The sequence below is a fragment of the Ceratotherium simum genome, chromosome 33 (genome assembly GCF_057802395.1).
Source record: "Ceratotherium simum simum isolate JZ-2026a chromosome 33, ASM5780239v1, whole genome shotgun sequence".
Taxonomy (NCBI): Eukaryota; Metazoa; Chordata; class Mammalia; order Perissodactyla; family Rhinocerotidae; genus Ceratotherium; species Ceratotherium simum.
In genome coordinates this window covers 5,765,693-5,824,717 of record NC_141932.1, presented here as the reverse complement: position 1 = coordinate 5,824,717, position 59,025 = coordinate 5,765,693, and the positions used below count along the sequence as shown (strand labels likewise).

The following is a 59,025-nucleotide window of genomic DNA, read 5'->3' as shown; positions in this document are numbered from 1 at the left end:
AGCAGTAAGGAAAACTATGTTAATACTCCAGACCAGAAAGAAAATGACAAGAACCCAGAAATCAATCCTAAAGGCACAGAAATTTAGAATCTAAATGGCAGAGAATTCAAAATAGCTATCAAAAAATACTCAACAAGTTACAAGAAAATAGAGATAGACAGCTCAACGAAATCAGGGACTTCTTCACAAAAGAGACTGAATCTGTAAAGAAAAAACAATCAGAAATGTTGGAGATGAAAAATACAATGGATGAGATAAAGAAAACTCTGGACTCCCTGAATAATAGAGCTGATATTATGAAGGAGAGAATCAGCAATCTGGAGGACAGAAAGATAGAAATGCTTCAGATAGAGGAGGAGAGAGATCGAGGACTAAAAAGAAATGAAGAAATTTTCAGAGAAATATCTGACTCAGGAAATGCAACATGATTATAGGTATTTCAGAGTGACAAGTGAGGGAGAATGGAGCAGAAAGCTTGCTCAAAGCAATAATAGATGAGGTGAAAAACTGAAAGTTATCCCTCTAAGAACAGAAACCAGACAAGGATGCCTATTCTCACCACACCTACTTATATAGTATTGGAAGTCCTAGCCAGAGCAATCAGGCAAGAAAAAGAAATAAAAGAGATCCAAATTTGAAAGGAAGAAGTGAAACTCTCACTATTTGCAGATCACATGATTTTATATATAGAAAACTCTAAAGAAGCCACCAGAAAACTTTTAGAAGTAATAAACAAATATGGTAAAGTTGTAGGACACAAAATCAACATACAAAAATCAGTTGCATTTCTATACACTAACAACGAAGTAGCAGAAAGAGAAATTAAGAATACAATCCCATTTACAATTGCAACAAAAGAATAAAAAACCTAGGATTAAACTTAACCAAAGAGGTGAAAGAGCTGTACACCGAAAACTATAAAACATTGCTGAAAGAAATTGAAGAAGACACAAAGAAATGGAAAGATATTCCATGTTCTTGGATTGGAAGAATTAACATAGTTAAGATGTCCATACTTCCTAAAGCAATCTATAGATTCAATGCAATCCCTATCAAAGTTCCAACAACATTTTTGACAGAAATAGAGCAAAGAATCCTAAAATTTATATGGAACAACAAAAGACCCCGAATAGCTAAAGGAATCCTGAGAAAAAAGAACAAAGCTGGAGGTATCACACTCCCTGACTTCAAAATATACTACAAAGCTATAGTAACCAAAACAGCACGGTATTGACACATAAACAGACACACAGATCAATGGACTAGAATCGAAAGCCCAGAAATAAACCCACACATCTATGGACAGCTAATCTTTGACAAAGGAGCCAAGAACATACAATGGAGAAAGAAAGTATCTTCAACCAATGGTGTTGGGACAACTGGACAGCCACATGGAAAAAAATGAAAGTAGACCATTACCTTACACCCTACATACAAATTAACTCAAAATGGATTAAAGACTTGAATGCAACACCTGAAACTATGAGACTTCTAGAAGTAAACATAGGCAGTACGCTCTTTGACATTGGTCTTAGCAACATATTTTCCAGCACCCTGTCTGACCGGGCAACAGAAACAATAGAAAAAATAAACAAATGGGACTACATCAAATTAAAAACCTTCTGTACAGCAAAGGAAACCATCAACAAGACGAAAAGACAACCTAATAATTGAGAAAATATATTTGCAAACCATACATCTAATAAGGGGTTAATATCCAAAATATATAAAGAACTGATGCATCTCAACAAAAACAGTAACAACCCAATTAAAAAATGGACAAAAGACCTGAACAGTCATTTATCCACAGAAGATACAGATGGCCAACAGGAACATGAAAAGATGTTCAACATCATTAACTATCAGGGAAATGCAAATCAAATCTACAATGAGATATCACCTCACGCCCGTCCGAATGACTATAATTAACAAGACAGTAAGCAATAAGTGTAGGAGAGGATGCGGAGAGAAGGGAACTCTCATACACTGCTGGTGGGAGTGCAAACTGGTGCAGCCACTATGGAAGGCAGTATGGAGATTCCTCAAAAAATTAAGGACAGAACTACCATACGATCCAGCTATTCCACTGCTGGGTATTTATCCAAAGAACTTGAAAACACCAATGCGTAAAGATACATGCACCCTTGTGTTCATTGCAGCGTTATTCACAATAGCCAAGACTTGGAAGCAACCTAAGTGCCCATCAAGGGACGAATGGATAAAGAAGATGTGGTATATATACACAATGGAATACTACTCAGCCATAAGAAACGATGAAATCCAGCCATTTGTGACAACACGGATGGACATTGAGGGTATTATGCAAAGTGAAATAAGTCGGGGGGGAAGTAATACCATATGATCTCACTCATTAAGTAGTAAATAATAACTACAACAAACAAACACATAGGGACAGAGATTGGATTGGTGGTTACCAGAGGTTAAGGGGAGAGAGAGGAGGGCAAAATGGATGATCAGGCACATGTGTGTGGTGATGGGTTGTAATTAGTATTTGTCTGGTGAACATGATGTAATCTATGCAGAAATAGAAATATAATGAAGTACACCTGAAATTTACACAATGTTATAGGCCAATGTTACTGCAATAAACAAAACATTTTAAAAAACGAGTGTAAAAGACAACTTACAAAAATGGAATAAATATTTGTAAATCACATATCTAATAAGAGTCTATTATGCACAATATTTAAGAATACCTTGAACTTACAAAACAATCTAATTAAAAAATAATCTAATGCCTTAAATAGACATTTCTAAAAATAGATATACAAGTGGTGAGCAAGGATACAAAAGATGGTCAATGCATTAGTCATTAAGGAAATGTAAATAAAACTGCAATGAGCAGCTACTTCATATCCAGTGGATTGGCTGTAATTTGAAAAAAAAAGTTTTGATGAGGATGTGGAGAAATTTGAACCCACATACTTCACTGATGAGAAAGTGAAATGGTTCAGCCATGTGGAAGCAGTTTTTCAGTTCCTCAGAAAGTTAAATCCCCAATTACCACAAGATCTAGAAATTATCCTTCCAGGTGTAAGTTTCAGTTATGCAAGACTGATAAATTATAGAGATCTGCCACATAGCTATGTGCCTATCATCAACAATACCATATTGCACATGAAAATTTGTAAAGAGAGTAGATCTCATGTTAAGTGTTCTTACCACAATAAAGAAAAGAAAAGAAAAATAATTGCAAACAGGTATTGAAACAAAAATTTATGCAGTTGTGTTCACAGAAGAGCTGTTCACAACAGACAAAAAGTGACAACAGCCCAAATATCCATCAACTGATGAATGTAAAAACAACAAATCTGTGAATTGTCTCCAATTAGTGCTTTTGCTCAAACCATGAAGACAAAATTCACAGTATGAGATGAAGAGTTATGGTCTGGGGGACAAGAGGTGGTGAGGAGGCAGGAATGACTCAGAGGTTTTGATGGAGAGTGCTGAAGAGAAGGTGCTGCTGCTTATGGAAACAAGGAACAGAGAGAGGAAGTGTTTGGGAGAAACGAAACCACAGACCCAGGCCAGCAGGGAGGTGGTGGTTTCCTCTGTGAGTCAGTTGACAGTATTATAAACGTCTCCCCAAGCCCTCCTGTTCCTCTTGGAGTCGTCCATCCCGTGATAGCCCAACTGGCTGCTCTAGTCAAGGAAAGGAGAGAGTGGAAGTACCCTAAATACTTCACTCTCTTCCACCTCACGTACAATGAGTAAATTCAGTAGTTCTGCCCCTGAGCCCTCCTTTCCATGACCCTAGAACAAAACTGCAGTCAAGTTCAGTTAAAGACTTAAGACACCTTTCTGGTGCCAACCTATCAGCCTCCTTTCTGCCCCATATCTCAGGTTCTCGTGACCCCAAGCTTATCTGTCACTGACGCAACTCTGCACAAAACCCTTCCACAAGTCTCCTTCTTCCTTCAAGTAAATTCCAACATTCTCCACCTGACAATCCATGATGTTGAAGATCAGCCTCAGCTAAACTCTCCTCTTCAGGAAAGCCGGCTCCTTGTTAAAGACCAAATCATCCCAGTTGACCAGCTCCCCTCCCCAGACACACACACAACCTGAGTAATTACTACATTTGTGCCTTCTCATGGGCAGCTCCCTGAACCGATTTCAACATAGCAGACTCCTTTCCAAACCTCCTAAACCAGGATAACAATGAAGACCTCTTCCTGCCTCATCCTACTCAACTGTGAATGTATTTTTGTCACAGGGTTTGTGTAAGGGTCACATGAGAATTCCTTGTAAAGCACTTATAGTACTGCTTGACTCATCACTAGATTAATGTTGGAGTTTTATCACTGTTATGATCAATACAGTCTTCTACAGAATGGTGCCCTTTTCAAAACAGGAATCTCTTCATATGTTCATTTACTGAAAATTTTCCTGTTACCTGAAAGACAAAATCTAACAATGCTTACAGGGTACATGAGACTCTGTGTGACCACGTGCAGCATTACTAGATTACTCATGGTTCTTAGACTGGTTATCCCTCTTCCTGGTTGAAGATATCAGCAACTGACCACACTTGCGCTAACCCTACTTGCCTTGGTCTCTCGTCTTCAAGTGGTCCCCACACTTCCATCACTGAGGTTGCTACGCATCCACATGTTACTGAGTCTCTCTGTTGTCAGTTTTTCTTTTTCTCTAACACTTAACAAAACTACACGAAATTATGCATTGTCTAAATATCTGTATTGCCTTTTGTCACTTCTCAGAGCTCCATGAGTCCAGGGAAGGAACTGGTCAGCCTCACCAACAAATCTCATGCCTGCACATGGCAATTGCTCAGCAAGCACTGGTTGATGCCTGGATAGTGGAAGGAAGGAATAAAATTTGTATTTATGGAGTCTCAGGAAAGGGAGGAGATTTACCTGTGGTCACAGAAGTTCTGTAAAAGGCACAGTCAGAAGTTGAACTGAAACGGGCTGGCTCCTAGGCCCGGCTTGCATGCTTTACCATCATGTTGTGGGAAAGGTGTCATTGGTCTGGCATGAAGTGGAGGCAGAATGTGTGGGGTCTGGTGAGACTCAGATGGTCTGGAAGGTTCACAGATCCTGCTGTCTCTTTAGGTCCATCCTTCAGGGAGAACAGAGGGAGGTCCTGCGAGGGGCTTTCCCTCTTCTCATGAAGCCGCTGATGAGGAAACCAAGACGTGTCACATGCGTCCTGGACCTTGTCACACCCTGTGTGTCTGTCTGCTTGCCAGGCCCTATGGTCTTTATAAGTCATATGCACTGCTGGGGACCATGGGAGGAAATACCAGGACACCAACCCTCATTGCACTTCTCTGCCTCAGAGAGTTTTTTGGAAAATCAGAGGATGGAGTCCCCTCCTCTTCCAGGTCCTGGTCCGTGAGACCGCAGGACTCAGAAGGATCAGTGGTGGGCAGAAATTCTTGGTGGAGGAAAGATGTGCTCAGCCTGAGAACTGACCCCAGCGCTAGGGGGCACAGACCAGGCTTGGAGCTTCTATGTGTGGGTGAGTGGATGTGCTCTCACAGGAAACTCACTTCCAGGGCTGCATCAGGGTCCATGGGACCAGGAAAACATGGGTGAGCCCTCCCTCACACCTCCTACTACAGGACAAGGAATCCCCTTGTGCAGCTGGGGTAAACAGGGGGGGTCTGGGCTGATGGTGACAAGTTTGGGAGGGCCCTTGGAGTGTCATCTGGGGAAACTGAAAGGATAAGAGCTCCCCTGACATTTCAGGTCTGATTCCTTTCCAGGGGTCCCTCCCCAAACCCTCCATCTGGGCTGACCCAGGCCCCATGGTCACCACGGTTTACCCTGTGACCATCTGGAGTCAGCTGTCTTTGCAGGTTGATGTCTAAAATCTTTACAAAGACAGAGTCTCTAAACCCTGGACACAGAGGCACCACAGGACTCTAGCAACAAGACTGGTTTCTTCACTGAATCTATGAAATCCCACACTGTAGGGCCGTATCTGTGTGCATATCACATCAGCAGGAAAGGCTGGTGAAAGCAGAGTGACCCCCTGCCCTTGGTAGTTACAGGTAATCCGGGTCCCCTCTCACTGTTGGCTCCTCCTCACGGGCATAAGACAACGCAGTCTGGCCTCAGGAGACAGCTGTCAAAATGCACACTTGGGGTATGTGAGCTAGGGGTTCCCCCTTTAACAAGCTCCCTCCTTCTTTCTCAGGAGTGTAGAGCACACTGTCCCACGCAGCCCATCAAGGTTCAGTAGTGGCATTAGCAGGGAACATGTGCGGTCAGTACAAGAGGAAATACCTGAAGGGGAAGACCCTCAGCTTAGGTGGAGAGAAAAGAGTGGACTCCATCTCTGTCTATGGTATTTATTTCTAGAGGTCAATAAGAGTCATCACGGCACCTTTGAAAAGTAAAGATACTCTCTCAATTTCAGGTTGGGCAGGTTGGGCGACTCACTGGATGTCATAAGCCGAAGTTGAGTTGGTTCGCCACCCTTGGTAGAGAAGTTGACAAAATTCGATCCACACTTGAAACTTTATTCTCTCATCTCCCAAAACCAGAATCCTATCCTGGATTTCAAAAGGCTGAATTAGTTCTCAAGTTCTTTGCTGGTGAATTTCTGTGGTAGAACGCCCAGAAATCCTTCTCTGGGGACTTCTGTCCACTATGAACATGTCCTGTCTCCACCAGGAACCACTGTCATTATGTGGGGGGAAAGAAGAAAGGCAGGATTTCTGCTCAATTTCCATGAGCAGCAAGTTGTCACCCAGATCAGGTCACTCTTTGAAACTTCTTCCATCAGAACTCATGTATAGTATTCCTTTCCTCTCTCCCAGTTTCACCAGATATTCCTTGGCATTGCTTTTCTCAAATTATCAGAGCTTATCCTATATGTATAGATATCTGTATTTTTGTCCATGTATCAATCTAACTATTTTCTGTCATTTTTCTTTCTTTCCTTGTTTCTTATCAATCCTTCTACCTGGAGTGTGAACTGAAAAAATAATTACAAGTTATTTCAAATGCTGTTATCCTTGATTCAAGAAAAATTGCCTGATATGTTGTAGATATCTCATCATTTATTTTCTAAAAGAATGGATTTACAGAGAAAAGAAAGGAAAATGATGTGAAATATATAATCCTGAGCCAGAGACAAAAAGGTCTGGCTGAAATGGAGGAACTGAACGGTAGACCTAGTCCTTCACTCTTTCATATTCCTGATTCTCAGGACAAAATAAAGCCCCAAATGTTTGTATTCACCTTCTAACTAGATGGAAGAGGAGACCCTGGAGATGCTCACCTCAGGGGATTGAGATTGGCGTTAGCTAGTTTTTGAGACTCATTGGAGATCAGAAAAGATATTACCTAAGCATGTCTAAGTCTCCTCACCCACGCTTTCTATTTTTGGCTGTCAAGAGTAGCTGATACCATCAGATTATCACAAACAAGTCATACACCAAGAGGAATGAGTAAGGAGAAATTAGTGTGGGGCTGCATACAGAGGGTCAAATCCTGTCAACAGAATGCAGGTGCCCTGGAAGGACCTGCAGGGATCCTGTGGTGATTTCAGTCTGCCCTGATGACTAGGATCTCTTTGTCTCCAATCTCTAGCCTCAAACAACTAAGATTACACAGTGTAGAATCTCATCCAGATGGGCTAGTCTGCCTTGATCATCTTGGTTCTCTGGGTGGTGCTCTTTCAAGCTCATCACAGTCATAGAATAACTCAAAGTTGCATCCAGGAGGTAAACACAAGAGAGAACAAACCCACCATTTAGCAAGGTAGAACCTTGGAAATAAATATGATACTAAGAGATTCTGAAAGAAAATTGGGGGCATAAATTGAGGGAACAGTCTACTGAGAATATCGATAATGTCAACATGGTTTGGGTGCAGGAAAATGTCTGAGTTGTTCTTGTAGAGGCTCTTTTGTAATGAAACTGTGGTAATTTTCCTGCATGTCACTATTGATTTCCTTTCTTTTCTCATTCCTGTGACATGAGACTACCTCCACATGTCAGGTTTGGGTCCACACCTATACCCAAATTCATCCTCTGGTCCACTTTCATGTAAGACACTTTTCTCTATTTTTATTTACCCCATTCCCAGATGTTTGCATCTCTCCAGCTTAGAAAACAGAATCTATTTAAATATCTGAATAAATGGGTGAAAGTTGTTTCTGGATTAGAACATATATATCTACAGTAATTCCCAAAAGCCCTCTCTGGAACAATTAAGCCCTGCTCTCCTTCTCAGGTGATGCCTGACATAGTTTATCAATACATACTTACCGTTTAAATGAAGTGAAAATCAGGTGGCATACTGGTAAACCAGCTCTCTAGAAAAATCATTATTAAGAGTGGTGGTATACTATAAGAGACGTTGGAACCTTTTGATCAAGATGGGAACCACAGAGTGTTCTGAAACACTGACAATGTTCTTATTGACTTTCATTGGTTGACTTACAAGTTTATTTGTTGTTTCTGGTAAATAGCACATTTTTAAAAATTTTTTTATTTATTGCAGTGACATTGGTTTATAACATTGTATAAATTTCAGGTGTACATCATTATACTTCTATTTCTGCATAGATTACGTCATGTTCACCACCCAAATACTAATTACAACCCATCACCACACACATGTGCCGAATTATGCATTTCGCCCTCCCCCCTTCCCCCTTCCCCTCTGGTAACCATTTCTACTCATAACTTACATTTATGTTCCATACAATTTAGTAGGATGAGATTGAAGTAATTGGAGTAAATCTATTCACTAGACACTGAATATCAACCGAAGTTGCTCTTGATCTGTTATAACAAATTCATCACTTGCTGGCATTGAGGTTCCCTCAAAACATGATCGCCATGTATCTGTTCAGATTCACCTGAGTCTACTCAAACAATGAACCTCTTCCCAGTTGAGAAACTGGATCTCTAAACAAATACTTTGCCCAATATCACAGGGTATGTAATGGAGTATTAAAAACGAGTTCGCATGAGTTTCTGAACAGATCCCGTCTCATGAATGTGAATTGAAATGGAGGTTGTCAATACGAACTTGGGGTTATTTAAGAGATGGTGTTCACCTATCCTCAATTTTGGTTGTCAAAATCATTGTTCTGTGGGGGCATGATGGGAGGAACGCTTAATCTGCCATCCTGCTGTGAGCTCTCTGTATGTCTGCTTACTTTACTCTGACATTCTTCAAGATTTGATATGATGTCTTTTATCCACATTTTTTTCTTAATATTTCATTAATTTAAACAAATATTTCATGTTTTAGTATTTTACTAACTTCATGATGTATTGAATGTTTTTATAATGTTTTCTTTTGGTTGATTACTAATTAAATTGCAGCATACTCCGAGAACATATTGTATACTCTGGAAATATGAGAAGAATTGGAGATACTTACTTTTTTGTTGAATAAGTGCTTAATATTTTAGGTACAATATGGGTCTTAAATATGTGCATTCACCTCTTGTTGCTGTATACATAACATCATATGTTACTTATTAGTTTATTCATTTCTTTTTCACACATATCTCACAAATCGTTTAATGCATTCTTAGATATCTTAAATAATGGAAAGCTTTACTATATTCATACACCATAGAGCAAGCATTTAAATGTATCATTTACTCTTACAAAAAATTGTTTTTTCTCAATGTTTCATTAACGTCTTAATGGTTTATAACAATGTGTAATTATGGCTGCACATTATTATTTATCAGTTTCTGTATAGACTGCATTGTTCTCACCACCAATACTCTAGTTTCCATCCATCACCTTACATATTTCCCCTTTACCCCTGTTGCCCACCCCCCACCCCCTTCCCTTCTGGTAACCTAATGTTACCAGAACCTAATGTGTTCTCTTTATCCATATGTTTATCTTCCATATATGAGTGAAATCATACAGTATTTGTCGTTCTCTGTCTGACCTATTTACTTAACATCATACCCTCAAGGTCTTCCATGTTGTTGCAAATGGGACAATTTTGTCTCTTTTATGGCTGAGTGGTATTCAATTGCGTATATATGCCACATATTCTTTACCCATTCATTAGTTGATGGACACTTGGGTTGGTTCCACCTCTTGGCTATTGTGAATAATACTGTAATGAACATAGGGGTGCATAAATCACCTTGAATTGTTGATTTCAAGTTCTTTGGATAAATACTCAACAGCGAGATAGCTGGATCTGATGGTGTTTCTATATGTAATTTTTTGAGAAATCTTCATAGTGTTTTCCCTCGCGGCTGCAATTTGCACTCCCACCAGCAGTGTATGAGGGTTCAATTTTCTCGAACATTTGTTATTTTTTATCTCATTAATTATAGCCATTCTGACAGGTTTAGGGTGATATTTCATTGTTGTTTTGATTTACATTTCCCTAATAATTAACGATGTTGAACATCTTTTCATGTGCCTATTGGCCATCTGTATATCTTCTTTGGAAAATCTCTGTTCATATCCCCTGCCCATTTTCTGATTGGGTGGTTTGTCTTTTCCTTGTTTGTTAATGTAGGTGTATATTGTTACAAATTTCCCTTTTAGCACTGCTTTTGCTGCATCCTATAAGAGTTGGTATGTTGTGTTTTCATTTCATTTCTCTCCAGGTATTTGTTGATTTCTTCATTGATCCATTTGTTGTTCAGTAGCATGTTGTTTAGTTTCCAATTATTTGTGACATTCACATCTTATTTTCTTGTAGTTAATTTCTAGCTTCATAGAATTGTGGTCATAAAAGATGCTTGATATGATTTCAATCTTCTTAAATTTATTGAGGCTTGCCTTGTTTCCCAACATATAGTCTATCCTGGAGAATGTTCCATGTGCACTTGAGATGAATGTGTCTTCTGCTGTTTTTGGATGGAGTGTTCCATATGTATATCTGTTAAGTCCATGTGGTCTAGTATTTTATTTATAGCTACTGTTTCTTTGTTGACTTTCTGTCTGGATGATCTATCCAATTATGTAAGGGGGGTGTTGAGGTCCCCTGCTATTATTGTGTTGCTGTCAATTTCTCCCTGTAGGTCTGTTAATAATTGCTTTATAGACTATCTTGCTCCTGTGTTAGGTGCATATACATTCATAAGTGTTACAACCTCATGGTGGAAAGTCCCTTTCATAATTATGTACTGCCCCTCTTTGTCTCTCAATGTTGTTGTTGGTGGTGTTTTTGGTGAGGAAGATTGGCCCTGAGCTCATATCTGTTGCCAATCTTCCACTTTTACCTTGAGGATGATTGTCCCTGTGCTAACATCTGTGCCAATTTTCCTCCATTTTGTATGTGGGATGCCACCACAGCATGGCTTGATGAGTGTTGTGTAGGTCCACACCCAGGATCTGAACGCATGAACCCCAGGCCACCAAATAGGACCACACAAACTTAACCACTATTCCACTGGGCCAGCCCCTCATTGTCTTTTTTATCTTGAATTCTGCTTGTCTGATGTAAGAATTACCACTCTTACTGTTTTTTGCTTGCCATTTGCTTGGAATGTTGTCTTCCAACCCTTCACTTTGAGCCGATGTTTGTCTTTAGAGCTGAGATGTGTTTCCTAGAGGCAACATGTTCTTTGGTCTTGTCTTTTAATCTATCCAGGAAATCTGCATCTTTAATTTGGAGAATTCAATCCATTTATGTTTAGAGTGATTATTGATATATAAGAGCTTAATACTGCCATTTTGTCTCTTGTTGTCTGGTTGTTCTATATTTCCATTTTTCTTTTCCCTCTATTAGTGACTGCCATTTCAGTTTTGTGCTTTTCTGTGATGATTTTCTCATTTTTCTCTTTATTTATTATTGTGGCTCTGTTCTGCTCTTTTGTATAGTGGTTACCATGATATTTGTATAAAGGATCTCATAGATGAGATAGTCCATTTTTTGATAGCCTCTTATCTACATTAGCCTAAGCAGGTTCCATCCCTTTCCTCTTCCTCTTCTGAGTTCTTGTCACAAATTGTTCTTTTCTGTGTTGTGAGTTTGTTACTAAATTGACTTGTTTATGGCTATTTTTGATGCTTTCATTCCCTTTTTCTTTCATGTTATAATTAAGTGTTTACTAACCTATCCTGATATAGAGCTGCAATTTTCTGACTTTTTCTATTTGTCTCCTTGTTCAAGGTTTTGTATACCTTTCCTTTTTTATTTTGGATGTGAGCACTCCTTTCAACATTTCTTGTAAGGGAGGTATAGTGGAGATGAACTCCCTCAGCTTTTGTTTACCTGGGAATGCTTTAATTTCTCCATCATATTTGAAGAACAATTTGAAAGGATAGACTATTCTTAGCTGAAAGTTTTTGTCTTTCTGAGTTTTTAATATAGCATTCCATTCTCTTCTAGCCTGTAACGTTTCTGCGTAGAAATCAACTGAAAGCCTGTTAGGGGCTCCCTTGTAGGTTGTCTTCCTCTGCCTTGCTGCCATTAATATTTTTTCTTTGTCATTGTCTTTTGAAGTTTTACTCTTATATGCCTTGGTGAGGGTCTTGTCACATTGATGTAATTAGGAGTTCTTTTGACTGCATGTACTTGTAAGTCCAGTTCCATCCCCAGGTTTGGGAATTTCTCAGCTATTATTTCTTTGAACAACCTCTTTGCTCCTTTCTCCCTCTCTTCTCCCCCTGCAATACCTATAATCCTAATGTTTCTTTTCCTAATTGAGTCGGATATTTCTCCAAGAATTTCTTCATTTCCTTTAATTTTAGTTATCTCTCCTCCTCCACCTGAAGCATTTCTGTATTTCTCTCCTCTAAGTTGCTAGTTCTGTCCTCCATAAAATCAGATCTATTTTTTAAGGATTCTAGATGATCTTTTATCTTATTAATTGTGTTCTTCGCATCAAGTATTTCTATTTGGCTTTTTTCCAGGGTTTCAAACTCTTTGGTGAAGTAGTCCTTCTGCTCATTAATTTTATTCCTGAGCTCATTGGACCGTCTTTCTGAGTTTTCTTGTAACTCACTGAGTTTCTTTTTGACAACTATTTTGAATTCTCTGTCATTTAGATTGTAAATTTCTGTAACTTTAAGATTGGTTTCTGGGGACTTGTCATTTTCTACTGGTCTGAAGTGTTACTGTAGTTTTTCACGATGTTTGATGAACTGATCCATTGCCAGTGCATTTGTAACAGTAGTAGGTCACAGATTCCACCTGCCACTGCTGGGGGTGATGGGATCTGTGTTTTCTGAATCCACCCCATCTGCTGGAAGTTGTGCCGATAGGGCTGGTCTACATTTGTGCACGGGCCACTGCCATTTGGCAGCTAACATGTGCATGTCTAGGTTCTCTGGTGCAGGAATGCTGCCTCGGTTGCCTCTGTGTGCTAGGTGGGAAGGGAGAGGCACTTGTGGGCCAGCTCTGCACTCTTGGCAGTTGGGCTGAGCTCCTGCACTTGCTGGGGGCTCCTTTGTGGGGGCTGAGCTGCACCACTTGGCAGGGAGTGTTCCCAAGGGTAGGGCCACCACAGCACAGTGGGTGCTCCTTTGGGCTGAGCTGGACCTCCAAAAGCATTCTTGCAGACCAGGCTGTCTCTGCTTCCTCCCACAGTCATGCCCCAGCTGCTAACTTAGGGCCTGCGACCTACATCACTGCCACCAGGGAAGGTGGGATCTACTCACCTAGTTCCACTGCTTCCCATGGATCCTGTCCCCCCACCCTCAGAAGGATGGGTGTGTGGATCTCTCAGACATCCTATTGTGCTGTGTATGGAATCTTCTGTTCATTAATTAATGTCTGTTTAGTTGTAATTTAGGGCGGAAAGACAAAGGGAAAAACTCACTCTGCCATCGTGCTGACATCACTCTCCCACATCTTGCTAATAGTGTTGATATTAGCAATAAGGTCTTTTTGCATTGAAATAATTAGGAATTCTATTAGCTACATCTACTTGCATGTGCAGTCCCTTCCCCAGGTTTGCGAAGTTCTCAGCTATTATTTCTTTGAACAAGCTCTCTGCTCCTCTCTCTCTCTCTTCTCCTTCCAGGATACCTATTATCCTTATGCTAATTTTCCTAATTGAGTCAGATATTTCTCATAGAACTTCTTCATTTTTTTTCAATCTTAGTTCTCTCTCCTCTTCCACTCGCTTCATTGCTAGATTTCTGTCTTGCAGCTCTCTAAGTCTCTCTCCCACATGGTCTCCTCTATTTTTAATGCTTTCTTCTTTATTTTTGTCTCATTAATTGTGTTCTTCATCTCCAGAATTTCTGCTTTTTTTTTTTTTTCTTTCTTGCAGGAGAGGTGGTTTCAATCTCTGGTGGAGTTCTCCTTCTTTTTGTTAATTTTGTCCCTGAGCTCAGTGAACTGTCTTTTTGAGTTTTCTTGCAACTCGCTGAGTTTCTTCTTGATAGCTATTTTGAATTCTCTGTCAGTTATATTGTAAGCTTCTGTGACTTCAAGTTTAGTTTCTTTAGAGTTAACATTCTCCTTCTGTTCTGCTGTGTTACCGTAGTTCTTTATGGTACTTTATGAATTGATCCTCTGCCAGCGCATTTGTGATAGAAGCCACCTTTCTTATTTGGGTACAGCTTTGGTTACTTTGGTTCTGTGCTGCTTGTGATTTTATTGAGAGGCTGTACTTTCCACACTCCACTGCCTCAGCTAGAGGCCTCCTCACTACTCTCCTTGTACTGCTTGTTCCTCTGAGGTTGCTGGTGCCTTGCTGCTTTTCATGTCACTGTGGCCTCAAGTTTTGTCACCAGGGTCACCAGGCTGTGAGTACTTCTGCTACTTCCAAGATTGCCCGGGTCTGGTGTTCCCATACTTGCTCTCTGGGCTCTCCATGGATTCGGGTGCTGCTGCCCTGTGCACCACCTGTTCTGCTGCTCCTGGGTTATCTGGGGGTGCTGGCAACACTGCTGCCAGCGTTTCTGGGTTCACGGGTGTGGCTGTTTCTCTTGAGAGCCTGGGTGCATGTATGCAGCCCCCACTACTAGTAGAGCCAGCGATGGGGGTGCCACCACTAGGGGCTGGGTATTAATTTTGCTGCAGTTCTTGACACCTCAGGTTTCAGGTGCCACCTGCCACTGATGGGTGTGGGGCAGAGGCTAAGCTGCAAGTGTCGCTAGTCCTGCAGTCCCTGGTCACTGGCACACATTGATGTACACTAGATCCTCAGTTCAAGGTACCCCTCCCTGTCCACGGAAACTCACTGTCCCTACTGCTGGAAAATCCAGTGCCAATGCTGGGGGAGGAGGGGCTGTGTCACTGGTTCTGTTCTGTGTCTTGAATCCTCAGGACATGTGCACCACCTGCCACTACTGGGGAGGTGCTGGTGCCAAGTCACCAGTGCTGTGTTTGTCCTTGCATCCTGTGCTCACTGGTGTGTGCCAGTGTGAGGATTCAAGTTTTGGACCACTATGGCCAGGGGAGAGGAATGTAGCTTCTCTCCAAGTTCCACTGCCTCCTGGAGGTAAAATCCACTCTGTACAGCTTCAGTTGTACAGAGGCATGGATCAATCTGGCATTCTGGTTTGCTGTGCAGGGAGTCCTTTGTTGATCACTGCATGTCTGACTACTTGTAACTTAGAGGGGAGAGACAATGGGAATGAGTCTCTGTTATAATGCTGAAGTCACTTCTCTGAACAAATCATTTTTAAAAAATGGTAAAATACTATAAAGAGATATTGGAATGTTTTGCTCTAGAGGGAAACCACAGTCTTCTGAAACACTGACAATGTTCTCATTGACTTTCATTTGTTGACGTGTAAGTCTATTTGTTGATATTGGTAAATAACACATTTCTTTTTATAACTTATGTTTATGTTCCATGCAATTTACTGAAGTGGTATTGAGATAGGATGGAGAAAGCCATAACCTTTCACTAAACACTGAATATCAGCCAAAGTATCTCTGAATCTGTCATAGCAAATGCTTCATACATTGCCATTGAAGTTCCATCAAAACATGATCACCATCTACCTGTTTAGCCTCACCTGAGTCTAGTCATACAATGAGCCACTTCCTAGGAGAGAAACTGAGTCTCTGAAAAAAACTTTGCACGATATCACGAGATATGTAATGAGGAATTTCAAATGGGTTAATGTGTGTTTCTGAGCCCATCATGTCCCATGAATCTGGATTGAGATGGAAATGATCTATAAGGACTTGGGGGTTATTTCCGAGATAGAGTTCACCCAACTTCAATTTTTGGTGTTAAAATCATTGTTCTATGGGGGAATGATGGTAGGAACTCTCATTCTGCCATCTTGCTGACATCTCTCTATATCTGCTTTTTTTATTCTAACATTATCCAAGTTTTGATATAATTTCATCATCCCTTTTTCTTAATTTATTTCATAAATTTAAACAAATATTACATGTTTTAGTATTTTACTAGTTTAGTGAAGTATTGAATTTTTAACAATATCGTCTCATTGTTGATTGCGAATTAAATTGCCGTATACTGAGAACATATTGTATAAGCTAGAAATATGAAAAGAATTAAAGTTACTTGCTTTTTTGTCTAATAAGTGCTTAACATTTTAGGTACAATATGGTTCTTAAATATGTACATTCCGTCCTTGTTGCTATATACAAAACACCATATTTTATTTATTACTTATTTTCATACATGTTAATCATAAATAATTTTATTCATATTTACATAACATAAATAATGCAAAGTTTTAAAATATTTATACACATTAGATCAAGCATTGAAGTGTATCACTAACTCTTCTAAAAAATTTCTTTTCACATTTTTAATCTATCTTATAAATATTTATTTGAATCTCCAATTATGTATTAATGATTGCTTTTTGTATTTCAAGGTGATGTGATTAGATAAATGTTTATGAGTGCTATACCTTTGAAGTGAGTATATTATTTATAATGATAAATTAATTTTCTATAAAAAATTTTTGCCTTATATTGATTTTTTTGAATATTTATATAGCTATCAGCAAATATTACTAAATAAAAGTAACATATTTATTGATTTAAAATACTCTTTAATGATTTTGTATTGGATGAGAGTTTATTGTTAGTGTAAATCTGGTTTGCTCTGGGGGACGTGCTTTGATCTAACCCTGTATTAAGTCCATTAATCATTTAATATTTGGTAATAAATGAATATTTTCAGGTATTACCACCATTTTATTTAAGTGATGGTGCATTATGGATTAAGGTGTCCTACACTCTCATACTTGCCTTTTGAATTTCCAGACAACTTTTGATTTGATTAAGATTTATTAGTTTTGTTTTGTGTAATTACATCAAACAGTTTGGAGTCTATATATTACACTTTTAATTTTAAGTAGTTACCCACAATGTTAACATTGGTATTTAAATTTGTAATTTTGAACCATTTTTTGATTCATCCTCTCCTTTAGATAAGTAAAAAACATTTCACATTAGCTGAACTCTCACTAATTACATTCTTTCAAAAGCTCTTACTTTCTCTCTCTCTCCCTCGTTCTCTAATATAGACCCACAAACACACACTCACACACTCCCAATATTTTGACTCAGCTTTCTTAAATATAAATGTGTATGTGTGTGTGGATATATATATACTACATATGTATAGTTTTCCAATATTTATTTGTTTTGCCATTATCTTTCTCACTTTTGAATCTTACTTTCTCTATTTTTCCTCTATTCTTCTTTTGGTATAAGTACATATTTTAGTATTACTTTTGGTGAGCATGTATAAAATAAAATGTCTAAGACCTTGTATATCTGGAAATACCTTATTTTTACTATTTTTATTAAGATACTTGAAAATGCTTTATTATTTCAAATAAAAGATATCATCCAACCATAAGGAGAGGAAAATACATCTGATGGTTAAGGATCTACCCTCCAATGCCCTCCTCATGCCTCATGAAGATGAAGTCTGACGTGGTGGGTTTAACGTGTGAGACATGAGTCCAAACAGGTCAGAAGAGCCCCAGGTCTCCTCGTACTTACGGATTTCTCCCCTGCTGACTCCTTTACCTTTGCCCCTTTAATAGTAATTTTGGAGAATGTAGAATTCTTCACTCATAATTAATTCCTTGAACGTACTCTTTCCATATCTTTTGGCATTTTTTTTTCTGTATAAAAGTCAGCTCCCATCAATTTCCTTCACTTTGCTATGAAATATCATGACTCAGACCTCATTGATATCCATGCTCCCAGCACACACATGTTCTTTCTACTTCTTTGAGAAATGCCCACCATTTCCCTCCAGGACTGCTGCAGACATCGTTCTCACTGCTTTCCTCCTGAAACTCACAACATACACTGTCCTTTCTTTCTATTCCCCATGTGCCTTAATTTTCTCATTCCAGTCTCTCTGTATTGCATCCTATATAATTTTCTGAATATTATATTCCACTTTCATAATTGGATCTTCAGCTCTATTGTCTCTTTGATGGAAAGATAATTCTGAGTCTGTTAAATGACAGTATTAATTTTGCCTCTAAGATATTTGCATAATTCATTTTTAAATTATATATTCTTCTATAATATAATCTCTGTTGTTGTTCCAAGAATTCAGTTTCCTCCTTTACTTTTTCTGATGTTTAGACATGCTTAAATTAAAATGAATTTCATATGTTCCTAGTATTTTATTTCCTCGGATATGAAAACCTCCATGAGTGACTCTGTAGATTGTGTTTCATAACACTATTTACCATTATTAGGATTACTCTTGATGTCCATTCTTGTCGGATGCTCACTTCTCACACCTGATTTTCCATAGTTTTTCCAAGTGCTTTCCTGACCTTCAGGGCTGAAAGGGATGGATAGTTGCTGCTGCCCTGCCCTGTTGCATCCACTCACCCAAACTCAGCATCTGACTAGGCATATGCCCGGGATGGATGGCTCCACGGTGAGCCTCACACATACACATGAATAGACACACATGTTGGACTATACTGAATTGCATCTGTTTCTCACACACACGGGACATGGCTCACTGCTGACCTCTGGGCTGGGTCAGTGGGCAGAGATAACCCAGTGTCCATCCACAAACAGGGTGGAGGGGAAACAGAGCTTCCATATTTCACCTTGAGCCTTGCTCCCTTCCCTGCTTGAGAGGACCTGGGTTCCCTCTCCTGTCCACTCTAGTGATTCCTTGCTGATCCAAAGCACCTGTGTCAACTCAGATTTGGTAATTTTTGTTGTGGTTCATTCACTATTTTGGAACTTTCATTTCTCTTTTTCTGCAATGGCTCTGGCTACATATTTCAGAAATATTATAAACAACATTGCTTAGTTTTAGGAATGGAGGGAGGCTCTTGAATGGGCACATCAATCATCTACCCTGACTGTGGAGTGTGGCACCTTGATCCTCTCATGTCCCAAACCCCACATGACTTACTCAGGTCTGGAAATTAACTATGATTGACCCGTCCCATGTTCTGGGACCACTGATCCCACAACCATTCTGAATGGGGTTATGGACAACATTCTGCAGACCAGGAAACTGAGGCTCAGATATTGCACATTACTTCTCAATGTCACATGTGCAGTGGATGATGCAGGAAAATTAAATAGGAATCAGCTTTGTCTCCCGAATCACAGTACTAATCCACTCACTGACCCCTAAAGCTCAAGACAGGATCCCAGGATGAGGAAGAGAGCTCTGCCTGAGGGAACAAGGGGTCTGAGGAGGCAGGAATGACTCAGAGGTTTCTTCCTGGAGAGATGGGGATGGATGCTATTGCAAGAAAAAGGAGAGGTCCATGAAGTGGGCTATAACAGAAAGAAAACCCACTCTCTGGAGCCAGGAGAGGAGTGATGTTTCCTTCCCTTATTTCACTGTATTTCTCCTTTGTGCTCATTGTCACGATGACCTCAACCTGCACTGTACAGTTAGATGTTGAGCATGTGTCTCTGCTGATCTGAGCTCTGCAGGGCAGCAGGATCCTTCATCTTCCCTGAAGCATCTCCAGGGCCTGCATGTCCACTGTCCACGGTGAGGACCCCACAGGGATGTGCTCATGGATGGGCTGAGGATGAAGGAGACCCCATGGGGGAGGCTCTGAGAGGAAAGGACGTGCCCTGGGTCACCCTCATCTGGAAGGGGCTTCTCAGGAAGACATCACTTCTATTTGCTCATCCAAGCTGGAAACAAGAGCCAGACCCTGTGGAGAGGCAGTTTCCCTTCCTGTGGGGCTACTGATGTGATAACCCCTTGATGAGACAACCAGTCTCCAGGTGGCCACACCCTTTGCCTCTGTCTGTCCTGCTGGGCACCGTGGTCTCCTCCATCTGCACAGCCGGGGATACAAGGAAGAGATGACATGACCCCCACCCTCCTGGCCCTGCTCTGCCTCAGTGAGATTTGAGGAGGAAGAGGGGAAGCCCTAGGCTGGGAGGGACCACACCCCACAGCCAGGCCCCAGTCTGTCAGGAGACCCCAGGACTCAGGAGGGTCGTGAAGAAGAGAGGTTATGCTTCGACTTCATGGGTAAGTCTCATGGGGAGCTCTCTTCTGGGACTGAGTGTGGGCCTGAGATTCCCCGTGCAGGCAGGTGAGTCTGTTCCCACATATCCCAGGTCCCACCTCCTCACTGGGGACAATGGGCCTCCTCCAGGCAGCTTGGGACAGAGAACAGCAGTCCTGGGCTGAGGGATGGGGAGCTGGGAGTAGAGAATGTCTTGTGACCCAGCGTCTGACTTCCTACCAGGGACACTCCCCAAACCCACCGTCTGTGTTGAGCCAGGCTCTGTGATTGCTGGGAGGAGGCCTGGGACCATCTTGTGTCAGGGGACCCTGGAGGCCCAAGAGTACCATCTGGATAAAGTGGGAAGCCCATCGTCCTGGCAAAGACAGAACCACTGGGCCTGAGGACAAGGCCAGGTTCTCCACCCCACATACAGGAGACATCTATGCAGGGACATATCACTGTTACTATCAAAGATCCACATATTGATCAGAGCACAGTGACCCCCTGGAGCTGGTGGTGACAGGTGAGAGGACACTCAGGGGTCCCAGCCTCAGGCTCTGCCTTCAGGAAGGGGGTCTGCTCTCAGGGGTGTGTCCCCTCTCACAGCCCAGCCCTGGGGGATTTGAGGGAGGTATGAGCCCCATTTAACAAGCTGCCTCCTCCTCTCCTAGGATTCTACAACAAACCCACCCTCTCACCCCTTCCAAGCCCTATGGTGACCTCAGGAGGAAATGTGACCCTCCAGTGTGGCTCATGGCAGGGATTTGGTAGGTTCTCCTGGATCCTGGACTCACAGCAACACTTCAACGGACATTTTCACACCCTGTTCCCTGTGGGCCCCTGACCCCCAGCCAAAGATGGACGTTCAGATTCTATGGCTGTTACAGGAACAAACCCCGGTAGTGGTCGAACCCCAGTGACACCCTCGAGATCTTGGTGTCCGGTGAGGAAGTCCCATCCTTGCTTCATAAGTATTTTGAGGCACCAGACAGGTTATTGGGGAGTTTGCTCCCAGGGAAGCCCCAGGGAGAGGCTGGGGTGAGGGGAACAGGGGGTTCCTGGGCCAGAGACACAGAGGGTGAGAGACAGTGAGACCTGGGGTCCAGGATGGAGAAGGAGGGTTATGGGAGGAATCAGCTCCTGCAATCCACTGGTGATTTTTCTCCCAGGTATGTCTGGGAAGCCCTCTTTCCAGACCCAGCACAGCCACGTTATTGCCTCTGGACAGAACCTGACCCTCCAGTGTCGCTCTGATGTCGGAAATGACAAATTCGCTCTCTCCAAAGAGGCGGGATGTGACATCCCCCAGGGCCTTGCCCGGTGGCGCCAGGCTGGGCTCTTTCAGGCCGACTTTCCCCTGGGCCCTGTGTGACCTTCCCACGGGAGCCAGTACAGATGCTATGGTGGGCACAAACTCTCCTCCAAGTTGTCATCACTCAGTGACACCCCGGACATCCTGGTGGCAGGTGAGGAGCTAGGGGTCAGTCAGCGACCTAAACGACACATAGGCCCAGCAGGGGGGGGGCCCAGGTGGTGATGCTAGGACAATGGGTTTGGGTTCCCAGGGAGGGAGAGATACAGAAAGAGAGTGGATGGAGGGGGAGACTCAGAGAAAACAAGACAGGCAGAGATGAGTGTCCTCAGAGAGAGGACTGGGGATTCTCAGTTCAGAACAAGATGGGCAGCAGCCCCTCACCCACCCTTCCTCTCTCTAGGACAGCTCCCTGACACACCCTCCCTCTCGGTGCAGCCAGGCCCCACGGTGGCCTCAGGAGAGAACGTGACCCTGCTGTGTCAGTCATGGAGCCTGAGGGACACTTTCCTTCTTTCTAAGGTGGGGTCAGCTGATCCCCTCCTGCGTCTTACGTCAAAGTACCGAGCTCAGGAGATCCAGGCCCAATTCTCCATGAGTCCTGTGACCTCAGCCCAAGGGAGGACCTACAGGTGCTATAGCTCACATGGCACCTCCCCCTACCTGTTGTCACACCCCAGTGACACCCTGGGGCTCGTGATCTCAGGTGAGAGCCCCTGACCCTGTCCTTTCTGAGTCAGTCAGCTCAGAGCTCTGTCCTCAGGAAATCTGAGACAGGAATAAACTAGAGTGAGGCTCCAGAGTGGAATATCTGCCCCTCAGAGCCCCACTCACCCCTGCCCACACCTTCTGTCACACTGGGGTCTAGAAGGTGCAGTTGAGGGTCTTGTGGGGCCACAGGGCAGATGTAGGAGAAGGTTTGAGTGAGGTGGGGACTTCAGGGTCAGCCCAGCCCCTCACCCACAGAGCCCATCTCAACACCTGGTGAGTCACTGAGGCCCCTTTTATCAGAGGGAGCACAGACCACCTAGGGCAGGTCTGAGAGTCTCACAGAGGATCTAACACCCCTCAGAATCACAGGGACAGGCTCATCTCCCGGGGGAGCTGGGAGTTGGGCAGAGATGCCCGGGAGACCTCAGGGCTCCAGATCTCTGAGGCTGGGTGGACTTAGGGTGGGGTGGTCATGGCAGAGGGATATGTTGGGAACATGCCTTGGGCAGGAGCACCCGAGTTGAAGTGGGGAGAAGCAGCCCACCCCTCACCTCCAACCTGATCCCCAGGAGCCTCTGAGGATCGACTCACCCCTACGGAGTCAGGTGTGTGGAGGGGTAATTGAGGGTCTCTGTTGGGGGGTGGTGGGTGAGCCTTGGAGGGCAGGGACTGAGTTATGTCATTGGGATTCTCTGACTGGGACTCACCTTCCCTCTCTGGGCCTCAGTTTCTCCCAGTGGAAAGGAGAGAATTGTGGCCCAGAGCTTAGATTTCCTTTCAGTTCTGACTACGGCTCTGGCCTCCTGGTAGAGGAGGCCTCACAGGGAAGCCCCCAGGACATGATTTCATGGGGACCTGTCCCCTCTGCAGCAGTGATGGTGACATTGTACTGGGGAAGCAGAAGCAGGACAAGGGTCAGGAGCCTTCACCCTTTCCCTGCAGCTCAGGGCACTCAGCTAGAATGTTAAGAGCAAAAAGGCAGTCAGCTCCCCTGGTTCAGTTCCCAGTTTGGATGCTTCCAGGCTGGGCATCCTGGGGCACATGATTTACCTCTCTGAGCCTCATTTTCCTTGTCTGTGCAGTGGGTGGGTGGGCAGTGGCTATCTCACATTGCAGGATTGTTGCGAGGTTTACAGGAGATAAGTCCACAGACCCCAGCACATGCCTGGCACACAGTAGCTGCTCAATTAAATAGCATCATTGGCTCATTCATGACCTGTCTTGTGCCAAAGGTCTCAAATGGTACCTGAGCGCTGTGATCAGGGTCTCGGTGGCCTTCATCCTGCTGCTCTCCCTCCTCCTCCTCCGACAGCTGCACCAGAGCAAATGCGTGACTTTGGGTGTGTAGGCAATGGGGTGATGGGGGTGATATTACATGCAGCAAACTAGCAAGTTGTGCTAAGAGCACCACAAACGTGAGGAGGGTCCAGGTTTGACGAAATGTCCGGAATTTAGCAATCTGAACATCTAACCAGAGCTTCCTGTTGATATTCACAGACCTGTCTCCTTCTTGTCTTCAGGTCTCAGCTCCTCTGTCACCTCCCAAAAAGCATTCCATGTGCGCCTCAAGGTAAACCTGTCCTCTCTTCCACTGATCCTCTCTTATGTCACTGTTGTATTTCCTTCCTTGTACTTAATTGTGTTGTTTCTTAACTTCAAGTCTGTCCCCTCTGTCTTCTGGTGACTGTGAGCTCCACGGAGCAAGGGCTTTCTTTTTTCCTTTACCGTGTCTGACCCTTGGTAAGCTTTACAACGAGTGTTTGTTCACTAAGGGAATGAATCAGTGCCCTGTGATCCTGCGATGCTCTATTCATTTACTCCATCACTCAGCCGTACAGATGGCGCCTGCTCACCCAGGGGCTGCTACATGCCCGGCTATATTTTGGTGCGAGACATACAACAATCTCTGTCCTCAGTGAGTCCACTTTCCCCCTGGGGAGACAAGGATGACATAGACACAGACATATATACACAAAATCAGACAGCGCCAAGTGCTATGAATGAATAATAAACTAAATGAGGGGATGGAGTGTGTGTTAGTGAGAGCAGGATAGTTCAACAGAATAATCAAGACGGGATTCTCTGAGAAGGTAACACTTGAGCACAGACTTAACTGTAGTGTTGAGAAGATGCTATATTAATATTGAACAGAACAGCATTCTTGATGGAGGGGACATTGGGTGCAAAGCCTCAGAGGTGGGGACATGCTTACCTTGTTCCAGGAACAGCATGATGTCCAGTGTAGCTGGAGATGGAAGGACAAGGAAGAAGTGTTGGTCATGAGGGAGGAGAGCTTGGTGGAAACTTGATCATGCAGGTCCTAAGGCTCTGACAGAGCTTGTGAAAGTCCCTGGAAGGCTTTGTTCAGGGAGTGACATGATCTTATTGATAGTTTACAGTGGACAATCTGGTTTTGATGTGGGAAATGTAATGATATATGCAAGAGTGGAATCAACCTGCCCTCACTGTGTCTCTCTAGCAGACCACTGACGATGACAATCCTCAGGGTGTGACATATCCCCAAAGGAACCACTCAAGACTCAGACAGGGCGTATCTACACCCCTTCCCCCCGTCAGTGGAATTGCTGGACATGAAGAACAGAGAAGCAGAAGAGGACAGACAGATGGACAGTCAGGTGGGTCCTATCTTCTCCTGGCCCCAGGCTTCCCCCACTCCAACCACATACCTTTCTCCCACTCTCTCCCTGCTCCAGGCTGCTGCACCTGAAGCCCCCCAGGATGTGACCTACACCCAGAAGAACAGCTTGACCCTCAGAGAAGAGACAACATCCCCTTCCTCCAAGTCAGAGGAGCCCCCAGCAGAGCCCAGTGGTGCAATTCTCTCGCCATCCACTAGCGCAGGAAGGACCCAGACACCACCCTCCAGGAAGGGAGGTTGCAGGGACCCCAGACAGCCCAGGAGTTGACCCCAAAGGACACCTCCTAATGGCCCCCAGCCAGCCTGGACCCCTAACGTGGACAACCAGGAGCTTCTGGTACACTTTGGGAGTCACCTGATTCTGCAATCAAAGATAACTAATTTCCCCATATTTGGAAATAAAGCAGCAGACTTCTCAGTAATCCATGAGTGAAATGAGAAATCCAAAACAAAAGTGAGAGAATGTTTTAAATTGAATTCTGATGTAAATATTAGACATCAAACCTACGAAATGGGAAAAGTAAGAACCACAAATGAATATATTAGAAAAGAAAAGCCTTGAAAAATAAATGACCTAAGCTATTATACCAAGAATTTAGGAAAAAATATCAAATTATTCCAAATAATAATGAGAAAAGTAGCTACTAATGGGGACAAATGGAAATAGAGAAAAGTCAATAAAGCCAAAAAAATTATTCCTGAAAACATTAATCAGGCTTATAAATCCTAGTCTCAACACTCAAGGAAAAAAAAAGAGAAGGCACACATTACATTATCAGTACAGCATCACAGATCCTACAGACTTTAAATAGATAATAAACCACTATGAACAATTTGATGCCAATATATTAGAAAATGTAGATGAAATGGACAAAGTCATCAAAATACAATTTGCCAAAATGATGGACATAAAAACAAATAGGAAATCTAAATTGTCATATATAGTAAATATGTTGAATCTGTATTTAAAATTTTTCCCCAAAAGTGAACTCTGAGTCTGGAAAGATTCACTGGTGAATGCTTCTGAACATTTATGCATTTATGAAACACATACATACACACAGCTATACACACACATGGACACACACACACACACACACACATACATACGCATGTACTGAACTTAAATAGGCTTCCACTAAAAATAAGGAAGGAAGGACTATTCCTCCTGACACATTTTATCAGGCCACAAAAAAATTGATAGTAAAACCTGACAATGAGCTACAAAATGGGAAAATCACAGAAACCTCTCTCATAATATCATATGTGTAGATTCAACCAATTAAATAAAGGAAAAATGTGATAAGCACTGACTGGATGGGATAAAACTGTATTACTCACAGATCTCAAAACCGTGTGCATGGAAAACCCAAAACAGTATAAATATCTATTATTCTAACTTTAAAAGAATTGATCCAGTGTCACAGGATACATCATCAATATATAAAAATCAGTGGCATTTCAAACTTCCAGTTTTGGACCAAGAGGAAGTAGAGATTTGTCTCCCTAACATCCATAAGGCACAGTTAAACTCCTGGACCTTGTATATGCAGTGAACCTTAGAATACTCTGAAAAGTAGAGAGAAGGCAACAGATGGACTAAGACTGTTAGGACCCCAGGAGTGACACAGAGAACGTCAAAGGAGCCACATATGTGACCTGGACTGTACCCTCCACCTGGCAGTAATGAGTCAGTACCCCGGCCGTGTGTCAGAGAAGGCCTTTTGTAACAGAAGATTTAAATAAGATCCACACTCTCGCAACATGGTTTCCATAATGTTCAGTTCCTAACAGGAATCATGAAAATCTCACCTTGAGTGAGAAAAGACCATTGTCACCAGGTGCTGACACTGAGGACACAAAGCTTTGAGTTATCCGATAAGGATTGTGAAGCAGCCACAATAAAAATGCTTTGATGAGCAATTACACACATGCTTAAAATAAATCTTTAAAAAAGGGTGCAAGGAAAAAGAAGATACAAAAAATGTGGTAATGGAGATTTTAGATCTGAAAAATACAATAGTCAAAATAAAAATCCTCCTGAATGGGCTCAACAGCAGAATGGAGAGAACGGAGGAAATAATGACTGTGAAGACAGAACAATAGAAATTACTCAGAAATAATGACCGAGAAGACAGAGCAATAGAAATTACTCAATCTGAACAACAGGGAGCAAATGAACTGGAAAAGAAAATGAATGGGGCCACAGGACCTGTGGGATTCTAACAAGAGATCTCAGATCCATGTGATCCGAGTACTAGTAGCAGAGGAGAAAGAGGATGAGACTGAAAAACTGTTTAAGAGATAATAGCTGGATTTTCCCCAAACTTGGCAGAAATCATAAAGCTACATATTCATGAAACTGAGTGAACCCCAAACAGCAGAAGCCCACAGAAATCCATGCCAAGACGCATCATGACCCAACTAAGGGAAACAAAAGACAAGCTCCTTGAATGCAGTGAGAGAGAAATGCCACCTGCCCATAGAGGGAAACCACTCAGATGACAACAGGGTTCCCATCAGAAACCGTGAAGGCAGGAAGCAAGTGGAACAACACTTCAGGTGCAGAAAGAAAAGAACTGTTGATCCTGAATTCTACAGAAGGTGAAATTATCCTTCAGGAAGGAAGGGGAAATAAAAACACTCTCAGGTGAAGGAAGCTAAGAGGATTTTTCACAAGCAGGCCTCCCCTAAATGAATGGAAAAGGAAGTTCTTGACCCAGAAAGGAACTGATAAAGGGAGGAATCTTGGAACATGAGGAAGGAAGACAGAAGAATGGGAAGAAAACACGTGGACTCTGGGACAGTGCAGAGAACAGAGAGTCAGAACTGCCCAGTTACTTTTCCTCCATGAACATTTACCTCACATAATTTTCAAACCTTGAGGCAGCAAAAACAAACATATATGCATTTATGCAATGATGTTTGCATCCTTTGTTAATCTACTAACACTTTAGGAAACAAGGGTAAATTAAGGTTTTATTTAATTCCAATATCTCACACAGTGAACGGAGATGTTTGAATTCCACGCAGCATAAGGAATCTATGGAACACTTGAAGCAATCAAGACACCCCCAGAAGAGCAGTCAGGCCAAATGAGCTGCAGGATATACCTAAACATAGACTGTTATTAAAGGCTTGAAAGGAAAAGCTGAACCAAAAAGTCATTTCATTGACTTCCAAAACATAGTTACATACTCTTTACAGAAAGAAAGCAGAATCTGTATACTCAACAGTATAACTTTCATACTGCCTGGCAGAGTCATCAACAACAACCCTGCACTCAGGTGGACTAGCAGGGGTTAGTGCCACCCTCAAAGACTTAAAGGAGGCAGAGGTGGGGTCACAATATCCCTGCTTAATACACCAGCCTGGCCCCTGAAAAACTGGATGGATCATGCATGGTGGATGGTGGAGGAACACAGACCTCCCCAAGTACTGACTCCTGTCAGCTGCTCTGCGGGATGGATGCATTTACTTGGAAAGCATTCTGCAGCCTTTGGTCACTTTTGTGCAGCTGTGGATCTGGTAACTGAGAAGCAGCACTTCTTCCCCTGGGATGGACTGCAGTACATGTTCACAGTATCCAGGGATAAACCAACTCTCCCTCTTTCACGGCATCGTCCAAAGGGACCCTCAGCATTTTGACATTGGGCAGAACATCACATTTGTCCACAATATTGGTGACATCATGTTAATTTGACATGAAGAGTTGAGGGTGGTTAGTACTCTGGTTGCCCTGGTATGTACTCCAGATGGTGGGATATTAAAAAAAAGAAAAAGGAAATTCAAAGATTCAAGATCTGCCAAAGCAGTGAAATTTATAGAGGTTTTGCTTTCTGAGACCTGCCAAGACACGCCCTGTATCGCACATCACAACGCCTCACAGTTAAAAAGAGACACAATTCTGGGTATGAGGCTTTGGATGGTGGAAGCCACACATACCATACTTAAGAAAACAGATTTCTCTCTTACCAGGTGACTGAGAAGTTTGCAGGTTTGTGTGAAGCCTGGAAGAAGTCAGGGCTCTGCAGTATCAGGTCCCTGCAGCAACAGGTCCCTGCAGCCATGGCCATGTCATCTACCAGGTCCTCTGGTGCTGTAAGTACCCTGTGTACAGGGATGCTGTGTGAAGTCCCTCTTGAGCCCCAATGGCAGATCTGAAGTTTATCCCCTGCCATCACATCACCTGCAAAAGGAAGAAGAAGCCGTTTGAAAAGATCCTCCTGACATGGTACTGGTTCCCAACAGAAACTGAATGACCAAAAGGAGACATGAGGTATTTACACAACTGGGTACATCCACGATGAACTGGCTATTGTCATTCCTGCCAAGTCACAAGAGTACAATCAATTGCTGGATGACAGTGGTACACCTGGGGCCATGGACAGGTCCAGAGGACAAAGGAGAGTCACACAAAGATGTGTATTTGGTGCACATGACACCCCCGTCCATACTTGTCACAATGGTACCTCTCCTCAGCTGTCATCTACATAGCTGTGGCCTGGGCCGTGCCTGGGTGGTGGGGTATTTTTAAATAGTGTTTCTCTACAGCCCCACTCAGGGGAATCTGATGAGAGAAAATGCCTTCAGTGGGCAAACATTTTGGTGAAGAAAAGGATAACGCACTTTTTGTGGAAAGAGAACCGTCTGCATGTAAAGGTGTACACAGACTCCAGGATAGTAGCAAATACCTTGTCTATACGGCCAGGGAACTTGAAGAAGCAAAATGGAGGAGACCAGGATATCCAGGAAGGAGCCATATGTATGCACAGATTTACAGGAGTGGGCACAAAGTACTGGATCTTGGTCAGATATTAATGTCCCCAGAGAGCACCACTGTAGACAAGGTCCTTAACATCAAAGGAGACAGGATGGCTCATTCAACAGATACTAGCCAGCCTCTGCTCTCCATCATCCCAGTGTTTACACAGTGGGCCTATGAAGGACAGCCATGGCAGCAGAGATGAAGTGTATTCATGAGCCTGATGTCATGGACTGCCTGTCACCGAAACTGATCCAACTACAGACACTGATGGATGGCCGTTGTCTCAGCAGCAGAGACCAACAAAAAACCCTTAATATCATGTTGTACCTCATGGAAGCAAATCAGACATGTGTTTGCAAGTTGATTTCAGCCCTAGTGGAATGGACACTGAGCCTAACTACTACCTATGTGTGTGAATACGGAGACACAAAATGTACCCCCTTTAAGTGTGTCATTTGACCAGCTTTGACAAATGTAGAAATTCATGTAACAACTATCACCACAATCAGTATACAAAACATTGCCATCACTCCTACAATTCCATGGTGACCTTTTGAGTCAATCTACACCCCCAAACCCAGACTGAAACAAACAGAAATCAACTTTCTTCACTAAGTTTCCGTCTTGCCCAATCTAGAATTTCATAAAAATGGAATCATAAGGTGTATACTCTTCTGTTTCTGCCCTCTTTTGTGCAGTATAATGTTTTTTAAAATTCATCCATTTTGTTGATATCCCATTTTAGTATTAGTTTCATTTCTCTAATGGTTATTGCTGTTTAACATTGTTCCATGTGCTTATCGGTCATTTAAATACCTTCTTTTGAGAAATGTCTGTTCAAACTGTTTTGCTCGAGTGGGAGGGTTTTATTATTATTTGTAAAAGTCCATATTTATTCTACATACAAATTCCTTATCAGATACACACACACACACACTCCATAAATATTTTCACTCAGTCTGGCTTGTTTCTTCCATTATCTAACACTGTCTTTTGAAGAGCAAAAGTATTTAGTTTTATAAACTCCAATTACTCTTTTTGTTGTTGTTTGTGCGTTTTGTATCTTTCTGAGGATTTCTTGTATAATCTAATGTTGTAAAGATTTTCTTTAATATTCTCTTTTAGGCTTCTTATGGTTTTGACTTTTGCAATTAGATCTATGTTACATTTCATGTGAATTACCGTGTATGGTGTCAAGTAGAGGTCAACGTTCATTTTCTTCCAAACAGATATCCAGTGTTTCTGTCACCAACTCTGTGCCTCAAGAAACTCTAGGGTGGGTACGGAAGCAATTAACTGTTTTTCCAGGTTGTTTCTTTTCCTTTTCTGTGTCAAGGGAGATGTAACCAGCAGCCATCCTGAAACAGACCAAGCCAGGCAGTCAAGGGAGATGTAACCACCAGCCATCCTGAAACTGATCGAGCCTCAAGGCAAGAGCCATGCCCATGACCTTTGCCTTATCTTTAATGCAACAATCTCTCCAGAAGGAGCTTAGCCCTCATCAAGTGGAAGCATGTTCTCCAACTGAGCCTGTGCAAGTGAATACCCGCCTCTCCCTTTTGAATATTCATTCCCCAACCAAATAGAATTTCCTGCTTTCCTTTGTTCAGGAATGCCATGACTTTGGAAATGATTCCTCATGGCCTCCTATTTGCTGCAAATACACTTTACTTTGTGAGACAACTTACACTGGTGTAGAGTCTTATTTAACAAACCAGGAGGTGAGCCCACTTGGTTCGGAATCAAATTGGCAGCCTAGAGGGGACATACCCCTTTGTGGTGCCTGTGCCACCAGCTTGACGTCACTACCCGATTGGAAGACCCAGAGGCCGCACTGAGTGCTTTGTTGGGAGGATCTCTCAATGGAGGTGAGTGGTGCCAACCACAAGGCATGGCTATAAGAGGTATTTTCTTAAGTTGTCTCACAAAGCCTGCCTGTTGGGGCCTGGCTTTGGGGTTTGAGTCCCCACCTGCAGGTATCCTGGCTCAGGGGAGTGAAAGTCCCCTCTGTCTGGAAGGATTGCATGACCCAACCACTCCAGAAGGGCTGGTGCCTGGTTCTGGTGAAACGGGAGCAATCTTTGGTGACTAGTCAAGTGTCAAACCCCTTCTGGAGATTGAATCTCACCTGGAGTGCACTGAGTCTGTCTGTATAGGGGTCAAATCCACTCTGAAGATTGAATCTCATCTGGAGTGATGAGGTGGTGGTTTGAGGCCACCTGAGGTCACTGAGTCTGTCTTTGTGTTGTGCCTCTGATCAGAGGAGGGGTCCCCTTGAATGGGGTTAAACCCCTCTGGAGTTGCTGAACCAGGTTTTGTTTGTTTGTGTGTGTGTGCGTGTTTTTGTTGAGGAGGCTCAACATAGCATTTTTGTCAGGGACGCTTGACATAGCGTTTTTGTCAAGAATGCTCAACATTTTCCACAGCCTGGTTTTCTGGACTCCCAGGTGTCACCGAACCTGGTTCGTTTTGCCCACTGCCCAGAAAGCCAATCACTGAGACAATGAGATTGCAGAGAGAGAGGGTTTAATCACAAGGCAGCCAAGTGAGGAAAACGGGGGAACAAGTCTCAAATCCACTTCCCCAAAAACAGGGACTCAGGGATATTTATGGGATCGGGGGCAAGGTGGTATGAAATGTGGAGATAGATGATTGGAGGTGAAGAGAGGTGAGGTAATTGACGATCTGTGCAACCATAGTCAGACATCATGTCTCTTCATAGGATGCATGTTCACAAAATGGCAGCATTGGCATGACCCAAGGGTGGAGTTTTTAGCCTCTTGATGTCAAAAGGTCGCTTATCGGACATCTTCATGGGCCCAGTTGATGAGTGGGCAGTCTCAACCGGCCTGAAGTGAACAAGAGGTTCAAATTACTGACAAACAGCTCAAAAATTCATTACCATGGTGATAACCAGGGAGATGTTATCTATAGGAATCTAGTGAGAGTCACATAGCATATTGCCTAAAGACCACAGCTAACAATAGGCGGGGAGCAACTAAAAGCTACAATCAGTAATTGGAAAAAGGAAAAAAACTTTAGTTCCTAGCTACTTAATCATCAATGGCTACCTGTTTGCCACTTTCATAGGTTTTTTGTTTCCTTGCCCTCCCTATCAGTGGTTGCTGGGTGAAACCCGGTGTCTATCTGTTTTATTTTTCCTTAAGGATTTAGTTACATGGCCTGGGTCAAGTTTCTGGCTATGAGGATACTAAACGTCCTCTGGGCACGACCTTGTGGCATCTGTATCACCACTAACAGTTATTCGCAAGCCTAGTGAACTGGCTGTGCCAGGGACTAACCCTGGGTGGAATCTCAATGATCCTGATGATCAAAAAGCTAGGATATTTGGGGGGTTTGCTTTTGAAAGCCATGAAAATAGTAAGCCAGCCACCCATTATCTGGTCTAAATTAAGAGAGGGCCAACAAGGCCCTGAGGAAAACCCCTTCACCTACTTTTCAGAGGCTGCAGGACTGCCTCAGGTGATACACAAATTAGAACACTGAGGCCCAGGGCAGTACAGTGGTTATTAATAACTGTTTCGCATCTCAAATTGTCCCAGACATCTGTAGAAAACTCCAAAAGTTGGCTATCGGTCTTGATACTAACCCTGCACAACTGGTAGAGGCTGCCTCTAGGGTGTACAATAGCCGGGATGAACCCAAGGATGAAAAGGAAGACAAGAAGATAAAAAGGCAACCCTCCTTGTTAGCTATGGCCCTCCAGCCTACTCAAGGTAACCTGAAAGAGAGAAGGAAGATGCCATGGGTGAGTGACCCCGGCCCCACCGAGGGACTAAAAAACTACCAACAAAGTTGGGGTCTAATTGGTGCGCTTACTACAAACAGGAAGGGCATTGATGGCAGGATTGTCCAGATCGTCCCCATAGAGGGAAGGGATTGAAAAAGACTGAGCCATGGCAACTTCCCTTCACTACAAATGAGATGTGATGGGGCCATGGGGCTCCCCAATGAACTCTAGGAGCCTTGGTGAACTTGGCAGTAGGAAGAGAACATAATAAAACTTCTTGCTCAATACTGGAGCCATTTTCTTGGTGTTGAATGGCCAAAATGGAAACCTTTCAAAACGAAAGTGTGGGGCCGGCCCAGTGGCTTAGCGGTTAAGAGTGCCCACTCCGCTGTTGGCGGCCCGGGTTCGAATCCCGGGCGCGCCCCCATGCACCACTTGTCGGGCCATGCTGAGGCCACGTCCCACATAAAGCAACTAGAAGGATGTGCAACTACGACGTACAACTATCCACTGGGGCTTTGGGGAAAAAAATAAATAAATAAAATTATAAAAAAAAACACACACACAAAAAACGAAAGTGTGAAATAAAAGAGGTATGAGGAAAAAGAGAGACAAAAAGTTTTCTGGAGGCCATGACCTATGAAATAGGATAAAAATGTGCTGGAACATTCTTTTCAGTATGTACCAGAATGCCCTGTTCTCCTTCTGGGGAGGGACATACTATCTAAAGTTAGGGGCCTCCATAAGCTGGGAAAAAGATAAAATAGAGATCCAAGTTCCCAAAAGTCAGGGAGTTAAGCTTATGACCCTATTACAGGACATGTCAGCACCTAAGAAGGAAGCGATTCCCCTAAATGTTTTAAACCAAGCTAACTCTAAATTCTGGGCACAAGGACAGGTGAGGTGAGCAACCAGTGCTATGCCAGTAAAGGTAACATTGAAGAAGATGGATCACTGGCTCTGGGTAAAATGGTACCCCTTGAAATCAAAAGCTGTAAAGGGAAATCTTTCCTGTAATCAATGGGCTTTTAGAACAGGAGAATATAGATTTGTAAAAGGCTGGGAACAGGGGGATATAAATTAGTTCAGGAATTCAGTGCTGTCAATGCTATACAGTACTGGGTTTATAATAGCAGATATCTTCATTTTGTTTCTAGCAGAGAGCTCCTAAATCTCTTGTAATTCCCCACATAAGAGCCATAGGGGCATCCTTGGTTATGGTAAATACTTTAGTCCTACCTTTGGAAAGCCCCTAAGGGTGGGGGCTGGTTGTCAGGGAAACCAATTGTGTGATTTGGGGGTTGGAACTTGAAGCCCTGTCCCCATCCCCATACCTCCAGGATGGGGAGAGGAGCTGAAGATTAAGTTCAATTACCAAAAGTCAATGATCTAATCAACTATGCCTGTGTAACGAGGTTCCCATTAAAGCCCGAAAGGTTGAAGTTCAGAGGGCTTCTGGGTTGATGAACACGTGGAAATTTGGGGAGAGTGGCGTGCCCAGAGAGGGTCTGGGAGCTGCAGGTCTCTTCTCTACATATTTTGCTCTATGCCTCCCTTCCATCCAGCTATTGAGTAAAATGCTTTTCTGAATTCTGTGAGCCGCTCTATCAAATGAATCAAACCCAAGGAGGGGATTATGGAAACCTCTGGTCTGTGGCTGTTGTTCAGAAGCACAGATAACAATCTGGACTTGCATTTGGCATCTAAAATGGGAGGCAAAGAGTTATCCTGTAAGACTGAATCCTTACTCTGTGGGATCTGATGCCGTCTCCAGGTAGACAGTGTCAGAATTGAGTTAAATATGTTAAATTTCTTAGCCAGTAAGGGATAAAGGAAAGGCACAAATATCTAAAAAGAGACTGTAAAGTATTGGGGGTTCATGAAAACAGGGAATCACTATAGGATTCCCTAAAAAGAGTGGTAACCCATTTCTCAAAGCAGCTACACACCATGGCGAACGGATGGCCCCATGCTTGAGAGCTGTAGCTGCCGCCTGCCTCTCAAGAAAGTGGAAAAACTGGCTATGGGCCAATCTGTGACGGTGCGGACCCCACATCAAGTCTGTAGCCACCTAGAGACTAAAGGACATCTATGGCTATCCCAGAATAGAATCAGATTTCCTTAAAGCCCTGTCATACCTTAAACCCTGCTACCCTGCTCCCTGATTCCAATGGGCTTGTTACCCATGCTCGCCCAGAGGTGATTGATCAGGTTTACTCTAGCCACAGAGATCTCCAGAGCGAACCATGGCCTAGTGCAGAGGAAGTATGGTTTGTAGATGGGAGCAGTTTCATGAATAATGAACAAAGAAGAGCAGGTTATGCAGTAGTGTCTCTGCATGCAACCATAGAGGCCAAGGGGCTGACACTAGACACCTCGGCCCAAAAGTCAGAAATAATTGCATTAAGCGAGCTTTGGAATTGGGAAAAGAGAAAATAATACTAAGCACAGATTCTATATATGCCTTCTCTGTAATACCCTCTCATGGAGCCATTTGGAAAGAAAGAGGACTCTTTAATAGCAGCAATAAAGAAATTAAACATGGGCCAGAGATCCTTAAACTGCTAGAAGCAGTACAGGGCCCCAAGGAAGTAACTCTGGTCCGTTGTAAAGGCCATCAAAGTAGGGAATCCAAGGCCATAAAAGGAAATAGCTTGGCAGATGCAGCTGCTGAAAGCTAAAAGGGCCTGCCATTAATTCCCACTGTACACACCTGTGAATCTACACCAGTGTATTCCCCTGATGAAGTAAGAGAAGCCACAACACAGGTTTCTCAGTGGTCCCCAATAGTTAAGGGCTAAATGCTGGACCCACGAGGTAATATTTGGATCCCCACACAAACAGCTTGAGGGCTCCTTATGAGTGCTTATGATTCTGCCCATTAAGGAGAAGAGAATTTATACCTATGGCTCATGAAGGTCATAAGCACCCCATGTATAAAAAACATTAAAAAAAATAAATAACTGGATAAGGTGTTTATTGCCAGAAGAATAATGTACAAACCAGACCTCCTGTACCTACCCTGGCCAAAGCAACTCAAAATCGGGGACTTTACCGGTCGAAGACTGGCAATTTGATTTTACAATTATGCCCACGGCCCCTGGAAGGTACAAATATCTCTTGGTATTTGTGGCTACATTTATGGGAGGATTGAAGCCATTCCTTGTAGGTATAAAAGGGTGAATAGGGCCGGCCCCGTGGCTTAGCGGTTAAGTGCACGTGCTCCACTGCTGGAGGCCTGGGTTCGGATCCCAGGCGTGCACCGACGCGCTGCTTCTCCGGCCATGCTGAGGCGGCGACCCACATACAGCAACTAGAAGGATGTGCAGCTATGACATACAACTATCTACTGGGGCTTCAGGCGGAAAATAAATAAATAAATAAATAAAATCTTTAACAAAAAAAAAACAGTGAATAAAGTAACAAAAGTGTTGTTACCCTGATTTGGACTGTCTAGATTAATTCAGAGTGATAATGGGCCAGCGTTTATATGACTAATAACCTCTGAAGTCCATAAAACTCGTACTGGAAAGAAACTCTTTCATTGTAATGAGTGTGGAAAAATATTCAGTTACCACTTAGCCATTATTATACATCAGAGAATTCATACTGGTGAGAAACCTTATGCATGTAAGGAAAGTGGGTTAAGCTTCAGAATTTAGACCTCATCAAACATCTAAGATCTCAAGGTACAAGATAACCTTAGGAATATTATAAATGCTTCCATAAAATGTTTTTTCATGTGTTATTAAGTTATTATTGACTATAAAAAAGAAATCTATATTTTGAAATTACATTTAAGTGTTATGCAAACCAATAGCACTAAGAAAAATATTTTGGAGAAGAAATGTAAGCAGGTGACCTGTAGCTACCTCAGTGTAATTAAAATTTGTTTTTGTCATAGTTTAAAAGCAAATTGTGTACTTGGCAGTTGTTAAAACTTTTGGGTTGTTTCTCCTTTGCTTTCTAAGCCATTCACCTGAAAAGAAAATCACTCTATGAACTATGCAGGCATAAGTCCTGTGAGTTGTCTCTCTGACTACTTGTTCAGATAAGTAACGACCAGCTATCCACCCCAGGTTCTGCCCTGGATCTTAACGAACTCCATACCGTTTAGACACAGTATGCTTCCAAGGAGCTTGCATGATCCTGAGCAGGACTAGGTCCATCAGAGAAATGGGCAACCCAGAATGTAGACTATAAAGAGCTGATGGAATTTAGAGAGGGAAGGGCAAGTATGCCCAGATCCTAAACACATTGAGACTATTAAATTACAGGTGATTGCTGTGAACAACTTGGGGCTATGGTTCTGGGGACCCACAAAGCTATCTGAGATTAGTTGGAAATTCTGCTGGTCTACTGGTCCCTATGACAACACCTATGCTCAGCAGGAAGCAGTTACAGAAGATGGACCTTCGATCCATGCCCCTCAAGAATGAGGAACAGGATAAATCTAGAGGGAGAATTTGTCACTGACTAGGTGCTTCTAGAAACTCAAAGGTAGGTTTGGAAGCAATTAACTGTTTTTCCAGGTTGTTTCTTTTCCTTTTACATGTCAAGGGGGATGTAACCACCAGCCATCCTGAAACTGACCAAGCCAGGCACTCAAGGGAGATTTAAGCAGCCATCCTGAAACTGACCAAGCCAGGCAGTCAAGGGAGATGTAACCACCAGCCATCCTGAAACCGATCAAGCCGTACTGCAAGAGCCATGCCCATGACCTTTGCCTTATCTTTAATGCAAAGATCTCTCCAGGAGGAGCTTAGGCCTCATCAGGTGGAAGCATGTTCTCCAACTGAGCCTGTGCAAGTTAATACCCACATTTCCCTTTTGAATATTCATTCCCCAACCAAATAAAATTTCCTGCTTTCCTTTGTTCGGGAACGCCATGACTTTGGAGATGATTCCTCATGGCCTACTATTTACTGCAAATACACTTTACTTTGTGAGACAACTTAACACTGGTGTAGAGTCTTATTTAACTCACCAAGAGGTGAGCCCACTTGGTTCAGTGTCAGTCCCAGCCACATTTGTGGAGAAGATGATCTTTTCCTCAAGAAACTACTTCTGATGTTTGTTAAGTCAATCGATCATCTATGTGTAGGTCTACCTCTGGGATCTCCATTCTGTCTATTTTTCTACCTCTTATCCTTAAGCAAATACCACATTGCCCATCACATTTGTTCCTTCCATAGCACGTCTTGCTGTAAGAAGATGTCCAATTTTACTCCCTTTCCAAATTGTAGTACTACTGTTGCTTTTTTGTATTTCCACATATATTTTACTATCAGCCTGTCAATCGCTGAAAAAGTCAGTTGCAATTTTGATTGGAGTGGCCTTGAATACATATCGGTTTAGAGAGAGCTGATATCTTAACAATATTGAGTCTTTCAATCAATGATCATGGGATATTGCTTCTTCCTGTTTTTTTAAATTTTTCTTTAATTTCTCTTAGCTAAGCATTATAGTTTTCAGATCTTACACATCTATACTTATATTGATTCCTCCTTGTTTACTGGTTTTGGAGCTATTGTAAATAGTATTGTATTTTAATATTTCTCTCCAAATGTTCCTTGTTAATTTAGACAATAAAATTCAATTGACTTTAGAATATTGATCTTATCTTGAGACCTTGCTCTTTCACCTATTAGCTGTAGAGGCTCCTTTGAGGATTCCTCAGTATTTCCTCCACAGATGATAACATGGATTGGGACTAAGACAGTTTTATTCCATTTCAATCTGTGTGACTTTTATTCCTCACACTTGTCTCACTGCTCTGACCAGTTCTGAATAGAAGTGGTGAAAGCATCATTGCCTTATTCCCAACCCTAGGGGAAAACCATTCATTATGATCTTAGCTAAACATAGATCATAGGTGCTCTTTATCTGATTAGGAAACTTCCCTTCTATTCCTGTATAGCTGAGCATTTTATTTATTGTATCAAATCTGTGTGTGTGTGTGTATGTATCTAATGATGTGTTTTTTCTTTGTTAGTCTCTTATCATGGTGGATACATTTATTGATTTTCAAGTGCTGAACTAGTCTAGCATCTGAGGATAAATCCCACTTGATTCTGATGATTGTCCTGTTCCTATAACCACGGTTTTTATTTACCAATATTTTGGTGAAGGTGTTTGCATCTCTGTTCCTGAGGGACATTGGTCTGAACCTTACTTTCCCTGTACTATCTTTGTCTGATTTCAGTTTGGAGTAATACTTGCCTCATAAAATTGTTACAAAGTGTTCCTTTCTTTTCTATATTCTGGAAGAGATTGTGAAAAATTGAATTAATTCTTCACTTGATGCTTGGTGGTATATGCCAGTGAGACCACTGTGGCCAGTTTTCTTTGTTGGAAATTTGTTTTAACTACAAATGCAATTTCATATTTTTCAAGAATATCAGATGATTTCTTCTTGAGTGAGTCTGTGGTTTGTGTCTTTCAAGAGTTGGCCATTCCATTTTGGTTGTCGAATTTATGGGCAGTGTTGTTTGCAGTAATATTCTCTTATTAGTCTATTAATTATTAATTATTTGAAAATAATCATACTTGTGGTGATAGCACATCCTTCAAGCCAGATGTTGGCAAGTTGTTTCTTGTCCCTTTTTTTCATGATTAGTCTGGCTAGTGGTTTGTCAGTTCTATTGTTTTTTTTTGTTTGTTTTTTTTTGTGAGCAAGGTTAACCCTAAGCTAACATCTGTCACCAATCCTCCTCTTCTTGCTGAGGAAGACTGGCCCTGGGCTAACATCCGTGCCCATCTTCCTCCACTTTATATGGCATGCTGCCACAGCATGGCTTGACATGTGGTGCATCAGTGTGCACCCGGTGTCTGAACCCTGGGATGCCGCAGCAGAGTGTGTGCACTTAACCGCTATGCCACCAGGCCGGCCCCTTATTGGTCTTTTTAAAGAATCAGCTTTGAGTTTCATTGATTTTTGTTCCTGGTTTGTTTTCAGTTTCATTGATTTCTGTCTTTTATTGTTATTTTATTATGCCTACTTTGGGGTGAGTTGGCTCTTCTATTTCTTGTGGCTTAAGGTGGAACATTAGGTTAGTGATTAGAAACCATTCTTTGTTCAACATGAGCACTTGCTGCTCGTCCTTTCCTGCTAAACTCTGCTTTGGCTGCACCCCACAATGTTTAGTATGCTGTATTTACATTTTCATTCGTTCAAGCTATTTTATAGTTTTCCTTGAGAACGTCTTCACACCATGGATTATTTAGAAGTATGGTCTTTAATTTCCAAATAGTTGAAGATTTTCCAGATATCTTTCTAATAATAGATTTTTACTTATATTCCATTAGGGTCAGAAAAGAAGTGATGTGTGATACTAATTCTTTTAAATTGTTCAGCTTTGTTTTATAACCAAGGATATGGACTATGACTGCCAATATTCCATGTGCACTTGAAAAGAACGTGTATTTTGCTGATAGAGGAGTGTTCTCTGTGTGTCAATCAGTTTAACTTGTTGACAGTATTGTTCAGGTTCTCTGTGTCCCTGCTGATTTGACATCCGTTTACTCAATCAATTACCAAGAGAGGAGTGTAAAATCCAAGACTATAAATGTTCGTGTACTTATTTCTCCTTTCATTTCTGACTGGCTTTGCTTTACAGACTTCGAAGATTTGTGGTTTTCTGCATGCACATTTAGGATTAGATGTCTTTTTGGTGAGTTGAACTTTTTATCTTCATGTAGTATCTGCATTTATCCCAATAATTTTCTTGTTCAAAATGCTACTTTATCTGATATCTTCTATTGTACTGTCTCATATGGTAGCCACTGTGGTAGACCCAATAAATCTGCTTTCTCCCAAAGTCCAAACTAATCCACACCCCAGTTCCTGAAACTTGTGAGTATGTTACCTTTCATGGCAAAAGTGACTATGCAGATGTGACTAAATTAAGTATCTTGAGGTGGGGGCATTTTCCTGGATTATCTGTGAACCCAGTGCCATCACAAGGCTTCTTGTAAGAAGGAGACAAAAGGGTCAGAGTCAGTGGTAGGAAACACGATGATGGAATCAAGAGGCTGCAGTGATGGAAGGAAGGGATCAGGAGTGAAGTGCTGCTGGCGTCTCTGGGAGCTGGGAAAGGCCAGGAAACTGATTCTCACAGCAGAGTCACCAAAAGCAGCCACCGCTGTGACACCTCAACTTTAGCCCAGTAGGACTGATTTTGTACTTCTGAACTCCAGTACAGTAAGATGATAAATTTGTGTTGTTTAAATCCACTCAGTTTGTGGTAATTTGTTACAGCAGCAGTGGGAAAGTTATGCCGCCACTTGAGCTTTCTTTCAATCAATGTTTGCATCATATATTCATCCTTTTACTCTTAACCTATTTACATCATTGTATTAGAGTGAAACTCTGGTAGACTGCATGCAGTGGGGTCTTATTTGCTGTTAATCCAATCCTACAATCTCTGCCATTTATCTGTGCTTCACCATTTATATTTATTGTAATTATTGAAGGTTCTTTTTAGGTTTACCATTTTACTGTTTGTTTTCTGCTTGTTCCCTCTATTTTTTTGTTCTTCAGTTTTCCCTTTTCTGCCTTCTTTTGGCTTTTTGGAATATTTTTAGTATTCCATTTTAATTTATCCATTTGTGTTCTAACTGTAACTCTTTGCATATTGTTTCTTAACTGGCTGTTGTAGGTATTATAATATATACACACAATTTCACAGAGTCCACATCGAGTTCACACTTTACTTCTTCAAGAGAAATGAAGAAGCCCAACACCATATAGATCCTTTCACCCCATCCCTTTATGCTGTAGCTGTTCTGTGTCATACATCTACATACATTAAACCCCAAGCAGACAATGTTGTCAGTTTTGTTTTTGACAACCAAACACATTTTAAGGAACTTAAGAGGATAAAAATATGCTATTACATTTGCCTAGATGTTTACCATTTTCTGCTCTTCCTTTATTCTTGAAATTCCAAGTTTCCCTTTAGAATTATTTCCTTTTAGCCCTAAGAACTTACCTTAATTCTTTTAGAGCAGGTCTTCTGGCAATAAATTCTCCCAGTGCTCCTTCCTCTAAGCGTGACTTTATTTTCTTTTTATTCCTGAAGGATATTTCCAGAAGTTTCCCAGTTGGCTCTTCTGTCTCAGAACTTTAACATCTGCTGACCTTGATGGCTTCTGATGTGAAATCTGTAATCATTCAAATGATTTTGCCTCTGTGTGTTTAGTGCCATTTTTTCTCTGGATGTTTTCAACTTTTGTGGGTATTTTTTGGTTTTCACTAGTTTGATTTTGATTATGTTGTGTGTGGGCATGGTTTTTAAAGCTTATTGAATTTTGCATTTGCTGAGCATCTTAGACATGTAAATTTATAACTTTCAACAAATCTGTGAAATGGTAAGCTACTTATTTTGTCACATATTTTTTCTTCATAATATCAATCTAATTTTGCTGGGAGTTCAATGGTATAAATTGTCTGATACATCCCTGAGTGTGTCTTCAAATTGTAAAACCTGTTTTTGCCTCCAACTCGTGGTCTCACCCAGTGTGTGCAGAAAGAATTCACAGTATGAGACGAAGAGCTCTGCCCAGGGGAGGAATGGGGACTGAGGAGACAGAATTGACTCAGAGGTTTTGAAGGAGGACAATGAAGAAAAAGATGATGCTAACTTATAGAAACTAGGAAGTCAGTGAAGGGAAGTGTTTTGGGGGGAGGAAAACCAACAATCGCAGGTCAGGAGGGAGAGCTGTGCTTTCTTCTGATAAATGGTGATCAGTCTTCTAATCATCTGCCCAAGCGTCCTTCTCCTCCAGGGTCCTCCTCCCTGTGACGGCCCCATTGGCTCCTCCAGGCACCAAGGCTGAGAGTGGAACAGCCTTCAGTTCCTCACTCTCTCCTACTTCACATCCAATCATCAAATGCACACCACCGAGTCCCTAGAGTCCTTAATAACAATATCCTGATCCATCGCAAGACTCAGGACATCTCATCTGTGTCATCACATCAGTCTCCTTCCTGGTCCTCCAATCCAGGCCCCCACTCCTTCCTCCAGTTCATTCCTCCCACCATCTCCAAAGGACTTTTCCAATAACCCTATCTGGTCAGATCCTGCCCTGCTCAAAAACTTTCAAAAAGTTCCCATCACCGGGGCTGGCCCAGTGGCATAGCGGTTAAGGGCATGCGCTCTGCTTTGGAGGCTGGGGTTCCTGGGTTTTGATCCTGGGCTTGCACCGAGGCACTGCTTGTCAAGCCATGCTGTGGCATCAACCCATACAAAGTAGAGGAAGATGGGCACGGATGTTAGCCCAGGGCCAATCTTCCTCGGCATAAAGAGGAGGATTGGCTCTGGATGTTAGCTCAGAGCTAATCTTCCTCATGAAGAAAAAAAGTTCCCATCATGAAAAAAGATACTGGCTGCACCATCTGATACTCAGGGCTATGAATGATCAGGCCTGAGCTAAACTCACAGCCCCAGGAAACACCACACTTCTCATCAACCAACCTCATCACAATTAATCACACATGCAAACTGAGCTATTTAACAATTCTGTGCCTTCCTCAGGCTGCTCCCTCAGCCAGTCTCCCTCATCCAACTCCTTTCCAACCAGCGAGTCCAAGAAGCCAACCTGTCTCATTCCACTCAACTGTAAATGTGTTTTGTTATAGGTTTGTGCAAGCGTCATCTGAGAGAACCACACACATGACTTAAAATACTGATCCACACACCACCCAGGAGCCAGATTGATGTTAGAGACTTATTAGCAATAGAATTAATTAGCAATAGAGCCTTCCTGCATTATCTTACTACATGGTAGTAGTCCTTTTAAAACATAAGTCTATTCATATAGTCTATTGCTTAAAATCTTCTTATTGCCTTAAAGATAAAATCCAAAATAGGTGCATGGTGCTCAGGATCCTGTGTGACAAGCCCAGCCTTCTCCTGACTGCTCTCAATTCTAAGAATAACTCAGATCTTTCTGGGTGAGGATGTCCCACCAGCTCTGGCTAAATCTACTCATGCCTTGGTGTTTGGGCTAAAAATGCTCATGCCTTGGTGAATAGTTCCCCTGAAGGACCCCTCACAACCAGGACCCAGGTTGCAGGCCAACTAGTTGTTATTGAATCTCATTGTTCCCTATTTGCTTTTTTCTACCAAATTGTGACAGTCTCATAACAAGACTGTAACTGAATAGTTTGCCACCTAAATATTTGTAATGTCTGTCTTCATTCATCTTGGCCCACGAGTCCAGGGAAAGAGTATGTCACCATAACCAATGACTCTCCAGTGCCTGGCTCCATTACTGGACACGGGTATTGTTCAAGACAAATTGACTGATAGTCTGGCTGAGGAAAGAAAGGAAGAAAATTTGCATTTACAGAAGCTCAAAAAGGAAGAGATTTGTCCCAGCTGACAAAGCCTCTATAAGAGGCAGAGTCAGAGTTGGCACAGAAATTGAGCTGGTCCTCTCCTGCCCTGTCAAAGCCTTATGTTCTGAGACAAGTGTCTCTCTCTGGATTTGGGTTTGGCATGAGGTTTAGGCAGAGTGTGTGGGGTCTGGAGAGTCTCAGATCTGGTCTGGAAGTTCCCCAGAGCCTACTATCTCTTTGGCACCATCCTTCAGGGAGAGTGGAGTGAGGCCCTGGGAGGGCTGTTCCCCTTCCTGTGAGACCACAGAGGAGGAACCCATGAAATGTCAACCCTTTCACACTGACTGGGTCTGTCTACTGGGCTCTGTGAACTTTATAAGTTGTCTGCACAGCTGGAGACCATGGGAGGCAGCACCAGGACCCCAACCCCCACTGCTCTTCTCTGCCTTGGTGAGTTTTGGGGACAAGAGAACAGATGGTATCGCCTCCCCTTCCAGGACCTGATCTCTGAGAGACACCAGGACTCGGGAGGTCAGTGGGGGCAGAACTTCCAGGGGGTGGGAGAATGTGTTCAGCCCCAGATCTAACCCCAGTGCTCAGGGGCCCAGACCAAGCCTGGACCTTCTGTGTGTGGGGAGTGGACATGCTCTCAGAGGAACTCTCTTCCAGGGCTGTGTTGGGGCCTGTGGAACCAGGTACAGGCAGGTAAGTCCTCCCCCACACGTCCCACTTCACACAGTGGAACCCCCTTGAGCAGCTGGAAGGAGCCCAGAGGGTCTGGAGTGATGGTGACCAGATTGGGAGGGGCCTTGAGTGACAGCTGGGGAAGCTGAGGGGAGAAGGGCTCCCCTGACACTTCAGGTCTGATTCCTTTCCAGGATCCCCCCCCACAACCCTCCATCTGGGCTGACCCAGGACCGATGGTCACCACAGGGAGCCCTGTCACCATGTGGTGTCAGGGGTCTCAGCAGGCTGAAGTCTACCGTTCATATAAAGAGAGGGTCTCTAAACCATTGGACATAGAGACCCCACAGGACTCCAGAAACCAGACAAGTTTCTCCACTGAACCTGTGAGCGCACACACTGCAGGGCTATATCAGTGTGCATATCACACCAGCAGGAATGGCTGGTGAGAGCACAGTGACCCCCTGCCCCTGGTGGTGACAGGTAAGTGGGAGGAGCTGAGTCCTCTCTGACTGTGGGTTGCTTCTCACAGGCAGAAGGGAAAAGAGTGTGGGCTTAGGGGACCTCAGCCCTCACAGTCCACACCTGGGGTATGTGGGCTGATGGTCCCCCCTTCAACACAGCTCCCTTCTTGTCCCACAGGAGTGTATGGTGCACCCTCCAACTCAGCCCACCAAGGCCCTGTAGCGGCATCAGGAGAGAACATGTCCCTCTCCTGCAGCTCAGAGTTCACATTGGACACTTTCCATCTGCTGAAGGAGGAAGGAGCTGACCCGACCAGACACATGGAATTGAGGATCCGTCCCGGAAGGAAGCAGGCTGTCTTCCCTGTGGGCCCTGTGAACACCTCCCATGGGGAGACCTACAGATGCTATGGTTCTCCCAGCTCCTACTCCTATGTGTGGTCACACCCCAGCGACCCTCTGCATCTCCAGATCACAGGTGAGGGCCCCCCTGATGCATTGATTTCCTGGGACCCCAAACTGACTGACCTAAGCTTTGTGCCCTGTGGGTGATGGGAGTTGGTGACATGGCCTCCTGGGGCCTGAACCACCGAGCAGGATCCTTCGGGAGGGGCGAGTGAGTACTCTCACTGCAGGCGCCAGTGGGCTATCTTGGGTGTGCATCTCCTTCGATGCCACTGTCCCCTTTTCTCCATGCATGTACAGGGAGCCCTCCCTCTGAGCCCAGCCAAGCTTGCTGGTGCTATTTGGAGACAATCTGACCCTCTAGCGTCACTCAGAGGCCTGGCCATGTTTAGAGCTCTGGAAGGACCGGGCCGTCCCTCCTGGCCTTCCCAGACACACATATGCCATGTCCACACAGGCCCCAACCGGAGGTGCCAGGCCTCTGCAGAGCCGAAGATGGACCTGGGCTGGGAGAGGGGTTGAAAGTCTGTGTATTCAGTTTGATGGACAGGTCTCTGCACTGGGCTTTTGCCTGGAGGGTGAGGGGACAGCATAAAAATAATAATAATAAAAAACCCAAAGGAACCCATGGTTCTGGGTTCCAGTTCCAGCTCTGCCACTTCAGACTGCGTGACGTGGGGGACGTTATTTACCTCTCTGTGCCTCACATTCCTCATCTGTGAAATGGGTGGTGGGGGTGGCTGTTCCCTGTTGCATGACTTGCTGTGAGTTAGAGAACATGAATGCACAGACCCCAGCACGTGCCTGGCACACAGTAGGCGCTCAATTAAATAGCATCACTTGCTCATTCATGATATCACTCATGCTCAAGGTCTCAAAGGGTACCTGAAGGCTCTGATTGGGGTCTCAGTGGCCTTTGTCTTGGTGCTTTCCCTCCTCCTTTTCCTCCTCCTACTCCAACACTGGCGTCAGGGCGAACACAGGACATCGGGTGAGTAGGGAACATGGTGAACCAGGTCAGAGGAGGAGGTGGGCTAGGGCACAAGCGGGAGGGAAACCACATAGATGGGAAGGTCAACTAGAAAAAGACTTTCCAGAATCTCAAATCAGAAAATTCAAAAGAAAACACTTAATACAGGACGTATGTTCACATCTAAGCTGTCTTTCAGCTTTTCAATCTCAGGAAATATTGAAACATCAACAAAAGTAGTTGTTAAGTTTTTCTTCTTTTCTCTCAAATCGCCTCTGGAGGGAAAGTGGTCATGACATCCCAGGACTGAAACTCTGTCCAACGTGGCCCAGCCCAGAGACAGGCTGATCTCCAACTTCCTGCAGGGGCTGCAGACCCAGAGCCCAAGGACAGAGGCCTGCAGGTCAGGAAATTCCTGTCCTGAAGACCCCAGACTCCCACCCCACCCTTGGCCCCCTCTCTGCCCCTAACACTTGCATCTCCTCCCCCAGCTCCAGCCCAGCTGTGGACACCCAGGAAGAGACCCTCTGTGATAGGAGAGGAGGGGCCGCCTTGGGGGGTGGGCACAGAGATTTCAGGAGGCCATGGGGGCACAGGTTGTGAGGCTCTGGGGATTCAGGGTGAGAAGGACTGAAATCCCATCCTGAGTGACCTCGAGCACGTCTCCTTACGACCTGGACCTCAGTGGCCCATCTGGGAGCAGAGGGGGGCCTGCAGCCCTGAGAGATCTCAGGGAATCCTGCCAAGAAATGCACCCCCTGTTCTGTCCCAGCAGATGCTGCAGGGAGGGACACTTGGCCTGAGGAGGAGGTGGAGGTGGACGATCAGGTGAGACCCCTGCTCATATCCAGGTCACCAAGTACTTTTCTTTTGTGAAACTTAATCCAATTGACACTTTGCTGTCCTCACATCACCCAGCTCTCAGCAGCGACCCACACTGACCTGTCCTCTCCGGCACCCTGGGTCGTCCTGCTGTGACGTCACTCCTCCTGGTTTCTGTGACCACATGGCACCTCCTACGTGGCCTCCTGTCCTGGTTACTCATCCTCTGTCTGACCTGGTTGTTGGGGTGTACCCCCAGGTCTCAATAGGATGCATGAATAAGTGAATCACCCGCAAGCCCCCCTTCGTTCATTCACCCAACGATGTGCACAGGGAGCTCACTGTGTACCCGGCTCCATTCAGGTGCTGCAGATACAGCAGTGAGAAAACTACCTCCACACTCCTTGATCTCACCTCCTGGGTGAGAGACAGCATGCAACTATGAGAGTACCATCCTAGAGTGCAAAGTGCTGTTAAGGAAAATAAACCAAGGAAAAGGGATAGAATGCATGCAGGGGGCAAAGGAAACAGCAGGTGTAAATGTTCTCAGGCAGCAACATGCTTTTTCAGGAAGATGGACCACATGGCTGAAGACAAATGAGTGAGAGAGAGAGTGTTAGGATAAGAGCCAGAACCATAGAAAGCATCCAGATGTCCAAGGCTCAGGACGTCCCTGAAGATTCCATCAGGAAAGTGATCTCACTCTGTTATATTGTGGATGGTTGACTGGAGGAGGTCAACAGTGGGGTCAGGGAGACACTGTTTATGTCTCTCTGTCTCCCTCCAGCAGGGCCCCCAAGATGAAGACCCCCAGGGAGTGATGTACTCTGAAGTGAACCACTCTAGATCAAGACCCAGGTGGCGAGTGGCCGCCTCTCCTTCCCTATGTCAGAGGAATCGCTGGGCATGAAGGACAGACAAGCAGAAGAGGACAGACAGGTAGACAGTCAGGCGGGTCCCATCCTTTCCAGGACCCCAGGCTGACCCCACCCCAAGCACATACCAATCCCCCCATTCTTCCACTGCTCCAGGCTGCTGCATCTGAAGCCCCCGAAGACATGACCTATGCCCAGCTGAACCATTTGGCCTTCCGAGGGGAGACAACACCCCCTTCCTCCCAGTCACCGGACCCCCCATCAGAGCCCAGTGTGTATGCTGCTCTGGCCATCCACTAGACCAGGAAGGACCCCAACCCCACCCTCCAGGGAGGGAGACAGCAGGGACCCCAGAAGGCACAGGATCTTCCCCCAATGGACACTCATCTAATGACTGCCTATCAGCCTGACTCATAACATAGACCACCAGGAGCTTCTGGGACTTTTTGGGAGTCACCCTGTTTGGCTATCATGATAACTAGTACCCCCACATTTGGACATAAAGCAGCAGACTTCTCAATAAGCCAGGAGTGAAATGAGAAATCCAAAACTAAAACGAGAGAATGTTTTAAATTGAAAGATAATGTAACTATGGCGCATCAAACCTATGAAATGGGAAAATTAAGAACCATGAATGAATATATTAGAAAAGGAAAGCATTGAAAAATCAATGACTTAAGCTGTTTTACTAAGAATTTAGAAATAGAATGGCAATTTATTCCAAATAAAGGTAGAAGGAGGGATATAATAATGACAAAAGTAGCTACTAATGTGCATGAACAAAAAAATAGAGAAAAGTCAGTAAAGCCAGAAATCTCATCCTTGAAAGCATTAAATCATACTTATAAAAACCAGCCACAAAGCTTAGGAAGAAAAAGAGAGAGAAAGCACATGTTACATTATCAGGATGGCATCACAGATCCTACAGACTTTAAGTTGATAATAGATGGGTTTAAAGACCTAATTTAAAGATTTAAATATATTAAATAGATAATTGATCTATGATCAATTTTATGTCAGTATATTAGAAAATGTACATGAAATGGGCAAAATCCTCAAAAATACAATTTACCAAAATGATGGGCATAAAAATAAATAGGAGATGTGAATTACCTTATATATTAAATATGTTGAATCTGTAATTAAAATTTTCCCAAAAAGTGAACTCTTTGTCTGGAAAGCTTTACTGGTGAATACTTCCAAACACATATGCTGTTAGGAAATACACACATACGCACACCTGGACACACAGACACACACAGGGATACGTACAGGGACACACATACGTACAGACACAAAGACATACACAAATGGCCACACACACACATAGGTACACACAAGGACTCACACGCATATATATACATACCAAACTTACAGAACCTTCTCCTGAAACTAGAGAAGGAGGCAATATTCATCCCAACACATTTTATCAGGCCAGAAAAAAATTGATACCAAAACCTGACAAGGAAAATACAAAATGGGAAAATCACAGGAAGCTCTCTCAATGGAACTTACCTGTAGATGTCTACACAAAATATTCCCAAACAAGAGTCAGCGATATACAAAATGGGTAACGTATCATGACCATGCTGGTATGTTTTTTTTTTAGAAATGCATGGTTGATTATCTATTCAAAAATCAATCACTTCAAACATGAAAGAAGAAATAGCAAAATGATCATATCAACACATTCAAGGTTTCTGGTAAAATTCATCACTGTTTATAACGGAAAAAAAAAAAAAAAACCTCCTCAGAGATGAAAGGGAATTTCCTATCACTTACTGAAGCATCTTTAAAAATCTACAATAGAAATAATTTTTACCAGTAAAATCTTAAAATCTTTCCGCCTGTGACTGAGAATGGGACAAAAATGTTCACTATGAACTTCTCTACTCAGCAGGGCTCTGGAAGAACCAACCAAACAAATAAAGCAAAAAAAAACATGCATGATAATCACTGAATAGATGGAATAAAACTATATTACAGATTACAAAATTTTGTACATGAAAAATCCAAAATAATATAAACATCTATTATTCTGACTTGGAAAGAACTTATCCAAAGTCACTGGATACATAATCAATATATAAAGATCAGTTGCATTTCAGGCTTCCAGTTTTGGACAAAGAGGAAGTAAAGGTTTGTCTCCCTAACCCTCATAAGGCACAGAAAACTCCTGGAACTTGTGTATACAACAAACATGAGAATACTCCAGAAAGTGGAGAGAAGGCAGCTGATGGGCTAAGACTGTTAGGACCCCAGGAGTGACACAGTGGGTGTCAAATGAGCCATGCGGGGACCTGGACTGTACCCTCCACCTGACAATAAAGAGTCAGTAAGACAGAAACAAGAGGGTCAGCGTCAGTGGTAGGAAATGTGATGATGGAATCAAGAGGCTGCAGTGATGGAAGGAATGGATCAGGACCCAGTGCTGCAGGCATCTCTGGGAGCTGGGAAAGGCCGGGAAACTGATTCTCACTGCAGACCCACCAAAAGCAGCCACCTCTGCTGACACTTCGACATTAGCCCAGGGAGACGGATTTTATACTTCAGAACTTGGAAACTTAGGCAGCCACTTAAGCACTTTTAATTAATGTTTCCATGATGTATTCATCCTTTGACTTTTCGCCTGTCCACATCATTGTATTAAAGTGACCCTCTGGTAGACTGCATAGAGTTGGGTCATACTTGTATCTGTTAATCCAATCCTATGATATCTGCCATTTGATTGTGCTTGCTCTGATTATATTTAATGTAATTATTGAAGATTCTTTTCAGGTTCACCATTTATTGTTTGTTTTCTGCTTGTTCTCTCTGTTGTTTTTTCTTCTGTTTTCCCTTTCCTGCCTTCTTTTGGCTTTTTGGGATACTTTTTGCATTTCATTTTAATTTATCTATTGGAGTTCTAACTGTAACTCTTTGCATGTTGTTTCTTAAGTGGCTGTTGCAGGTAGTATAATATATACACCCAATTTCACAGGGTCCACATAGAGTTAACACATTACCTCTTCAGGAGAAATGTAGAAGCCCTAACACTCTATAAATCCTTTCACCCCATCCCTTTATGCTATAGCTTTTCTGTGTCTTACATCTGCACATGTTAAAAACCCACCAGACAATGTTAACAGTTTTGCTTTCAACAGCCAAACACACTTTAAAGAACATAAGAGGATAAAAATACACTTACATTTACCTAGATATTTGCCATTTTTTACTCTTCCTTTATTCTTGAATTTCCAAATTTCCCTCTAGAATTGTTATCCTTCCTGCCGGAAGAACATGCCTTACTTCTTTTAGAGCAGGTCTGCTGGCAACAAATTCTCTCAGTGTTCTTTCCTCTCAGAATCACTTTATTTCATTTCCATTGCTGAACAATACATCCACAAGTTCAAGATTAGCTCTTCTTGTCTCTCAGAACATTAACATCTTCAGACCGTGATGGTTTCTGATGTGAAATCTGTAATCATTCAAATAGTTTTTCCTCTGTGTTTCATGGCATGTTGCTCTGGATGCTTTCAACTCTTTTTTTTCTTTTGCGTTTTCAAAAATTTGATTATGATTATGATGTGAGTGGGCAAGGTTTTTAAAGCTTATCCTATTTTCATTCGATGAGCATCTTGAACGTGTATTTTTGTGACTTGCAACAAATCTCTGAAATGGCCAGCTACATATTTCTTCAAATATTTTTTCTTTATTAGTATCATCTCCTTTTGCTGTGAGATCAATGATACAAATTGTCTTACACATCCCTGAGTGTGTGTTCATCTTTTAAGATCTTTTTTGCCTTCAACCCATGCTCTCACCTAGTGGCTGGAGAAAGAATTCACAGTATGAGATGAAAGCTTCTGTCCAGGAAAGGAAGGGGCAAAGAGGAGGCAGAAATGACTCAGAGATTTGAAGGAGGGCGATGAAGAAAAAGATGGTGCTGACTTACAGAAACAAAGAAGTCAGTGAAGGGAAGTGTTTGTGGGGAAGAAAATCCACAATCCCAGGTCAGGAGGGAGGGCTGTGCTTTCTTCTGAGAAATGGTGATCAGTCTCCTAAGCATCTCCCCAGCCTCCTTCTCCCTCAGGGTCCTCCTCCCTGTGATGGCCCCACTGGCTCCTCCAGGCACCAAGGCAGAGAGTGGAACAGACTTCATTTCCTCACTCTCTTGTCCCTCACTTCCAATTATCAAATCACCACCACTATGCCCCTTGAGTCCTTTTTCTTCTTCGTCTTTTTTTTTTTTGTGAGGAAGATCAACCCTGAGCTAACATCCATGCCAATCCTCCTCTTTTTGCTGAGGAAGACCAGCCCTGAGCCAACGTCTATTGCCAATCCTCCTCCTTTTTCTCCCCAAAGCCCCAGTAGATAGCTGTATGTCATAGTTGCACATCTTTCTAGTTGCTGTATGTGGGACGCCACCTCAGCACTGCTGAACAAGCCATACGTTGGTGCGCGCCCAGGATGCGAACTCGGGCTGCCAGTAGCGGAGCACGCGCACTCAACCGCCAAGCCACGGGGCCGGCCCGAGTCCTTCTTAACAATATCCTGATCCATCGCAAGTCTCAGGGCATCTCATCTGTGTCATCACACCAGCCTCCTTCCGGGTCCTCCAATCCAGGCCCCCACTCCTTCCTCCAGTTCATTCATCTCACTGCCTCCAAAGGACCCTTCTGATAATCCTGTCTGGTCTGATCCTGCCCTGCTCAAAACCCTTCCAACAGTTTCCATATTCAAAAAAGATACAAATGGCACCGCCTGATGTTCAGGGCTGTGAATGATCAGGTCTGAGCTAAACTCACAGCCCCAGCAAACACTACTCTCCTCCTCAACCAAACTCATCACGGTTACCCACACACACTCCCAAACACACACACAGACTGAGCTACTTAACAATTCTGTGCCTTCCTCAGGCTGCTCCCTCAGCCAGTCTGACCTAGCCCACTCCTTTCCAACCTGCCAGACCTAGAAGCCATCCTGTCTCATTCCACTCAACTGTAAATGTACTTTGTGTTATAGGTTTGTGTAAGGGTTATATGAGAAAATCACATAACTTAAAATACTGATCAACATACCACCCAGGGGCCAGATTGATGTTGGAGTTTTATTATCAATAGAGTTCATCATCAATAGAGCTTCTTGCATTACATTTTGTACATGGCGGTAGTCTTTTTAAAACAGAAACCTGTTCATACTGTCTGTTGCTTAAAATCTTCCCATTGCATTCAAGATGAAATCCAAAGTATTTGCATGGTGTTGAAGATCCTGTGTGACAAGGCCCAGTCTTCTTCTGATTGCTCTCAATTCTGAGAACAGCTCAGATCTTTCTGGGCAAGGATGACCCACCGCCACCTCTGGGCTAACCGTGCTCATGCCTTGGGTCACTCCTTCCCGAAAAGATCCCTCACAGCCAGGACCTAGGTTGCCAGACATCTACCTGTTATTGAATTTCATTGTCCCCTGTTTTCTTCCTACTTGTATTAAAACAAGACTCTAACTTACACTGTTTGCCGCTAAATATCTGTTCTGTCTGTCTTCATTCATCTGAACCCATGAGTCCAGGGAAAGACTCTGTCAGCTTCACCAATGACTCTCCAGCACCCAGAACCATGACTGGACATGGGAACTGCTCGATAAATATTGACTGACTTCCTAGCAGATGAAGGAGAGGAAGAAAATTAGCATTTACAGAAGCTCAGCAAAGGGAAGTGAGTTGCCCCAGGTCACAAAGCCTCTATAAGAGGCAGAGTCAAAGTTGGAACAGAAATTGAGCTGGTCATCCCCTGCCCTCACCAAGCCTCATGTTCTGGGACAAGTGTCACTCTCTGAATTTGGGTTTGGCATGAGTTGGAGGCAGAGCATACGGGGTCTGGTGAGTCTCAGGTCTGCTATGGAAGATCCCCAGACCCTCTGTCTCTTCAGAATCATCCCTCAGGGAGAGCAGAGTAAGGGCCTGGCAAGGGCTGTTCCCCTTCCTGTTAGGCCACAGATGAGGAACCTGTGACGTGTCACACACAGCCTGGACCTTCTCACACTCCATACGTCCGTCTGTTCTGCTGGGCTCTGTGGTCTTCTTAAGTCATCTGGACCAACCATGGGAGGCAGGGCCAGGACACCTACTCTGACTGCCCTTCTCTGTCTTGGTGAGTTCTTGGGGAAAAGAGGAATATAGGATCTCCTCCCCTCCAGGTCTTAGTCCCTGAGAGACCCCAAGACTCAGGAGGCTCAGTGAGAGAGAACTTCTGAGGGTGGGAGAGTGTTCTAGCCCCAGATCTGACCTCAGTGCTCAGGGGTCCAGACCAGGCCTGGAGCTTCTATGTGTGGGTGGGGGGCATGTACTCACAGGAAACTCTCTTCCAGGGCTGTGTCAGGGCCCATGGGACAGTGTACAGGCTGGTGAGTCCTCCCCCACACCTCCTGCTTCAGACAATGGAATTCCCCCTGGGCAGCTTGGTGAAAGTCAGAGAGTCTGGGCTAATGGGACCAGTCGGGGAGGGGCCTGGAGTGACAGTTGGGGAAGCTGAGGGGAGAAGGGCTCCCCTGACACTTCAGGTCTGATTCCTTTCCAGGATCCCTCCCCAAACCCTCCATCTGGGCTGACCCAGGACCAATGGTCACCACGGGGAGGCCTGTCACCATCTGGTGTCAGGGTTCTCTGCAGGCTGATGTCTATCATCTATATAAAGAGAGGGTCTCTAAACCCGTGAATACAGAGGCCCCACAGGACTCCAGCAACAAGACCAGTTTCTCCATCGAATCTGTGAGCTCACACACTGCAGGGATATTTCAGTGTGCATATAACACCAGCAGGAACGGCTGGTCAGAGCGCAGTGACCCCCTGCCCCTGGTGGTGACAGGTAGGGGGAGGAGCCAGGTCCCCTCTCACTGTGGGGTGCTCCTCACGGGCAGAAGGGAATGGAGTGTGGGCTCAGGGGACCTCAGCCCTCACAGTCCACACCTGGGGTATGTGGGCTGATGGTCCCCCCCTTCAACACAGCTCCCTCCTTCTCCCTCAGGAGTGTTCAATGCACCCTCGCTCTCAGCCCATCCAGGGCCTGTGGTGGCAAAAGGAGGGAACGTGTCCCTCTCCTGTAGCTCAGAGTCCACATTGGACATTTTCCATCTGCTGAAGGAGGGAGGAGCTGACACTCCCAGACACATGGAATTGAGGACCTATCCTGGGAGGGGACAGGCTGTCTTCCCTGTGGGCACCGTGAATGCCTCCCATGGGGGGACCTACAGATGCTATGCTTCTCACAGTGCCTACCCCTATGTGTGGTCACACCCCAGCGACCCTCTGCATCTCGAGGTCACAGGTGAGGGCCCCCCTGACCCATCACTTTCCTGGGACCCAAAAATTACTGACCTAATCTATGTGCTCAGCGGAGACCTGTGGGTGATGGGGGTCGGTGACTTCACCTTCTGGGGCCTGAACCACAGACCAGGACGTTTGGGGAGGGACCAGTGAGAACTCTCACTGCAGGCATCAGTGGGCAATGTGGGCTGTGAGTTCCCTTCAATGCCACTGTCCCTTCTCTCCAGGCATGTACAAGGAGCCCTCCCTCTCAGCCCTGCCTGGCTCCTTGGTGCTCTCTGGAGACAGCCTGACCCTCCAGTGTCGCTCTGAGGCCGGCTTTGACAGATTTGCTCTGAGCAAGGATGAGGGGCTCACACCCCTACAGAGTCTTCATGGGCAGCACAACCCTGACTTCCCCCTGGGCCATGTGAACCACACTCATGGGGGCCAGTACAGATGCTACAGTGGACACCACCTCTCCTATGTGTGGTCGACCCCCAGCGCCCCCCTGGATATCCTGATTGCGGGTGAGGAGCCCCATGTCCTCATTGTAAGCTCAGGGAGCTGGGCCCATGGTCACCCCTGGTGGTGATGGGGTCCAGGGAGAGGATCCTTGAACAGAGGCTGAGATGGTGCAGTGGTCTAGGGATAGGCAGTGAGAAAGGGGAAGTGAGGGACAAGGAGATAAAAGAGACCCACCCTGAGGAACTGAGAGGAGCTGAGAGGGGGTCACAGACAGAGTCCCTGGAGAGAGGACGGTGGTGCCTCAACTCAGGCTCAAGGACGTGTGAGGAGAGGGCAGCTCTCTACACATTACAACCTTCCTCTCCCCCAGGAATCTACGAGAAACCCTCCCTCTCACTCCAGCCAGGGCCCTCAGTGTCCGGGGGAGAGAAGGTGACCCTGCAGTGTTGCTCTGAGATCCGCTTGGATACCTTCCATCTGTCCAATGCGTGGTCACTTCATTCTTCCCAGCACCTTCGTCTGCAGGACATGGCTGCACCCTTTCAGGCCAACTTCACCATCAGTCCTGTGACCTCAGACCATGAGGGAACCTACAAGTGCTACAGCTCACACAGCACCTCCCCCTACTTGTTGTCACTCCCCAGTGACCCCCTGGAGCTCCGGGTCTCAGGTGAGGAGCCCCATCCCTGTCCCCTCTGTTCCTACAATCTATTTGGGGCCCTCTCCTCCAGAAAGCTCTGGGCTATGATGGGAGTGATGGGGGGCTGTGAGTGAGCGTCATACAGAAGGGAATCTGCCTTTCAGAGACCTTCCTACACTTGGCCACAACCTTCCCCCTCACCTGGGTCTACAGGGTGTAAGCTGAGCTGAAGTAGGGTCTTGGGGCCACAGGGCAGACGTAGGAGAAGAGTTTGACTGAGGTGGGGAGTCCAGTCCACCCAAACCCCTCACTCTCAAGTCTCATATCAACAGCTGGTGAGTCACAGAGGCCCCTTTGCTCAGAGGGAGCACAGAACACACAGGAAAGATCTGAGAGTTGTCAGAGCGTGTGATGCCCCCTCAGATGCTCAAGGACAGCTTTGTGTCCCAGAGGGCTGGGGAATTGGGCAGAGATTCTGGCAGGAACCACAGGCCTCTGGGAAAGGGGCAATACTTCCCTATATACATTTACAAATTTAAGTTATAATGATTTATGAGTTAAAAATATGCAACACTGTTCCTGTTTTCCTTGGTATTAGATTAAATTTATACATTCACTGTAGAGAATAATTTCTTAGTCATATGAAGTTTTCTTAGATGCTTAAAAGGGAGGCATAAACTTAAAAGTTTATTAATGACTTCAGCCACCTTTTGAAAGTTTATTCATAAAATTGTCTACACTCACAGCTTAAGAATTGTTCAACTACTTTATGAATTTATAAGTAAGATCTTTGATTTCTTTATAATTTCTAATTTATACTTAAGTATAGATAACAGTGATACGGGTTTGCTTATATTAATTTTATATTTTATTAGCTTACTACAGATTCTCCACCTTTCAATTGCCTTTCAGTCGATCTCCTCTGATTTACTGATAAGAATCATATCAACCTCAAGAAAACTGAAATTTAACTTCTTTATTTCCAGATTGTGTACCCATTTTATTTGCATCAAATACCATATGATAATGATGACAAAGTAAAATGTTAAGAAGCACCTAAGTGTCACTTTAAGAAAACATCCTCAATTTTAGCCCAAATTATTTGAAGTCAAACATACCAAAAATCTAGATTTTATTTATATAACACTATCGACCTATCTATGTCAGTCCTTTATTTGTTACATTTAGGTTTTATTTGGGAAAAAACTTTTTTTAATAGAAATTAACAATTTTTTTCTGGACTTTTGTACATATTCTCTTTTTTTCTCTTTACTTTTAAGCATGGTGAGATCCATTTAAAAGACTTTTTAGTAGCGAGCATTTGCATATTAACCACACTGAATGATGTCTTTTTTTCATTCATGCTTTCTGATCTGTATAAGCTTATTTAGAATTTTTACATGGAAATGTATGATTAGAATTGATCTACAATTTGTTTTTTTTATTTTCTTTATGTTCAAATAGATTTGTAGGATTACGTATTTTTGTGTGCGCACCCAATTTTATAATAC

General features: G+C 43.7%; 1 protein-coding gene and 1 pseudogene across 4 annotated transcripts in view; both read left to right on the top strand.

Moving 5' to 3' along the window:
- The first annotated feature begins 20,215 nt into the window (after positions 1–20,215).
- LOC101407446 (leukocyte immunoglobulin-like receptor subfamily A member 6) lies at positions 20,216–50,292 on the top strand (annotated as a pseudogene).
- Positions 50,293–54,844: 4,552 nt separating this feature from the next.
- Positions 54,845–59,025, top strand: part of LOC101407723 (leukocyte immunoglobulin-like receptor subfamily A member 6) — a 5,938-nt gene continuing 1,757 nt past the window's right edge. The window contains exons 1-6 of one of the 4 annotated variants that reach the window (XM_087421142.1): positions 54,846–55,255; positions 55,473–55,508; positions 55,682–55,969; positions 56,129–56,428; positions 56,655–56,936; positions 57,245–57,544. In XM_087421142.1, coding sequence (XP_087277268.1) covers positions 55,207–55,255; positions 55,473–55,508; positions 55,682–55,969; positions 56,129–56,428; positions 56,655–56,936; positions 57,245–57,544 — 1,255 coding nt within the window. In that variant the 5' untranslated portion in view covers positions 54,846–55,206. Of the gene's footprint in view, positions 55,256–55,472; positions 55,509–55,681; positions 55,970–56,128; positions 56,429–56,654; positions 56,937–57,244; positions 57,545–59,025 lie in introns of all 4 variants that reach the window. The other 3 variants (XM_087421143.1, XM_087421144.1, XM_087421145.1) reach the window with 3 other exon arrangements.